This window comes from Mauremys reevesii, linkage group 1 (assembly GCF_016161935.1).
Source record: "Mauremys reevesii isolate NIE-2019 linkage group 1, ASM1616193v1, whole genome shotgun sequence".
Classification (NCBI taxonomy): Eukaryota; Metazoa; Chordata; order Testudines; family Geoemydidae; genus Mauremys; species Mauremys reevesii.
This window is the reverse complement of record NC_052623.1, coordinates 1,762,569-1,833,943: the sequence shown is the minus strand read 5'-3', so window position 1 is coordinate 1,833,943 and position 71,375 is coordinate 1,762,569. Positions and strand designations below refer to the sequence as shown.

The following is a 71,375-nucleotide window of genomic DNA, read 5'->3' as shown; positions in this document are numbered from 1 at the left end:
CTCACCAGCACAGGTGACCACACAGCGCTCATCAGCACAGGTAACAATGCAGTCTCCTGAGACTCAAAAAAGAGCTCCAGCATGGACCGCACGGGAGGTACTGGATCTGATCGCTGTATGGGGAGAGGATTCCGTGCTAGCAGAACTCCATTCCAAAAGACAAAATGAAAAAATATTTGAAAAAATTTCCAAGGCCGTGATGCAGAGAGGCCAGGGACTCAGTACAGTGCCGTGTGAAAGTTAAGGAGCTCAGACAAGTCTACCAGAAAACCAAAGAAGCAAACAGAAAGTCCGGGGCAGGGCCAAAAACATGCTGCTTCTATACTGAGCTTCATGCAATTCTAGGGGGGTCCGCCACCACTACTCCACCCCTGTCCGTGGATTCCGAGGTGGGGGTGATAATCGCAGCCATGGCTGAGGATTCTGAGTACAGGGAAGATGAGGAGGAGGAAGAGGAGGACAAGCAGAGAGCACACAGCACTCCGTTCTCCCCAACAGCCAGGAGCTTTTTCTCACCCTGACGGAATTACCCTCCCAGCCCTCCCAAGCAACTATCCCACACAATGAAGCCATGGAAGGGACCTCTGGTGAGTGTACCTTTGTAAATATAAAACATGGTTTAAAAGCAAGCGTTTTTTAATGATTAATTTGCCCTGAGGACTTGGGATGCATTTGCGGCCAGTACAGTTACTGGAAAAGTCTGTTAACATGTCTGGGGATGGAGTGGAAATCCTCCAGGGACATCTCCATGAAGCTCTCCTGGAGGTACTCCAAAAGCCTTTGCAGAAGGTTTCTGGGCAGGGCAGCCTTATTCCATCCTCCATGGTAGGTCACTTGACCACGCCATGCATGTAGCAAGTAATCTGGTATCATTGCATGACAAAGCCTAGCTACATATGGTCCCAGTGTTTGCTGGCATTGAAGCAACATCCGTTCTTTATCTCGCTGTGTTATCCTCAGGAGAGTGATATCGTTCATGGTAACCTGGGTTGAAATTCCAGTATTTAATTAAGGGGACAGAGATGGCCATTCCTACTGGGCTGTTTGCCTGTTGCTTAAAAGAAATCCTTCCTTGCAGGTAGCCAAGCAGGGGGAAGGGGTGGGTGTGATTGGCGCTGAGCTTTTTTGCGTTTGGCTAGCAGGGATCTTCCCTGCTACCAGCCACGCGGTGGGGGGAGGGAAGGGGGGTGTTTAGCAGTGATCTTCCATGATACCAGCCACGCTGTGGAGGGAGGGGTAAAGCGATCATCCCAGAGAATTGGATGGGGGGTGGTTTCTGCTGCTGCATGTTAACAGGAAAGAAGCATCACTGAACGGGCTTTGCTTGGTATTTGGGAAAGGAGGGCACTGTGTATATGAAGGCTGCAGAAGCCGAAAGACAATGGCTTAGCATGGCCGCATGCAAGCTGAATTCTGCTGCCTGGACCTGCGTTTGTGAGATCTGTAACACCAGAGCCGCAGGCACTCATTATTAAGATGCAAAATGCAACCTTGTAGTGAAATCACATGTGCTATTCAAGGTGAATAGTGTTGTTCACCGTGAAAGAGTATAAGCATTGTTCTGTAAAATGTATCTTTTAAAATACTTCTCTCCCTTTTTTCCCTCCCTCATGCAGCTGCAAATTTTTCAAGCCTCCCTACTCCATCCCAAAGGCTATCTCAGATAAGGCGGCGGAAAAAAAAGACGCGAGACAAAATGTTCTCGGAAATCACGGAAGTGACCCGCAATGAAAGAGCTCATCTGAATGAGTGGAAGGACGTGGTATCAAATTACAGGAAAGATGCCAGTGAACGTGAGGACAGGAGGGACGCTCAAGATGAGAGGTGGTGGCAGGAAGATCAGAGGTGTAGGCAGGAAGATCAGCGGTGGTGGGATGCAATGCTAGGGCTGCTGCGTGATCAAACTGACATGCTCCGGCATCTGGTGGAGCTTCAGGAACGGCAGCAGGATCACAGAGTGCCGCTGCAGCCCCTGTGTAACCACCCTCAACCCTCACCATGTTCCACATCCTCCTCACCCAGATGTGTAAGAACGCGTGGGGGGAGGCTCCGTGCACCTGCCCACTCCACCCCAGTGGACAGCCCAACCAAAAGGCTGTCATTACTTTGAAATTTTTTTAGTGGCCTTTTCCTTCCCTCCTATCCTCCTCCCAAACCACACCCGGGCTACCTTGTCAGTTCTCTCCCGGTTTTTATAATGAATTAATAAAGAATACATGATTTTTAAACGATAGTGACTTTATTTCCTTAAGCAAGCTGTATTCGAAGGGGAAGGGTGGGTTGTTTACAGGGAATGAGTCAATCAAGTGGGGGTTCATCAAGGGGAAACAAACACAGAAGTCACACCGTACCCTGGCCCGTGATGAAACTGGTTTTCAAAGCTTCTCTGATGCGCACCGCTTCCTGGTGTACTCTTCTAATCGCCCTGGTGTCTGGCTGCACGTAATCAGCGGCCAGGTGATTTGCCTCAGCCTCCCACCCCGGCATAAAGGTCTCCCCCTTACTCTCACAGGGATTGTGGAGCACACAGCAAGCTGCAATAACATAGGGGACATTGGTTTGACTGAGGTCTGAGCAAGTCAGTAATGTGCGCCAGCGCGCCTTTAAACGGCCAAATGCACATTCTACCACCATTCTGCACTTGCTCAGCCTGTAGTTGAACAGCTCCTGACTACTGTCCAGGCTGCCTGTGTATGGCTTCATGAGCCAGGGCATCAAGGGGTAGATAACTACAGGCATTTCAACATCCCCAACTGTTATTTTCTGGTCTGGGAAGTAAATCCCTTGCTGCAGCCATTTAAACAGATTAGTGTTCCTGAAGACATGAGCGTCATGAACCCTTCCTGGCCATCCCACATGGATGTTGGTGAAACGTCCCTTGTGATCCACCAGTGCTTGCAGCACCATTGAAAAGTACCCCTTGCGGTTTATGTACTGGGTGCCCTGGTGCTCCGGTGCCAAGATAGGGATATGGGTTCCATCTAATGCCCCACCACAGTTAGGGAATCCCATTGCAGCAAAGCCATCCACTATGACCTGCACATTTCCCAGAGTCACTACCTTTCCTAGCAGCAGCTTAGTGATTGCTTTGGCTACTTGCATCACAGCAGCCCCCACAGTAGATTTTCCCACTCCAAATTGATTCCTGACTGACCTGTAGCTGTCTGGCGTTGCAAGCTTCCAGAGGGCTATTGCCACTCACTTCTCAACTGTGAGGGCTGCTCTCATCTTGGTATTCTGGCGCTTCAGGGCAGGGGAAAGCAAGTCACAAAGTTCCATGAAAGTCCTCTTCCGCATGCGAAAGTTTCGCAGCCGCTGGGAATCGTCCCAAACCTGCAAAACTATGCGGTCCCACCAGTCTGTGCTTGTTTCCCGGGCCCAAAATCGGTGTTCAATGGCTAGAACCTGCCCCATTACCAGCAGGATCTCCAAAGCGCAGGGGCCTGCAGTTTGAGAGAATTCTGTGTCCATGTCCTCATCACTCTCGTCGCCGCGCTGCCGTAGCCGCCGCCTCCTCGCCTGGCTTTGCAGGTCCCGGTTCAGCATTGAGTGCACGAGAATGTGCAAGGTGTTTACAACGTCCATGATTGCTGTCTTGAGCTCAGCAGGGTCCATGCTCGCAGTGCTATGGAGTTTGCATAGTTCACCCAGGAAAAAAGGCATGAAATGGTTGTCTGCTGCTTTCACAGAGGGAAGGGTGATGCTGTACCCAGAACCACCCACGACAATGCTTTTTGCCCCATCGGGCACTGGAATCTCAACCCAGAATTCCAAGGGTGGGGGAGACTGCGGGAACTATGGGATAGCTACCCACAGTGCAACGCTCCGGAAATTGACACCAGCCTTGGTACATGGACGCACACCGCTGAATTAATGTGCTTAGTGTGGCCGCGCGCACTCGACTTTAAAAAACCAGTTTCTGTAAAATCGGTATAATCCCATAGTGTAGACATACCCTGAGTTAATAACAAAGTAAGAATATACATTCAAATTTTAAAACTCACCAGTGTCCCTTAAGTGACTTGATGTAAGATGTAAGAGCTGAGTTGGTCTAATATTTATTTATTTTTCTTTCTTTTAGACAGAAATTAGATATAGTGCCCTTTTCAGCTAATTGCTAAGTTATCTGCCCAAAACCTAGAGTTTTCACATGCCTAATTAAGTAGAGACCCCCTCGAGACTGTCACTCGATGCGCTGGGGTACCACTGGTGAGAACCCTCCTGCCAGAACGGGCGCCCCTCCATTCTTGTCTTGCTGAGCCAGACACTCCAGTCAGCTTCAGCACAGACCCAGATGTTGGACCACGCCCCTCTGCAGTTCTCAGAAACTGAGATTCACTCAGCCCAGGGGCTTCTCAATTAACAGGGACTTTCCCAGTGTTCAGCTTTCTGAGAGCCTGAACCCCAAATAAATCTGTTTTACTCTGTATAAAGTTTATACAGGGTAAATTCATAAAATGTCCTCCCTCTGTATCACTGGTGGAGAGATATGCACAGCTGTTTGTCTCCCCCAGGTACCAATTACTTACTCTGGGCTTCTTAATAAACAAAAGTGATTTTATTAAGTATAAAAAGTAGGATTTAAGTGGTTTCAAGTAACAAAAGACAGAACAAAGTAAGTCACAAAGCAAAATAAAACAAAACAGGCAAGTCTAAGCCTAATACATTAAGAAACTGATTACAGGTTACATCTCACCCTCAGAGATGTTCCAATAAGCTTCTTTCTCAGACTAGTCTCCTTCCTAGAGTGGGCCCGATCCTGTCCCCTGGTACAGTCCTTGTTAGTTCCGGCAGACATCTCAGGCAGTAAGCAGGGGTTCCCTCATCACTGCCACCCCTTTGTCCTGCTCCACCCCCTTTTATAGCTGTGGCACAAGGCAGGGATCCTTTGTCTGTGCTTTACCCACACCCCTCCTGCATGGAAAAGTACAAGGTTTTAGATGGATTTCAGTGTTGGGTGACATGGTCACATGTCCCTGTGAGACCCCATTCTCCATTACCCGGTGTGATGGAGCAGGGGCTGTCTGTGTGGGGGATGGGAGAGCAGGGACGATTTTAGGTGAGATGCAGGTATTCAGACTGTAACATGAGCTAGGCCTGGGGGAGGGGAGGTGACACCTCTGGCTGGGGCTAGACAAAAGGAAAGGGTGGAGTGAAGTCAGTCTTCGGTTGGGAGCTGGGAGGGGGGTTTCCAGGGGATCCTAGGCTGGGATCCTAGCACCCTGAACCCCCCAGAAAGGCCAGGTTGAGGGGTCCTGGCTCTGAACACAAGCTGGGCTGTATCCTGTGCTCCTGTTGTTCAATAAACCTTCTGTTTTACTGGCTGGCTGAGAGTCACTGTGAGTTCAGGAAGAGGGGTGCAGGGCCGGACTCCCCCACACTCTGTGACAACTGGTGGCAGCGGTGGGATTACTGCACCCCGTGGACGGCGCTTCCTGCAGTAAGTGACTGGGGAGCAGTAAAACGAAAGGGTGATTCACCCCTGGGCAAGTGTGGCCAGAGAGCAGGACTTTGCAGTAACCGGGTCCCCCGGGGGATTACAGCGAACGATCCCAGGGGCGGAGGAGTCTGCAGCTCGACCCTGGCAAAGAGGTGGTGACCTCAAGGACTGGCACACTAGGGGTCCCCCTGGAACCCGTGGGGAGCGGCGAGCACCCCGGCCTGCGAGCGGCCAGCAGGAAGATGTATTCCCAGAAGCGCAAGTGTGAGCTGGTGGAGCTGTGCAAGCAGAGGGGGCTGCACTGTGGGAAGCTCACCAAGGCCCAGCTGATTGCCCGGCTGGAGGAGAGAGATCGCAGGAATGAACCGGTCCCTGTCTCTGAGGGAAGCAGCCGGGCAGATGCAGCACAGGCACCAGAGTCTGCCCCCGCTGGGAGTGGTCAGCCAGCCGATGAGGGCTCCCCGAGACCTCCCACCCCTAGGCGTAGGGGGAGGGGGAGGAGGAGCCCAGCTACGGAGGGCACCGTGACCCCCCCGGCCAGCCGGGAATCGTCCCGGCAACGCTCGGCCTCCGTGGAACTCAGGTGGCTGGACTTGGAGAGAGAGATCAAACTGATGGAGATGGAGGACCGGCAGAAGCAGCGTGAATTCGAGGAAAGGGAGACGCAACGCGAATACGAGGAAAGGGAGAAGGAGAAGCACCGCGAATACGAGGAGAGGGAGAAGGAGAAACAACGCAAACATGAGCTGGACCTGGCCCAGCTGAAAAGCAGGGAGGCCCCGGCTGCGGTGAGTGAGGTGGGGCCCAAGCCTACAAAGAGCTTCGATAAGAACTTCCTGGCCCGGCGTAAGGAGGGGGAGGACATAGACACCTTCCTGACGGCCTTTGAGAATGCCTGCGAGCTGCACCAGGTTGCCCCTGCAGACAGGATCCAGTGCCTCACCCCCTTACTGGACTCCACCGCCGTGGAGGTGTACAGCCGAATGAAGGGGGCGGAGGCAGGGGACTACAACCTGTTCAAAGAGGCCCTGCTCCTCGAGTTTGGGCTGACCCCGGAGATGTACCGGAAGAGGTTCCGGAGTCAACATAAGACCCGGGAGGTCACATACCTGCAACTGGTCAACCGGGCGCAGGGGTACGCCCGCAAGTGGACGGCTGGGGCCCAAACTAGAGAGGACCTGCTTGACCTATTCGTACTGGAGCACCTGTATGAGCAGTGCCCAGCTGACCTGAAGTGGTGGTTGATGGACCAGAAGCCGGAGAACCCACAGCATGCAGGCCAGCTGGCCGACCAATACATGGACAGTCGGGCAGGGGATGGCAGGGAGGAGTCTCGAGGGAACAGGCCTGCCTCAACTCAGAGAGAGAGTCACCATGGGACCTCCCAGCGGGGCCCTATGGAGAACCCCCACAAAAGGGGAAGGTCCAGCGTCAGGTCCACCCGACCCACTCGAGGGGACCCACGAGACATGGGCTGCTTCCATTGTGGCCAGCAAGGCCACATACGGGCCCAATGCCCCAAGTTCAGAGACAGACCGAGCAGACCCAACCCGCAGAGGGTTGACTGGGTAAGGACCCAATCGGAGGAGGGGCAACATGCCCAAGAGAGGGGGGCTGGCAGCGTCCCACCTGGGAAGGAGGGAAGAGGACCCCAGGCCAGTGCCTCTGGGGGGCTGGATGCTCCGGACACAAGGTTCTGCTACAGGGTGGCCACGGGGCTGCCCCTCCGGAAACAGTGCCTGGTTTCCCTGGAGGTGGATGGGAGGAAGGTCACTGGGTACTGGGACACAGGCGCAGAGGTGACGCTGGCCCGGCCCGAGGTGGTGGCCCCAAATCGGATGGTGCCTGATACCTACCTGACCCTGATGGGCGTGAGCGGGACCCCCTTCAAGGTGCCCGTGGCGAGGGTGCTCCTGAAGTGGGGGGGTCAAGGAGGGCCCCAAGGATGTAGGGGTACACCCCCATTTGCCCACAGAGGTGCTAATGGGGGGGGGATCTCGAGGCCTGGCCAGGCAATGCCCGGGGTGCCCTGGTCGTGACCCGTAGTCAGAGTCGGCACAGGGCACTGCACCCTGACAACGGGGAAAGTACTCTGCCCGAGTGCCTGGTGGGGAGGGAACGCCCAGAGACACGGCCCGGAGAGGCTGCGGCCTCAGACCCAGCCGGTGAGAGAGAGCAGATCCCCATCCCTGTCCCAGCTGCTGAGTTCCAGGCCGAGGTGCAGAAAGATCCCTCCTTGCAGAAGCCCAGGGACCGAGCTGACCTCAATGCAGCACAGACCATGAGGAGAGGTTGCAAGGAGAGGTTCCTGTGGGAGAAGGGGTTCCTGTACCGAGAATGGGCTCCCCCCGGGGAAGTGGAGTCATGGGGGATTAGGAGGCAGCTGGTGGCTCCCCAGACGTTTCGCCACAAGCTGCTGTACCTGGCCCATGACATCCCCCTCGCAGGGCACCAGGGAATCCGGCGCACCAGGCAGAGGCTGCTTCAGAACTTATACTGGCCTGGGGTCTTTACCCATGTCCGACAGTACTACCAATCCTGTGACCCCTGCCAGCGGGTGGGGAAGGCCCGGGACAAGGGGAAAGCAGCTCTGAGGCCTTTACCCATCATAGAAGAGCCTTTCCAGAAGGTGGCCATGGACATGGTGGGGCCTCTCAGCAAGGCGACCCGGTCAGGGAAAAAATACATCCTGGTGGTGGTAGATTTCGCCACTCGATACCCCGAGGCGGTGGCCTTGTCCTCTACCGAAGCAGACACCGTGGCGGATGCGCTGCTGACCATTTTCAGCCGGGTGGGGTTCCCCCAGGAAGTCTTAACGGACCAGGGGTCCAACTTCATGTCGAAGCTGCTCCAGTCCCTGTGGGAGAAATGTGGGGTCCGACCCAGCTGGGCCTCAGCATACCACCCCCAGACCAAGGGGCTGGTGGAGAGGTTCAACGGGACGCTAAAGATGATGCTAAAAACATTCATGCACCAGCACCCACAGGACTGGGACAAGTACTTACCTCACCTGCTGTTTGCATACAGGGAGGTACCCCAGGAATCTACTGGGTTCTCGCCTTTCGAACTGTTATATGGGAGGCGGGTAAGGGGGCCCCTGGACCTGCTGAGAGACGAATGGGAGGGGAAGGCTGCCCCCAATGGAGAGTTGGTGGTGGAGTATGTCCTGACCTTCCGGGAAAGACTTACCGAGCTCATGGGCCTGGCCAGGGAGAATCTGGCCCAAGCCCAGAGGAAGCAGAAGGTCTGGTACAACCGCACGGCGCGGACCCGCGCCTTCGCCACCGGGGACCAAGTGATGGTTCTCATCCCCGTGAGGAAAAACAAACTCCAGGCTGCCTGGGATGGGCCCTTCAAGGTTGTCAAGCAACTAAATGAGGTAAACTATGTGGTGGAGCTGTCGAACCGGGCGCACCACCGCCGGGTGTACCATGTGAATATGATGAAGTCATACTATGACAGGGGGAATGTGGTGTTGGCCATGTGTGGGCACTGGGAGGAGCCGGGGGATGACCCTCTAGTGGATCTATTCCCAGGGACAAAGGCTGGTTCCCCCCTGGAGGTGATTCCCCTCTCTGATCAGCTGACCCCGGCCCAGCAGGCTGAGATCAGAGGGGTACTGCTCCTATACTGACAGCTGTTTTCCAACCAGCCTGGGCGCACTAATTTGACTGTCCACCGGGTGGAGACTGGGTCACACACCCCGATACGATGCTCCCCTTTTCGGGTTACCGGGAAGACTGCCCAGGACCTGGAAAGGGAGGTCAGGGACATGCTGGCTTTAGGGGTGATCCAGCCGTCCGCCAGCCCCTGGGCCTCCCCAGTGGTGCTGGTCCCCAAGAAGGACGGGTCGATCCGGTTCTGCGTGGACTATCGAAAGCTCAATGCCATCACTGTATCTGATGCCTACCCCATGCCAAGGCCTGATGAGCTCCTAGACAAGCTGGGAGGCACTCGGTACCTCACCACCATGGATCTTACAAAGGGCTACTGGCAAGTGCCGCTGGACGCAGATGCCAGGCTGAAATCGGCCTTCATCACCCCCCTGGGGCTCTACAAGTTTCTGACCCTGCCCTTCGGCCTCAAGGGAGCGCCGGCCACCTTCCAGCGCCTGGTGGATCAGCTACTGAGGGGGATGGAGAGTTTTGCTGTGGCGTATATTGATGACATCTGCGTCTTCAGCCAAACCTGGGAGGACCACGTGTTCCAGGTTAGACAAGTGCTGGACCGACTCCGGGAGGCGGGGTTAACCGTAAAGGCTGAGAAGTGCAAGGTGGGGATGGCTGAGGTATCTTACCTGGGCCATCGGGTGGGGAGCGGCTGCCTAAAGCCGGAACCGGCCGAGGTGGAGGTGATCAGAGACTGGCCCGCTCCCCAGACTAAAAAGCAGGTCCAGGCCTTTATTGGGATGGCGGGGTACTATCGGAGGTTCGTGCCCCACTTTAGTGCCATAGCCGCCCCCATCACTGAGCTGTGCAAGAAGGGGAAGCCAGACAAGGTAGTCTGGACCGAGCAGTGCCAGCAGTCTCTCCAGGCGCTAAAGGAGGCTCTGCTCAAAGGCCCAGTTCTGGCAAACCCAAACTTTGACAAGCCCTTTATGGTGTTTACCGACGCCTCAGACACGGGCCTGGGGGCGGTGTTGATGAAGGAGGATGAAAAGGGGGAGAGACACCCCATCGTGTACCTGAGCAAGAAGTTGCTACCCCGGGAGCAGAACTACGCGGCCATCGAGAAGGAATGCCTCGCCATGGTGTGAGCCCTTAAGAAACTGGAGCCATATCTCTTTGGGCGCCACTTCACCGTGTACACCGACCACTCTCCCCTGACCTGGCTGCACCAGATGAAAGGAGCCAACGCCAAGCTCCTGAGATGGAGCCTGCTTCTGCAGGACTATGACATGGACGTGGTCCACGTGAAGGGAAGTGCCAACCTGATAGCGGACGTGCTGTCCCGGAGAGGGGGCCCCGAACTTCCCCAGGTCACTGGGCAGTGACCCCGCTCAGTTCAGTCTCGGAGGGGGGAGAGGTGTGAGTTCAGGAAGGGGTGCAGGGCCGGACTCCCCCACACTCCGTGACACCCACAGACTGGCCAACAGGTACACAGGAAGGCTTACAGGTAAACGAGCCATTTACAACTCGTTGTTTCTGAAGCAGCCTCAATGGTCTCCACTTGATCTGACTACATTAGTTGTACAAGTTTATACCTTATATTTCTAACTTCAGATATAAGAATGATACCTGCATATGAATAAGAAAATCAAATTCAGCACATTATCACTTTTCCAATGATATGGTACAAGAGACCTTTTACATAAAGCACATTCCAGCCATGTCATTTTCAGATTCATCAGCCTATTTTCATAGAGCATATGAATTGCAACGTCACAGTAAAGAACTATAATTTTTAAATATAGACAGATAATGAGAGCAGCCCATTCCTCTCGGACTCAGCACAGAGCCCAAAAGTTCTCATCTCCCTTTGGGATGGTCCCATAATTGCTGTTTACTCCTAAAGCTGGATAAATAGCACAGAAGTGCAGACATGGAACAAGAGACATTAGCTAGAGTGTCTCTGGTCTCCAGCCTGTTTACATCCAGATGCTGTTTCTCCCCTTGAGGCTGAGCAAACCCCACTGGGATTGCACAGAGCTGTATTATAAATGGTGCACACCTCTGTGTTGGCTCTCAGCGTCAGATGCTGCTGCAGATGCTGGGGTGAGAGAGGTGTGGGACACGGCTACCTGAGGGGGATTCCCAGGGAAGACGCTTCCATCTCAGGATTCACAGGTACCGTCTCTTGCTGCAGAGCTCACCTGCTCGACAAACCAGTGCAACACGGGCGTGATGGAATCGAGAGTGAGACTGTGCTCTTCTGCGCAGCCATTGCATTTTCTTTTATCAGTGTTATCTGTTCAGACTTTCAGTGCAACTGAATGTTCCCTTGTTCGTGAGTGGTGAGTGTTAGAGGGCTTATTCCTTCACCCTCCCACTTCCCTGGTCCTTCTCGCATGAACAGAGAGCAACAATATCCGAAGTCTGAAGGTGCAAACAATTCGATGTTTATTGGGGTGAACTTCCAGCAAGCATGATTCCAGTTTCCTTCCTCAGTGTCCCCTTCCCAGCTCGGACACCACAGTGTCCCTGTCCCCAGTCCCTGTTTCCATTCCCCCCCCGCCCATTACTTCCTGACTGACTGCAGACTATATAGTAAAACTTCAGTTCTGCTTAGCTAGACCCTAACCAACCATTTTACTGACATTTAACCAACCAATCCTAACATATTGTAACATGGTTATTTAACCAATCATATCCCACCACCTTAATTGGTTTATACCCAGCAAAATTAATTATACTGCAGACAGAAACAATCACAGAACCAGAGACCATGTAAATAAACAGTAGCAAAGTGGGAACTCTAATGCCAAAACAATATAGAAGTGAGGATTTCACAACTACATCTGTACAGACATAAGGGTTCCCCAGATGTGTCTATTGATAAGTTCTTACCAGATAGAAAACTATCAGACTAAATTTCCTTTTACATCTTCTAGGCTCTTCCCTTTCCCTGGAGGTGATAGAGCGGATCACCTTCCTAACAGCCCCAGATTGCCTTACTAGTCTGGGATGTGAGGATGTGACTGGTCGCTTCCCAGCTTATGGCTGCCTCTGCTACTTGGCCAAAGGCCTTAGCCTAAGAGCAGGGCGTCAGACTGTCACAGGGAGAGAGGCCCTTACACAGATTCTTTCTTTTATACCTCTATAACTAGCTAAGTGATAAACATACATCTAAATTCTTAAAGTGCAGACCTTTACAGGCAGGCCTGAATATCTATATCCTATCAGTGAGACAGAGTAAATATAATGCTTGATCTAGTTTCTTTATCAATAGATTTGTACGGTTCGTGGTCAGAAGGCACCGGTAGATCATCCTGTATTACCTCCTGTATAATACAGGGTGTTACATTTCACCCAGTTTCCCCTGTATTGAGGCCAAAGACTTGTGTTTGACAAAGACTGGTCTACAGTACGATTTCACGTGATAGAATCACAGAGCCACAGGGTGACAAGGGACCGCAAGGGTCAGCTAGTCTAACCCCCTGCCAAGATGCAGGATTTCTTGTCTCTAAACCATCCAGGACAGTGAGAATCCAACCTTCTTTGGAAAACTTCTAGTGAAGGAGCTTCCACGTCTGTTCCATTGTCCTCCTGGTCTTACAGTTAGGAAGTTTTTCCTAGTATCAGAGGGGTAGCTGTGTTAGTCGGGATCTGTAAAAGCAGCAAAGAGTCCTGTGGCACCTTATAGACTAACAAACATATTGGAGCATGAGCTTTCGTGGGTGAATACACACATGCATCCGACGAAGTGGGTATTCACCCATGAAAGTTCATGCTCCAATACGTCTGTTAGTCTATAAGGTGCCACAGGACTCTTTCAAGTTTTTCCTGAGATTTCATCTAAATCTGCTCTGCTGTAGTTTGAACCCACTGAGTCCTGTCCTGCCTCTGTGGCAAGAGAGAAAAACTTTTCTCCATATTTTTTATGGCACCCTTTCAAATTTCAGAAGACCTCTGTCATGTCCCCCCTCAAGCTCCTCTTTTCCCAACTAAACATACCCAGTTCCCTCAGCCTTAGCTTGTATGGCTGCATTCCATCCCCTTTGATCATCTTTGTCTCTCGCCTTTGGATCCTTTCCAGTTTCTCTAGATCCTTCCTATACATTGGTGACCAAAACTGGACACAATACTCCAGCTGAAGCCTAATGAGCGCTGACTAGAGGAATATTATCATCACCGATGACTTGCATGCTATTAATGCAACCTAAAAGTGGTTTTGTTTGTTTGTTTGTTTGTTTTTGCAATAGCAAATAAATCCACTCCTCTGAGACATGCAGCTATATCAGCCTAACCCTGGTGTAGACTCCACCATGAGGTCAACCTAGTTACCGCCTCTCAGGGAGGTGGATTACCTACGCTGACGGAAAAGTAGTGTCTTCACTGAAGTGCTATTGCAGCGCCGCTGTAGCATGTTAAGTGTAGACAAACCCTCAAGCAGATATTCCAGAAAAACATCCAGTCTGGGTCTGCAGATATAGGGACTTGGAGAATCCACCACTTCCCTTCACAGTTTCTCCCAATGGTTAATCATCCTCAGTGCTAAACATTTGGCCCTTAATTCCAACTGAAATGTCTCTCTCTTGGGCTTAGCTCTGCCTTTCTCCACTATATTGCAGAACACATTATTACCCATGGTTTTCTCCCCATGAAATTCTCCATTTCATCGTCCTCTTGATATGATAAATAGATGAAGCTCTTTAAGTCTCTCACTGGCCGGCATTTTCTGCAGCCTCCAAGCCTTTTTGTGCCTCTTCTGCACGTTCTCCAAATTTTCAAATTTTGAAATGTGGAACCCGGAACTGGATTCAGTCGGTTTCACCAATGCCGTATGCAGAGGTAAAATCCTTCCCGTGCTCCAATTCACCACTATAATGAGTTGGTATCCACAGTGACCCCTAAATCCTTTTCAGGGTTCCTTATCTCCATAATACAGTGATTGAGTCTGTGGGTCATTCTTCCGTTCCCTGTTCCGAGATGATAACATTTGTGTCTGCCCTGGCTGCCTCTGCCAATTTTGGATCCTCTGTTATTTTATCTGCAGTGATTTTCTATTTGCTTCCAGATCCAGATCACTGATGAAAATATTGAATAGCATCGGGCCTAGAACAGATCCCTGCAGAACCCCACTAGAAACACCTCCATTCCCTGCAATGCCCCGTTGACAACTGCTTCCTGAGATCTGTCAGTTAGCCAGTTTTTAGTCTATTTTACATCTGCTCCACTGATATTGGATAGTATTTTTATCTGAATGTTTTCCCCGACTACATCAAATGCCTCAGAGACATCGAAGTCTATTGTACATGTGCAGTCCCCTTGGTCAACCAAATGTGTACAGTCATTAAACGATGAAAACTTATTTGGCAAGACCTGTTTCCATGAACACTGTTGGTGACTCGCATTAATTATATTCTTAGACTTTTTGTTAACTAATCCCATGCCAGATTTTCCATTTTTTTCTAATCTTGTCAAATCCTTTTTTAAAAAAACTTTCCCTTTAATTTTTAATAGTTGATGTTTCTGGTGTTTGTAACTCTCAGGTTCTACTGTAGATGCTGCTTAACATCCTCCTTGACTGCTAATGGACTAGAAAGTATTCCATCACTTCATCTGATATGAGTTCTCCACTGTCTGAATGTGCAATTGTGGATTGTTAGCTATATATAAACTCTTCTTAAAGAAGTCCGAATTTTCCTTCCCGTTTTTCTGAATATTTTTTCCTCCCAATCAGTTTTGTGGATCATTTCTAATCTTTGAGGAATTAGCCCTTTTGAAGCACTAAATGTCCATAGATATTACTGGTTGGGAACTGTTCTCTGTTTCCCCATTAGAATGTAATCAGTTCCATTCTGTTATTTTTTTCTCTTCTATCATATGCCCCCTTCTTTGCAGCTTCTCTAAACTAAACAGTCCCAGATTTTTCAGTCTGTCGGCATATGGCAGCCTCCCCCTTTCTCACAGCCTGTCTGAGAAATCTACGTTCCATCTACCATATCCTTTATAGAGACTGGGTGATCAAAAGTGAGTGCGTTTCCAGAGCAGGTTGTTCTCCACCCCATTCCTTAGGCATCTGAACATTTTCTTTGTTATGACCACTACTGTGAATTAGCAGGTGCGTCCATAGAACAGCTGTCGATGACTCCCAGGTCTTGTCCGTCAGGTGGTTCTACTTGGAATGTTTCCCCTTGATACATGGATTGGCAAAGATTTTTTATTTATTTATTTATTTATTTACTATTTCAGATTTTGAGCAAACTGGGTGCCTGGGGAATAGCATGGACTTTCTAGCCTGGCTTTCATTGCATTAAGGAACAATGAGGGATAACCAGTAACCACACATGGGTTTCCTACTGGTACCTATTAAGGTTTCCCAGACCACGTCATGTAGAAATTATTGATTCATGGAGGACCAACAAGTATGGTATTGGCATTAGTAGGATCAGTTGTTCATAATTCATTTATCTGAAAAATGAAAATGTGGGTGAAGAGCAACCAGTCTTCTTCACCCATGAGAAAAGTATCCAGTAGTGCATGTAGTGGCTCATATTAACATTGTCTCTCCATCCAGGCTTTTCTACTGCAACCATCACCCGGGGCTCAGGAAACAACTCAGAGTTGAACAACTTCTCCCCTACTCCATGTCAGATTCCAACAAAACTGACTTCACCAACCCCTCCACCTTCATCCTGCTGGGAATACCTGGCCTCGAAGCAGCCCATATCTGGATCTCCATTCCATTCTGCGCCATGTACGCCATAGCCCTCTTTGGGAACTTCATCATCCTGTTCATCGTGAAAACGGAACCAAGCCTCCATGGGCCCATGTACTATTTCCTCTGCATGCTGTCCCTCACCGACCTGGTGCTGTCCACGTCCACCGTGCCCAAAATGCTGAGTAACTTCTGGTTCAATTCCAGGGAGATCGATTTCAGTGCCTGCCTCACCCAGATGTACTTCATTCACTCCTTCTTCGTGATGGAGTCTGGGATCTTCGTGGCCATGGCTTTTGATCGCTACGTGGCCATCTGCCACCCGCTGAGATATTCCACCATCCTGACAAACCCCCTGGTGGCCAATATTGGCCTGGCCGTGGTGCTGCGTGGCATCATGGTCGTATTGCCCTATCCCTTCCTGGTGAGGCAATCGCCATATTGCAGAACCAACATCATCCCCCACTCGTACTGCGAGTACATAGCCGTGGTGAAGCTGGCCTGTGGCGACACCCGTGTCAGTAGTTACTATGGTCTCTTTGTGGTACTCTGTGTGAGGGGTCTGGATATGATTTTTATCTCTGTGTCCTATACCCAGATCCTCAGGGCCATCTTCAGCCTCCCCACAAAGGACGCCCGGCTCAAGTCTTTGGGGACGTGCAGCTCCCACCTTTGTGCCATCTTAAGCTTTTACATCCCAGCTCTCTTCTCCTCACTCACACACCGGTTTGGCCACAATGTGCCCCTGCATTTCCACGTTCTCATTGCCAATGTGTACCTCCTGGTGCCCCCCATGCTGAACCCCATCATCTATGGGGTGAGGACCAAACAGATCCGGGACAGGCTGCTCTGGCTCTTTACTCATAAAGGGATGTAAAGTTTTTTTCCTGGTGCTCTGGCTCTCAGACCGAGCTCTGTGCAGATCTGGCTGGTGACATGGTGCTGGGCCCCCTTCCCTGAATTCCTGACCGGGCAGCCAGAGAGACATTAGACCAGAGGTGGGCAAACTTTTTGCCCCAACGGCCACATCGTACTTGCAAAACTATATGGAGGGCCGCATAGGGAAAGCTGTGCCTCCCCAAATAGCCTGGCTCCTGCCCCCTATCCACCCCCTCCCACTTCGTACCCGCTGACTGCCCCCCTCAGAACCCTCCACCCATCCACCCCCCCGCTTCTTGTTCCCTGACCCCACCCCCTATCCAACCCCCCTGCTCTCTGTCTGCTGACGTCCCTGACCCCTAGTCACACCCCACCCCATGACTGGCCCCCTTAGACTCCCATGCCTATCCAACACCCCTGTTCCCTGTCCTCTGACCACCACCACCCAAAACAATTGATGTCCCACTTTATCCGGGTAACAAATGAGGTGGATAATGCTAAACAAACAATTGTCCAGTTATTATATGGGGAAGGCCAAGAAGTAGATTCTCCCTGTGAGGAAATTGGATTGAAGGGGTGGATGATTATCCAAGGAATTTCAGCCAGGAGTGTTTTCTCACTCTGACTACATTAGTCGTGCAAGTTTAGACCTTATATTTCTAACTTCAGATATAAGAATGATACCTGCATACGAATAGGAAAATCAAATTCAGCACATTATAACTTTTCCAACAATATGGTACAAGAGACCTTTTGCATCAAGCACATTCCAGCCATCTCATTTTCAGATTCGTAAGCCTATTTTGATAAAGCATATGAATTGCAACGTCACAGTAATGAACTATAATTTTTAAATATACACAAATACACAGAGCAGCCAATTCCTCTCGGACTCAGCACAGAGCCCAAGAGTTCTAATCTCCCGTTGGGAAGGTCCCATAATTGCTGTTTACCCCTAAAGCTGGATAAATAACACAGAAGTGCAGACATGGAACAAGAGACATTACCTAGAGTGTCTCCAGTCTCCAGCCTGTTTGCATCCAGATGCTGTTTCTCCCCTAGAGGCTGAGTGAACCCCACTGGGATTGCACAGAGCTGTATTATAATGGTGCACATCCCAGTATCGGCTCTCAGCGAGATGCTGGGGTGAGAGAGGTGTGGGACACGGCTACCTGAGGGGGATTCCCAGGGAAGACGGTTCCATCTCAGGATTCACAGGTACCATCTCTTGCTGCAAAGCTCACCTGCTCGACAAACCAGTGCAACACGGGCGTGATGGAATCGAGAGTGAGACTGTGCTCCTTTCTGCTTTGCGCAGCCATTGCATTTTCTTTTATCAGTGTGATCTGTTCAGACTTTCAGTGCAACTGAATGTTCCCTTGTTCGTGAGTGGTGAGTGTTAGGGGGCTTATTCCTTCACCCTCCCACTTCCCTGGTCCTTCTCCCATGAACAGAGAGCAACAATATCCGAAGTCCGAAGGTGCAAACAATTCAATGTTTATTGGGGTGAACTTCCAGCAAGCATGATTCCAGTTTCCTTCCTCAGTGTCCCCTTCCCACCTCGGACATCACAGAGCCTTGCCTGTGTCCCTGTCCCAGTCCCTGTTTCCATTCCCCCCCCCATTACTTCCTGACTGACTGCAGACTATATAGTAAAACTTCAGTTCTGCTTAGCTAGACCCTAACCAACCATTTTACTGACATTTAACCAACCAATCCTAATATATTGTAACATGGTTATTTAACCAATCATATCCCACCACCTTAATTGGTTTACACCCAGCAAAATTAATTATACAGCAGACAGAAACAATCACAGAACCAGTGACCATGTAAATAAACAGTAGCAAAGTGGGAACTCTAATGCCAAAACAATATAGAAGTGAGGATTTCACAACTACATCTGTACAGACATAAGGGTTTCCCAGCTCTGTCTATTGATAAGTTCTTACCAGATAGAAAACTATCAGACTAAATTTCCTTTTACATCTTCTTGGCTCTTCCCTTTCCCTGGAGGTGATAGAGCGGATCACCTTCCTAACAGCCCCAGATTGCCTTACTAGTCTGGGATGTGAGGATGTGACTGGTCGCTTCCCAGCTTATGGCTGCCTCTGCTACTTGGCCAAAGGCCTTAGCCTAAGAGCAGGGTGTCAGACTGTCACAGGGAGAGAGGCCCTTACACAGATTCTTTCTTTTATACCTTAAAGTGCAGACCTTTACAGGCAGGCCTGAATATCTATATCCTAACAGTGAGACAGAGTAAATATAATGCTTGATCTAGTTTCTTTATCGATAGATTTGTACGGTTCATGGTCAGAAGGCACCGGTAGATCATCCTGTATTACCTCCTGTATAATACAGGGTGTTACATTTCACCCAGTTTCCCCTGTATTGAGGCCAAAGACTTGTGTTTGACAAAGACTGGTCTACAGTACGATTTCACGTGATAGAATCACAGAGCCACAGGGTGACAAGGGACCGCAAAGATCAGCTAGTCTAACCCCCTGCCAAGATGCAGGATTTCTTGTCTCTAAACCATCCAGCACAGATGAGTATCCAACCTTCTTTGGAAAACTTCTAGCGAAAAAGCTTCCATTGTCCTCCTGGTCTTACAGTTAGGAAGTTTATCCTGAGATTTCATCTACATCTGCTCTGTTGTAGTTTGAACCCATTGACTCTTGTCCTGCCTCTGTGGCAAGAGAGAAAAACTTTTCTCCATCTCTTTTATGGCAGCCTTTCAAATTTCAGAAGACCTCTGTCATGTCCCCCCTAAATCTCGTCTTTTCCAAACTAAACATACCCAGTTCCCTCAGCCTTAGCTTGTATGGCTGCATTCCATCCCCTTTGATCATCTTTGTCTCTCGCCTATGGATCCTTTCCAGTTTCTCTAGATCCTTCCTATACATTGTTGACCAAAACTGGACACAATACTCCAGCTGAAGCCTAACGAGCGCTGACTAGAGGAATATTATCACCACCGATGACTTGCATGCTATTAATGCAACCTAAAAGTGGGTTTTGTTTGTTTGTTTGTTTTTGCAATAGCAAATAAATCCGCTCCCCTGAGACATGTAGCTATATCAGCCTAACCCTGGTGTAGACCCCACCATGAGGTCAACCTGGTTACCCCCTCTCTGGGAGGTGGATTACCTTCACTTACGGGTAAGTAGTGTCTTCGCTGAAGAGCTACGGCAGTGCCGCTGTAGCATTTTAAGTGTAGACAAGCCCTCAAGCAGATCTTCCAGAAAAACATCCAGTCTGGATCTGCGGACATGGGGAGTTGAAGAATCCACCACTTCCCTTCGTAGTTTTTCCCAATGGTTAATCATCCTCAGTGCTAAACATTTAGCCCTTATTTCCAGCTGAAATTTCTGTTTCTTGGGCTTAGCTCTGCCTTTCTCCGCTATATTCCAGAGCCCATTATTACCCATGGTTTTCTCCCCATGAAATTCTCCATTTGATCGTCCTTTTCATACGATAAATAGATGAAGCTGTTTACGTCTCTCACTGGCCGGCATTTTCTGCAGCCTCCAATCCTTTTTGTGTCTCTTCTGCACGTTCTCCAAATTTTCAAATTTTGAAATGTGGATCCCGGAACTGGATGCAGTCGGTTTATAGACTCATAGACTCACAGACTTTAAGGTCAGAAGGGACCATTATGATCATCTAGTCTGACCTCCTGCACAATGCAGGCCATACAATCTCACCCATCCAATTCTATAACAAACCTCTTACCTATCTCTGAGTTATTGAAGTCCTCAAATTGTGGTTTGAAGACCTCAAGCTGCAGAGAATCCTCCAGCAAGTGACCCGTGCCCCATGCTGCAGAGGGAGGTGAAAAATCTCCAGGGCCTCTGCCAATTTGCCCTGGAGGAAAATTCCTTCCCGACCCCAAACATGGTGATCAGTGAAACCCTGAGCATGTGGGCAAGACTCAAAGAATTCTCAGTTGTAACTCAGATCTCACCCCATCTAACATCCCATCACAGACCACTGGGCATACTTACCTGCTGATAATTTGGCAATTGATCTTTGATTAATTGCCAAAATTAGGCTATCCCATCATACCATCCCCTCCATAAACTTATCAAGCTTAGTCTTAAAGACAGATATGTCTTTTGCCCACACTACTCCCCTTGGAAGGCTGTTCCAGAACTTCATTCCTCTAATGCTTAGAAACCTTTGTCTAATTTCAAGTCTAACCTTCCTAGTGTCCAGTTTATATCCATTTGTTCTTGTGTCCACACTGGTACTAAGCTTAAATAATTCCTCTCCCTGCCTGATATTTATCCCTGTGATATATTTATGAAGAGCAATCATATCCCCCCTCAGCCTTCTTTTGGTTAGGCTACACAAGCCAAGCTCATTGAGTCTCCTTTCATAAGACAGGTTTTCCATTCCTCGGATCATCCTAGTAGCCCGTCTCTGAACCTGTTCCAGTTTGAATTCAATGCCATATGCAGAGGTAAAATCCTTCCCCTGCTCCAACTCACCACTACGATGAGTTGGTTTTCACAGTGACCCCTAAATCCTTTTCAGGGTCCCTCAACTCCATAATACAGTGATTGAGTCTGTGGGTCGTTTTTGCATTCCCTGTTCCGAGATGATAACATTTGTGTCTGCCCTGGCTACCTCATGTAACTACTCTGCCAATTTTGGGTCCTCTGCTATTTTATCTGCAGTGATTTTCTATTTGCTTCCAGATCCAGATCACTGATGAAAATATTGAATAGCATCGGGCCTAGAACAGATCCCTGCAGAACCCCACTAGAAACACCTCCATTCCCTGCAATGCCCCATTGACAACTGCTTCCTGAGATCTGTCAGTTAGCCAGTTTTTAGTCTATTTTACGTGTGCTCTACTGATATTGGATAGTGTTTTTATCTGAATGTTTTCCCCGACTACATCAAATGCCTCAGAAACATCGAAGTCTACTGTACATGTGCAGTCCCTTTGGTCAACCAAACGTGTACAGTCATTAAACGATGAAAACTTATTTGGCAAGACCTGTTTCCATGAACACTGTTGGTGACTCACATTAATTATATTCTTAGACTTTTTGTTAACTAATCCCATGCCAGATTTTCCATTTTTTCCTAATCTTGTCAAATCCTTTTTTTAAAAAACTTTCCCTTTAATTTTTAATAGTTGATGTTTCTGGTGTTTGTAACTCTCAGGTTCTACTGTAGATGCTGCTTAACAACTTCCCTGACTGCTAATGGACTAGAAAGTATTCCATCACCTCATCTGATATGAGTTCTCCACTTTCTGAATGTGCAATTGTGGCTTGTTAGCTATCTATACACTCTTCTTAAAGAACTCCGAATTTTCCTTCCCGTTTTTCTGAATATTTTTTTCCTCCCAATCAGTTACTGGATCATTTGTCATCTTTGAGAAATTAGCCCTTTTGAAGCACTAAATGTCCATAGATATTACTGGGTGGGAACTGTTCTCTGTTTGTCCATTGGAATGTAATCAGTTCCATTCTGTTATTTTGTTCTCCTCTATCATATGCCCCCTTCTTTGCAGCTTCTCTAAACTAAACAGTCCCAGACTTTTCAGTCTGTCGGCATATGGCAGCCTCCCCCATTCTCACAGCCTGTCTGAGAAATCTGATATGATAGAGAATCTCCAGGTTATAGTCAGGAGCAGAGGACGGAAGAGGATAATTTAAGGGCCGGATCAGATGATAAACAGTCACATAAAAAAGAATCTGGCACATCAGAAAAGGGCAGACAAATAAACAGGGACAAGTTTTTAAAGTGCTTGTACACAAATGCTAGAAGTCTAAATAATAAGATGGGTGAACTAGAGTGCCTTGTGATAAAGGAGGATATTGATATAATAGGCATCACAGAAACTTGGTGGACTGAGAGCAATCAATGGGACACAATCATTTTGGGGTACAAAATATATCAGAAGGACAGAACAGGCCGTGCAGGCGGGGGAGAGGCACTATATGTGAAAGAAAATGTAAATTCAAATGAAGTAAAAATCTTAAGCAAATCCACATGTTCCATAGAATCTCTATGGATAGAAATTTCATGCTCTAATAAAAATATAACATTAGGGATCTATTATCGACCACTTGACCAGGACAGTAATAGTGATGATGAAATGCTAAGGGAAATTAGAGAAGCTATCAAAATTAAGAACCCAATAATAGTCGGGGATTTCAATTATCCCCATATTGACTGGGAACATTTCACTTCAGGACGAAATGCAGAGATAAAATTTCTCAATACTGTAAATGACTGCTTCATGGAGCAGCTGGTACAGGAACCCACAAGGGGAGAGGCAACTCTAGATGTAATCCTGAGTGGAGCGCAGGAGCTGGTCCAAGAGGTAACTATAGCAGGACCGCTTGGAAATAGTGACCATAATACAATAACATTCAACATCCCTGTGGTGGGAAGAACACCTCAACAGCCCAACGCTGTGGCATTTAATTTCAAAAGGGGGAACTATACAAAAATGAGGGGGTTAGTTAAACAAAAGTTAAAAGGTACAGTGACTAAAGTGAAATCCCTGCAAGCTGCGTGGGCCTTTTTTAAAGACACCATAATAGAGGCCCAACTTCAATGTATACCCCAAATTCAGAAACACAGTAAAAGAACTAAAAAAGAGCCACCATGGCTTAACAGCCATGTAAAAGAAGCAGTGAGAGATAAAAAGACTTCCTTTAAAAAGTGGAGGTCAAATCCTAGTGAGGCAAATAGAAAGGAGCACAAACACTACCAACTTAAGTGCAAGAGTGTAATAAGAAAAGCCAAAGAAGAGATGGAAGAACGGCTAGCCAAAAACTCCAAAGGTAATAACAAAATGTTTTTTAAGTACATCAGAAGCAGGAAGTCTGCTAAACAACCAGTGGGGCCCCTTGACGATCGAAATAAAAAAGGAGCACTTAAAGTTGATAAAGTCATTGCAGAGAAACTAAATGGATTCTTTGCTTCAGTCTTCATGGCTGAGTATGCTAGAGAGATTCCCAAACCTGAGCTGGCTTTTGTAGGTTACAAATCTGAGGAACTGTCACAGATTGAAGTGTCACTAGAGGAGGTTTTGGGATTAATTGGTAAACTCAACATAAACAAGTCACCGGGACCCGATGGCATTCACCCAAGAGTTCTGAAAGAACTCAAATGTGAAGTTGCAGAACTATTAACTAAGGTTTAGAACCTGTCCTTTAAATCGGCTTCGGTACCCAATGACTGGAAGTTAGCTAATGTAACGCCAATATTTAAAAAGGGCTCTAGAGGTGATCCCGGCAATTACAGACCGGTAAGTCTAACATCGGTACCGGGCAAATTAGTTAAACTATACTAAAGAATAAAATTGTCAGACATATAGAAAAACATAAACTGTTGAGCAATAGTCAACATGGTTTCTGTAAAGGGAAATCATGTCTTACTAATCTATTAGAGTTCTTTGAAGGGGTCAACAAACATGTGGACAAGGGGGATCCAGTGGACATAGTGTACTTAGATTTCCAGAAAGCCTTTGACAAGGTCCCTCACCAAAGGCTGTTACGTAAATTAAGCTGTCATGGGATAAAAGGGAAGGTCCTTTCATGGATTGAGAACTGGTTAAAGGACAGGGAACAAAAGGTAAATTCTCAGAATGGAGAGGGGTAACAAGTGGTGTTCACCAAGGGTCAGTCCTAGGACCAATCCTATTCAATTTATTCATAAATGATCTGGAGAAAGGGGTAAACAATGAGGTGGCAAAGTTTGCAGATGATACTAAACTGCTCAAAATAGTTAAGACCAAAGCAGATTGTGAAGAACTTCAAAAAGATCTCACAAAACCAACTATACATACAATATGATGGGAGCTAATTTAGCTACAATGAGTCAGGAAAAAGATCTTGGAGTCATTGTGGATAGTTCTCTGAAGATGTCCACGCAGTGTGCAGAGGCGGTCAAAAAAGCAAACAGGATGTTAGGTATCATTAAAAAGGGGATAGAGAATAAGACTGAGAATATATTATTGCCCTTATATAAATCCATGGTACACCCACATCTCCAATACTGTGTGCAGATGTGGTCTCCTCACCTCAAAAAAGATATTCTAGCACTAGAAAAGGTTCAGAAAAGAGCAACTAAAATGATTAGGGGTTTGGAGAGGGTCCCATAAGAGGAAAGATTAAAGAGGCTAGGACTCTTCAGCTTGGAAAAGAGAAGACTAAGGGAGGATATGATAGAGGTATATAAAATCGTGAGTGTTGTTGAGAAAGTGGATAAGGAAAAGTTATTTACTTATTCCCATAATAGAAGAACTAGGGGTCACCAAATGAAATTAATAGGCAGCAGGTTTAAAACAAATAAAAGGAAGTTCTTCATCACGCAGCGCACAGTCAACTTGTGGAACTCCTTACCTGAGGAGGTTGTGACGGCTAGGACTATAACAATGTTTAAAAGGGGACTGGATAAATTCATGGTGGCTAAGTCCATAAATGGCTATTAGCCAGGATGGGTAAGAATGGTGTCCCTAGCCTCTGTTCATCAGAGGATGGAGATGGATGGCAGGAGAGAGATCACTTGATCATTGCCTGTTAGGTTCACTCCCTCTGGGGCACCTGGCATTGGCCACTGTCAGTAGACAGATACTGGGCTAGATGGACCTTTGGTCTGACCCGGTATGGCCGTTCTTATGTTCTTATGTTCCCTGGTCCTTCTCGCATGAACAGAGAGCAACAATACCCGAAGTCCGAAGGTGCAAACAATTTGATGTTCATTGGGGTGAACTTCCAGCAAGCATGATTCCAGTTTCCTTCCTCAGCGTCCCCTTCCCAGCTCGGACATCACAGAGCCTTGCCTGTGTCCCTGTTCCCTTTCCCTGTTCCCATTTCCCCTCTTAGCAAACCATGATTCCAATTCCCATACCCCCCTTACTTCCTGACTGACTGCAGACTATATAGTAAAAATTGAGTTCTGCTTAGCTAGACCTTAACCAACCATTTTACTGAAATTTAACTAACCAATCCTAACATATTGTAATATGATTATCTAACCAATTATATCCCACCATCTTAATTGGTTTACAGCCAACAAAATTAATTATACATCAGACACAAACAATCACAGAACCAGACAGAGACCTTGCAAATAAACAGTAGAAAAGTGGGAACTCTAATGCCAAAACAATACAGAAGTGAGGATTTCACAACTACATCTATACAGACATAAGGGTTTCTCAGCTGTGTCTATTGATAAGTGAGTTCTTACCAGACAGAAAATATCAAACTAAATTTCCTTTTACATAACATAATAAGAACATAAGAACAGTTCTTTACTTTCTTTACTGTGGAATTGTGGCTTGTTAGCTATGTAATAAGGTCTTCTTAAAGAACTCCCAATTTTCATTCCCATTTTTCTGAATATGTTTTTTCCTCCCAATCAGTTTTCTGGATAATTTGTCATCTTTCAGGAATTAGCCCTTTTGAAGCACTAACTGTCCATAGATATTACTGGCTGGGAACTGTTCTCTGTTTGTCCATTGGAATGTGATCAGTTCCATTCTGTTATTTTGTTCTCCTCTATCATATGCCCCCTTCTTTGTGGCTTCTCTAAATTAAACAGTCCCAGACTTTTCAGTCCATCGGCATATGGCAGCCTCCCCCTTTCTCACAGCCTGTTTTAGAAATCTACGTTCCATCTGCTGTATCCTTTATAGAGACTGGGTGATCAAAAGTGAGTGCGTTTCCAGAGCATGTTGTTCTCCACCCCATTCCTTAGGCATCTGAACATTTTCTGTTTTGGCCGTTACTGTGAATGAGCAGGTGTGTCCATGGAACAGCTATTGATGACTCCCAGGTCTGTTCCTGCAGCTGGTTCTATTTGGAATGTTTCCTCTTGGTACATGGATTGGCAATGCTTTTTTTCCTACAGTTTCAGATGTTGGGCCACCGGGTGCCTGGGGAATAGCATGGACTTTCATTGCATTAAGGAACAATGAGAGATAACCAGTAACCACACTTGGGTTTCCTACTGGTGCCTATTAAGGTTTCCCAGACCATGACATGTAGAAATTATTCATGCGAGGAGGACCAACAAATATGGTATTGGCATTAGTAGGGACAGTTGTTCATAATTCATTTATCTGAAAATGAAAATGTGGGTGAAAAGCAACCAATCTGCTTCACCCATGAGAAAAGTATCCACTAGTGCATGTAGTGGTTCATATTAATATTGTCTCTCCATCCAGGCTTTTCTACTGCAGCCATCACGCTGGGCTCTGGGAACACCTCAGAGTTGAACAACTCCCCTACTCCATGTCAGATTCCAACAAAACCGACTTCACCAACCCCTCCACCTTCATCCTGCTGGGCATTCCTGGCCTGGAAACATCCCATGTCTGGATCTCCATCCCCTTCTGTACGATGTACACCATAGCTGTCTTGGGGAACTTCATTATCCTGTTTATCGTGAAGATGGAACCAAGCCTTCATGAGCCCATGTACTATTTCCTCTGCATGCTGGCCATCACCGACCTGGTCCTGTCCACGTCCACCGTGCCCAAAATGCTGAGTAACTTCTGGTTCAATTCCAGGGAGATCGATTTCAGTGCCTGCCTCACCCAGATGTACTTCATTCACTGCTTCTTCGTGATGGAGTCTGGGATCTTCGTGGCCATGGCTTTTGATCGCTATGTGGCCATCTGCGATCCCCTGAGATATTCCACCACCCTGACATATGCCGTGGTGGCCAAGATTGGCCAGGCCGTGGTGCTGCGTGGCATCATGGTCGTATTGCCCTATCCCTTCTTGGTTAGGCAACGGCCATATTGCAGCACCAACATCATCCCCCACTCATACTGCGAGTACATAGCCGTGGTGAAGCTGGCCTGTGGCGACATCAGCGTCAGTAGTTACTACGGCCTCTTTGTGGTACTCTGTGTGAGGGGTCTGGATATGATTTTTATTTCTGTGTCCTATATCCAGATCCTCAGGACCATCTTCAGCCTCCCCACAAAGGACGCCCGGCTCAAGACTTTGGGGACCTGCAGCTCCCACCTCTGTGCCATCTTAAGCTTTTACATTCCAGCTCTCTTCTCCTCACTCACACACCGGTATGGCCACAATGTGCCCCTGCATTTCCACGTTCTCATTGCTAACGTGTACCTTCTGGTGCCCCCCATGCTAAACCCCATCATCTACGGGGTGAGGACCAAACAGATCCGGGACAGGCTGCTCCGGCTCTTCACTCATAAAGGGATGTAAAGTTTAGTTCTGGTGCTCTGGCTCTCAGACCGAGCTCCGTGCAGAGCTGGCTGGTGACATGGTGCTGGGCCCCCTTGCTGAATCACTGACCGGGCAGCCAGAGAGACATTAGACCAGAGGTGGGCAAACTTTTTGGCCCAAGGGCCACATCGGAATTGCAAAACTGTATGGAGGGCTGGGTAAGGAAGGCTGTGCCTCCCCAAACAGCCTGGCCTCCTGCGCACTATCTGCCCCCTCCCACTTCCTACCCACTGACTGCCCTCCTCAGAACCCTCCATCCATTCACACACACCCCCGCTCCTTGTCCCCTGGCCACTCCGTCCCATGACCGCCTGCCCCTAACCCCCTCCCTGGGACCCCATTCCCTATCCAACCCCCTCTGCTCCCTGTCCGCTGACTTCCCTGACCCTATCCACACCCCGCCCCCTGACTGGACCTCCGGGACTCCCATGCCTATCCAACCCCCCGTTCCCTGTCCCGGGCCACCACCACCCAGAACCTCTGCCCCATCCAACCGCCCCCTGCTCCCTGTCCCCTGACTACCCCCTGGGACCCTCTGCCCCATATCTAACCCCCCGCTCCCCGCCCCTTTACCATGCCACTCAGAGCAGCAGGACTGGCAGCCGCGCCGCCCAGCTGGAGTAAGCCGTGCTGCCACACAGCGGCATGGCTGCGGGGGAGGTGGAACAGCAGGGGAGGGGCCGGGCAGGACGAGCCTCCCCAGCTGGGAGCTATGGGGCCGGGCAGGATGGTCCCATGGGCCGGATGTGGCCCACGGGCCGTAGTTTGCCCACCTCTGCATTAGACCCTTTCCTGACCTTACTGTGCTGTGTCAGGGCGACAAACTTGGGAATCGGTCAGTGTAGTACTCAATGGTTTGCCACCCTTCTAGTTACTGATAACTGGACCTCTGTGCACATAAGAACATAATAATGCCATACTGGACCGGACCAAGGATCCATCTAGCCCAGTGTCCTGTCTGCCAACAGTGGCTAGTGCCAAGTGCCCCAGAGGGTATGAACAGAACAGGGAATCATCAAGTGATCCATTCCCTGTCACCCATTTCCAGTTGCTGGCAAACAAACACCATCCCTTCCCATCTTGGCCATTGATGGACCTTCACAACATCCTCTGGTAAGGAGTTCCACAGGCTGGCTGTGTGTTGTGTGAAGAAATACTTCCTTTTGTTTGTTTTAAACTGTTGCCTATTAACTTCATTTGGTAACCCCCAGTTCTTGTGTTATGAGAAGGAGTAAATGCCACTTCCTTATTTACTTTCTCCACACCAGTCATGATTTTATAGACCTCTGTCATATCCCCCCGTAGTCGTCTCTTTTCCAAGCTGAAAAGTCCCAGGCTTATTAATCTCTCCTCACATGGAAGCCATTCCATACCCTTAATCATTTTTGTTGCCATTGTTTTAACCTTTTCCAATTCCAATATATCTTTTTTGGGATGGGGCGACCACATCTCCATGCAGTATTCAAGACGTGGGCGTCCCATGGATTTATACAGAGGCAATACGATATTTTCTGTCTGATTATCTATCCCTTTCCTAGTGAGTCCCAACATTCTGTTCAGTTTTTTGACACCGCTGCACACTGAGTGGATGTTTTCAGAGAACTAGCCACCATGACCACCAGGTCCCTGCCCCTTACCCTGCTTCTCTCCCCAAGGCCACGACCCTGGTACACATCTTCCCTCAAGGCCACAGCCAGTTCTGCACCTATTCCCCCGAGGCACAGCCCCTGCTCCACCTCTTGCCTCTGTGCCCCACCCTCCTCTCCGCCTCTTGCCCCAAGTCCCAGCCACTGCTGCTCGCTCTTTTTCCCCCTCCCCGTCACTCACTGGATCACCTCCTGGGAATCAAGCTGCTCCGGGGACCTGGATGATTGAAACAGCTTTAACTGGTTAGCATGGTAGATTTTATCTTCAGTACACTTGCCTCCTGTTACTATAGTCTTGTACTCTGCTGAGCTGAGTTTATCGATGATTCGGAAAGGTCCGATCCACCGATTACACAGCCTGTGCTCTGGTGCTTTGTAGGATAACGTCACTGAGGCATTACAATCCCTAGAATTGGGAAGGATCCCCAATCTAATCAAAGAGGAGCAATTATTAAATTGGTATTGCCCTAAATGTTTTGAAAGGCCTGAATGGGAGAGATCTACATGTGTGAATGCATGTCCACAAGTATCCATTGGAATGATGAGACACACGGGGTCTGTGATACCACATCCCAATCGAGACAATTGTTTATCTTCTTAAAATTGTGTGGTAGCACGATCCTGGTATTCACGGTCTCTGTACCCGTGTTTGACTCAGACAAGGATTTGTATAAGAGGTTGGCTGCAGTACAGTCCATAGGTCACCTCGAAGGTGGCATCTACAAGGTACGTGTCAATGTGCCTCCCTTGGTAGTCATGGAAAGTTCTTCAGGTGGCCTGTTGCTCTAAAAAAGGGCTCAGTATATCTGCAGATGTAATGTCTTTGAGGCAAATACTAGCTTGTGTGGCCTTCAGGGACAGTTCCAGAATCAATCATCGTTAGAGTGTATGGTCCAACTAACCAGATGGAAGGCTCCTACGGAGAGGGTGACCTATGCTGGAAATGGCCAATTTTGCATAGTAACCAACCAGGAAAGTTTCCTATATGGTTCCTTATAGTGTCAGGTCCAAACGTCTGTTTTACTCCTAAGAAGTTTAACTCAATGGGAAATCAAGTGATTTCCCCTATTCCTGCCTTTGAAAACACAACTATTGTTCCATCTGATCCCTCCTATCAGGATCTGACTATCCCATCTACTCCAGACTTTTGGGTACGTATCCCCCTCTGGGATTACACGTAAAACAATTCGTGTCCCACCTTATCCCGATAACAAATGAGGTGACTAAGGCTAAACAAGCAATTGTCCAGTTATTATATGGGGAAGGCCAAGAAGTAGATTCTCCCTGTGAGGAAACTGGATTGACAGGATGGATGATTATCCAAGGAATTGCAGCCAGGAGTGTTTTCATCACTTTAGGATGTATGCAGTGTAAAATCAATAAGTTACAAACACCTCCGATACAACCAACTAATTATGCCTCTACAATGCCCATGCTGGAGATAGATCAAGAAACCTGAACTACCTGTCCCTTGGCCCATGTGATGGGGTTCTTTAGTAATCACCCCATCGAAGGGGGGATTTGTAGCCCTGTGGCAGGGCAGGGGTGAACCCCTTCAAGGCCCTGCTAGCCTGCTGGCTGAGCCCTGCTCCCTGGGCAGGAAGCCAGGTGTAGAGGCACGGGCACTCAGCAGGGGGTCTGGCTGCAAGCCCTAACGAGGGCTAGCTCAGAGCAATAAGCTGAGCCAAGTAGAGACAGCTGGGCTGAGGACTGAGAGGGCTATACAAGCCCTGGGCAAACCTCGGTGAGGAGGTTAGCCTGGGAGGAGACAGGAGGGCTACATCTCTGTCTTCTTACCCACTGGAGGGACCCTCAAGGGCAGAAGAGCTGGGGAAGGGTCTGAGGGGTGATTGCTGTTGGGGGAATGGGGACTGCACAAAAGCACTGTAAATAAAGGCATGAAGGCGAAACAGCTAAAGGCTTTGGGACTCTTTATTCAACCAGCCCAAACACAGGGCGCCGGCATAAGAGGCTGGAAACCTGCACGGACCCTGTGACAAGCCCATAGGTTTGGAGCTGGCTCCAAGAGGTAACTATAGCAGGACCGCTTGGAAATAGTGACCGTAATATAATAACATTTAACATCCCTGTGGTGGGAAGAACATCTCAACAGCCCAACACTGTGGCATTTAACTTCCAGAGGGGGACCTATGTAAAAATGAGGGGGTTAGTTAAACAAAAGTTAAAAGGAACAGTGACTAAAGTGAAATCCCTGCAAGCTGCATTGGGCCCTTTTTAAAGACACCATAATAGAGGCCCAACTTCAACGTATACCCCAAATTAAGAAACACAGTAAAAGAACTAAAAAAGAGCCACCGTGGCTTAACAACCATGTAAAAGAAGCAGTGAGAGATAAAAAGACTTCCTTTAAAAAGTGGAAGTCAAATCCCAGTGAGGCAAATAGAAAGGAGCACAAACACTGCCAATTTAAGTGTACGAGTGTAATAAGAAAAGCCAAAGAGGAGTTTGAAGAACGGCTAGCCAAAAACTCCAAAGGTAATGACAAAATGTTTTTGAAGTACATCAGAGGCAGGAAGCCTGCTAAGCAACCAGTGGGTCCCCTGGATGATCGAGATACAGAAGGAGAACTTAAAGACGATAAAATCATTGCGGAGAAACCAGTTTTAAACCGCTCTCTCTATGGGCTTGTCACAGGGTCCGTGCAGGTTTCCAGCCTCTTGTGCCGGCGCTCTGTGTTTGGGCTGGTTGAATAAAGAGTCTCAAGGCCTTTAGCTGTTTCGCCTTCGTGCCTTTATTTACAGTGCTTTTGTGCAGTCTCCATTCCTCCAACAGCAATCACCCCTCAGACCCTTCCCTGGGTCTTCTGCCCTTTGTAGTTAAATTAATGTTTTTTTATTCTACCTGGAGCAGTGTGCTTGGTTGAAGTGTGTCAGAGACTCCCCTTGGGATAACAAGCCTGGCACATATCAATTTCTTTGTTCAGTTGATGAACTCATATAAGCTTGCAGCATCCAGTGGGCATAACTGGACACTGCAAGACGGAGGTTCCTAGGGTTGTGTCTGAGACCAGAGGTACTGGCTAGTGTCATTCGGCTGCACAATCCAAGGAGTGTATTACATGGCAGAGGCTGTGCGGGAACAGCCCAGGAGTGGGGGTTCTCACAGCAGGGTAAGCCTGACTCCCAGAGTCGAGGATTGGGGTGACCTAGCAAATCACCGGTCCGGATAACACCAGGGGAATGTCACAGTGGCGCAGAGAGCAGGGTGTATGCACAGCTTGTTACTTCAAGTGAAGTTCACACTTTAAGCACTGATATTTGTGATTTTATGTGAGTTTTAAGTGCCGTGGCAGCTCAGGAGGAGGCCACCGTTTTGTTATTTTCTGTTTGTTTATTTCGAGTGAGGGAACTAAGCAAAGAAAGCAGAAAAATGACTCCCAATGTGGCAGCTACAAAACTGGAGCTGGCCAGATTGGAAGTGGCAGAGAAGGAAAAGGTCTGAGAGTTTCAAACATGACAAGCAGAAATGAGGCTCAAAGCAGCAGCTCCGGCCAGGGAAACTATGGAGGCAGAGGCAGAGGCAGCCAGGGAGGAGGCTGCACACTTCAACCTTGTGTTGAAGTTAGCATGTGAGCAATGGCTGCTCTCCCTGTAAAGAACTGAGTCATGCATGGACATGTGACTTGCTCATGTGACCCCAAACTCCATCTTGCCGCTGTGATGAGGGGTGTGGTTAGAGCTGAGGGGTGAGGTTACAGCAGTGTGAGCGCAGGGGTGTGGTATATAAAATCATGAGTGGTGTGGAAAAAGTGAATAAGGAAAATTTTTTTACTTGTTCCCATAATACAAGAAATAGGGGCCACCAAAGGAATTTAATAGGCAGCAGGTTTAAATCAAATAAGAGGAAGTTCTTCTTCACACAATGCACAGTCAACTTGTGGAACTCCTTACCTGAGGAGGTTGTGACGGCTAGGACTATAACAATGTTTAAAAGGGGACTGGATAAATTCATGGTGGCTAAGTCCATAAATGGCTATTAGCCAGTATGGGTAAGAATGGTGTCCCTAGCCTCTGTTCGTCAGAGGATGGAGATGGATGGCAGGAGAGAGATCACTTGGTCATTGCCTGTTAGGTTCACTCCCTCTGGGGCACCTGGCATTGGCCACTGTTGGTAGACAGGATACTGGGCTGCATGGACCTTTGGTCTGACCCAGTACAGCAGTTCTCATGTTCTTATGTTATGAGCCTGAGGGGCGGGGTTAGCGCTGAGGGGCGGGATTAGAGCATGTGAGTGTGGGGGCGGGGTTACAGCTGAGGGACGGAGTTAGAGCTCAGGGGCGGAGTTATAGCTGAGGGGCGGGGTTAGAGCACTGTGAGTGTGGGGGCGGAGTTGTAGCTGAGGGGCGGGGTTAGAGCTGTGTGAGTGTGGGGGCGGGGTTACAGCTGAGGGGCGGGGTTAGGGCAGTGTGAGTGTGGGGGCGGGGTTAGAGCTGAGGGGCGGGGTTAGAGCAGTGTGAGTGAGGGGCGGGGTTAGAGCTGAGGGGCGGGGTGCTGGGGCTGACCACACGTCACCTTGGCCTGTTGTCACAGAATGGTTCGGGGGGAGCTGGCAGTGAACTGGCTTTGACTGGCCAGGCTGGCTTGCAGCCACTCGACTGGATAAAGAAGTAAAGAGAGAAGTGAGGCCTGAGAGTGTAAGTGTGTGACTGGAAAGCCGGAGTGTTTCCTGCCAGAGTCTGCTTTTGGATGTATGCGCCCCCTTAGAAAGAGATGATGAAAAAAACTGCCCTGAGAATTGCTTTAGACGAACAGTCTCACCTGTGGACCTTGGCCTAGTGGGTGCCCAGGAACTCCCCATGCTGGAGCAGCGCCTGCTACGAGCCCTTGAGGACAAGGCAGGAGGGTCCGGGACTGTCCGTAGCAGAAGGGGCACAAGCATTGATTCTTGCTTGCTGGAAAGCACGTATTTAGTGAAGGCTGGGAAGCTTATTGTACTTCGGCAATAAAACCGGTTATACTTATACACCTGGTATGGCTTCATTGAGTGTATCCGAGCCCTCCGTTTGGCCTGACACCTGGCACAGTCGGCAGGATACATTCGATGATAGCCCGGGAGGTGTAGCCACATGTGGGGTAAGTGAGGATGTGGGGCTGTGGCCACCGACAAGATACCCGGCTGGAGCAGAACCTCCTGCTGGGCACCGGTGGCCAAATTGTTATTCCGGTTGGTTCCCCCGGTTGGATGGGACAGGGACGAAATTCCCCTCACCCCGGCCAAATTGGCCGAGCAGATGGAGAAGGCAAGAGTTGTATGGGCATAATACACTTTATAAGGATTGGGGGTGGGGATGGTTGTTTCTGACGGTGGTGGAAAAGCTGGCGGCAGATACTGAGCAGCTAGAGAAGACTGTAAGAGTCCTGGTGGGAGATAAGAGGCTCTCCTGGATAAGAATAATATACTAACTGAGGGTTTGGAAGCAGCTCAGCAGAGGGCCCGCAAGCAGCAGAAGATGGTGTAGAGCTGAAGAATGAAATTGTTTCTTTTCTTTCATTACTATTATTAAGAAGACTCCATATAGTAACTCAAACTCCATTTTGAAATGCTCACTCCATTTTGCAAAACCCTGCTGTCACCTTATCGGTTTAGTTCAGATGTGTGACTGAGGTATGGATGGATAATGGACTCAACCTCCAGCCCCAGCCTGTCCTGATAAAGTGCAACCACTAATGGCTGAAGATGCAGACAACAGCCCAAACAAAGTGAGAAGAGTCCACCCCAAAAGAAAAGATCAAAGATACAATTGAAGCAAGATCAAAGTCAGGTCCCAGGCTGAAAGTCACGTCTGCAATTGACGGGTGATCAATCACACAGTACCCAGAGACAGCCTGACACAGCAAGACCTATAGACTCTTGATACAAACTAAAGCCTACAAAAAGGATGGGTGAGATGGAAGACTTTGGGTAACGTTCTGCTGCCAACATGGAAGGGCATCGGTGCGTGCCCGACAGAGACCCAGCCTTTCCTCGTGCCCGGCTTTCCTGGCCAGTTAGCCGCCATGAGCTACGGACCCAAGCTGGGAAATCAAGCCACGGACTCAAGCTACGTTCAGGACTGGTAACTATCCAGCAGCCGCAGAACATTTGATGTGTGTGTGTATATAGGTATTAGCTATTAGTTATTGGTCATAAATCAAATTGTGTTATCATACTAAACGTGGCATCTTACCCTGTCCACTGAAACGATCCCATGTAGTTTTGTCTGCATAACAATAGCGGAGACTATGGTGATCCGCTGTGCCCAGGATCGCCATTGTCGCCTCCCGCAGATCCTCCGCCCCACCGTGTCCCAGTCCAAGGTTAGGGCCCTTATCTCATGGCCCTTATCTGAGGCAGTGCACCTGTCCCCAGGGGAGATCTTGAAGTTAGGGGCCCTTTCCAAGGATATTTCGATCAATCAGCTCCTGAGGGGTGCTCAGGGAATGGAGGGAGTAGGACGTTGCTGGAGTGGATTTTTGCCACTGTAGAGCACTGCTGGCCGGATTGGGATGATGTGGGTAAACCCTGGAGTACAATTCCCGAGGCTGCCATTCGCCTTCGGGAACTGGGAATACAGGTAGGGCTCTATGCGAATAACTTCCAGGGTCCCGACCGGGAGACCTTCCCAGCCTTTTGGCTGTTCTGAGTCCCGCACAGGGCTGCCCGGTGGGTGAGATCGCCTTGTTGCTGGGGCAGTTGGGGGACATTGAGGACACCAAAGCGAAGGTCCGGGCGAGTCAGGCCAACCGAAGGGGGGCACTAAGAAGGAGCCCACAAGCCTTTTGAGGAGGGATTTGCTTGTAGCCCTGCAGAAGGAAGGAACCCCAGAGGACAAGATTGCTGGGCTCCCCACCAAAGAACTAGTTGCCCTACAAGATTTAGGATGGATTTCAGTGTCAGGTGACATGGTCACATGTCCTGTGAGACTCCATTCTCCATTACCCACAGACCGGCCCACAGGTACACAGGAAGGCTTACAGGTAAACGAGCCATTTACAACTCGTTGTTTCTGAAGCAGCCTCAATGGTCTCCACTTGATCTGACTACATTAGTTGTACAAGTTTATACCTTATATTTCTAACTTCAGGTATAAGAATGATACCTGCCTACAAATACGAAAAAGAAATTCAGCACTTTATAACTTTTCCAATTATATGGTACAAGAGACCTTTCGCATAAAGCACATTCCAGCCATGTCATTTTCAGATTCATAAGCCTATTTTCATAGAGCATATGGATTGCAACGTCACAGTAATGAACTATAATTTTTAAATATAGACAGATAAAGAGAGCAGCCAATTCCTCTCGGACTCAGCACAGAGCCCAAGAGTTCTCATCTCCCTTTGGGAAGGGCCCATAATTGCTGCTTACTCCTAAAGCTGGATAAATAGCACAGAAGTGCAGACATGGAACAAGAGACATTACCTAGAGTGTCTCCGGTCTCCAGCCTGTTAACATCCAGATGCTGTTTCTCCCCTTGAGGCTGAGCAAACCCCATGGGGATTGCACAGAGCTATATTATAAATGGAGCACACCTCTGTGTCGGCTCTCAGTGTCGGATGCTGCTGCAGATGCTGGAGTGAGAGAGGCATGGGACACGGCTACCTGAGGGAGATTCGAAGGGAAGACACTTTGATCTCAGGATTCACAGGTACCATCTCTCACTGCAGAGCTCACCTGCTCGACAAACCCAGTGCAACATGGGCGTGATGGGACAGCGAGTAAGACTGTGCTCCTTTCCGCTCTGCGCACCCATTGCATTTTCTTTTATCAGTGTTATCTGTTCAGACTTTCAATGTGACTGAATGTTCCCTTGTTCGTGTGTTGTGAGACTGAGTAAATATAAATTCTTGATCTAGTTTCTTTATCGATAGATTCGTAGGGTTCATGGTCAGAAGGCACCAGTAGATCATCCTGTATTACCTCCTGTATAATACAGGGTGTTAAATTTCACCCAGTGTCCTCTGTATTGAGGCCAAAGTCTCGTGTTTGATGAAGACCTGGTCTACGGTACGATTTCATGTCATAGAATCACAGAGCCACAGAGTGAGAAGGGACCGAAAGGAACATCTAGGCTAACCCCCTGCCAGTCCCAACGATTAATCACCCTCAGTGATAAACCTTTGGTCCTTATTGCCAACTGAAATTTCTCTCTCATGGGCTTAGCTCTGCCTTTCTCTGCTATATTGCAGAGCCCATTATTACCCATGGTTTTCTCCCCATGAAATTCTCCATTTGATCGTACTTTTGATATGATAAATAGATGAAGCTCTTTAAGTCTCTCACTGGCCGGCATTTTCTGCAGCCTCCAATCCTTTTTGTGGCTCTTTTCTGCACATTCTCCAAATTTTCAAATTTTGAAATGTGGACCCTGGAACTGGATGCATTTCATTTCCCCAATGCCATATGCAGAGCTAAAATCCTTCCCCTGCTCCAACTCACCACTATGATGAGTTTGTTTCCACGGTGACCCATAAATCCTTTTCAGTGACACTCAGTTCCATAATACAGTGATCGAGTCTGTGGGTCGTTCCTGCGTTCCCTGTTCCGAGATGATAACTCTGCATTTGACTGTATTAAAACATTTGCGTCTGCCCTGGCTGCCTCATTGTAACCACTCTGCCAAGTCTGGGTCCTCCACTATTTTATCTGCAGTGATTTTATATTTGCTTCCAGATCACTGATGAAAATATTGAATAGCATCGGTCCTAGAACTGATCGCTGCAGAACCCAACTAGAAACACCCCCATTCCCTGCAATGCCCCATTGACAATTGCTTCCTGAGATTGGTCAGTTAGCCAGTTCTTAGTCTAATTTACATCTGCTCTACTGATATTGAATGGTGTTATTATTTTAATGTTTTCCCCGACTACATCAAATGCCTCAGAGACATCGAAGTCTATTGTACATAGACTCATAGACTCATAGACTTTAAGGTCAGAAGGGACCATTATGATCATCTAGTCTGACCTCATGCACAATGCAGGCCACAGAATCTCACCCATCCACTTCAATAACAAACCTCTAACCTATGTCTGAGTTACTGAAGTCCTCGAATTGTGGTTTGAAGACCTCAAGCTGCAGAGAATCCTCCAGCAAGTGACCCGTGCCCCATGCTGCAGAGGAAGGCAAAGAACCTCCAGGGCCTCTGCCAATCTGCCCTGGAGGAAAATTCCTTCCCGAACCCAAATATGGCGATCAGCTAAACCCTGAGCATGTGGGCAAGACTCACCAGCCAGCACCCAGGAAAGAATTCTCTGTAGTAACTCAGATCCCACCCCATCTAACATCCCATCGCAGACCACTGGGCATACTTACCTGCTGATAATCAAAGATCAATTGCCAAAATTAATTGCCAAAATTAGGCTATCCCATCATACCATCCCCTCCAGAAACTTATCAAGCTTAGTCTTAAAGCCAGTTATGTCTTTTGCTCCCACTACTCCCCTTGGAAGGCTGTTCCAGAACTTCACTCCTCTAATGCTTAGAAACCTTCGTCTAATTTCAAGTCTAAACTTCCTAGTGTCCAGTTTATATCCATTTGTTCTTGTGTCCATACTGGTACTAAGCTTAAATAATTCCTCTCCCTCCCTAATATTTATCCCTCTGATATATTTATAAAGAGCAATAATATCTCCCCTCAGCCTTCTTTTGGTTAGGCTAAACAAGCCAAGCTCTTTGAGTCTCCTTTCATAAGACAGGTTTTCCATTCCTCGGATCATCCTAGTAGCCCGTCTCTGAACCTGTTCCAGTTTGAATTCATCCTTCTTAAACATGGGAGACCAGAACTGCACACAATATTCCAGATGAGGTCTTACCAGTGCCTTGTATAACGGTACTAACACCTCCTTATCTTTGCTGGAAATACCTCGCCCGATGCATCCTAAAACCGCATTCGCTTTTTTAATGGCCATATCACATTGGCAGCTCATAGTCATCCTGTGATCAACCAATACTCCGAGGTCCTTCTCCTCCTCCGTTACTTCCAGCTGATGTGTCCCCAATTTATATCTAAAATTCTTGTTATTAATCCCTAAATGCATGACCTTGCACTTTTCACTATTCAATTTCATCCTATTACTATTACTCCAGTTTACAAGGTCATCCAGATCTTCCTGTAGGATATCCCAGTCCTTCTCTGTGTTAGCAATACCTCCCAGCCTTGTGTCATCCACAAACTTTATTAGCACATTCCCACTTTTTGTGCCAAGGTCAGTAATAAAAAGATTAAATAAGATTGGTCCCAAAACCGATCCCTGAGGAACTCCACTAGTAACCTCCCTCCAGCCTGACAGTCCACCTTTCAGTATGACCCATTGTAGTCTCTCTTTTAACCAGTTCCTTATCCACCTTTCAATTTTCATATTGATCCCCATCTTTTCCAATTTAACTAATAATTCCCCATGTGGAACCGTATCAAATGCCTTACTGAAATCGAGGTAAATTAGATCCACTGCGCAGGGCCGGCTCTAGGTTTTTTGCTGCCCCAAGCAAAAATAATTTTGGTTGCCCCCTGTCCCAGCCCTGCCCCCCCTCCGCACCCCCCTGCTGTCCCAGCCCTGGGCTCTTCCCCCCGCATCCATATTTCTTGCCGCCCCAACGCTGGGCTTCCCCTTTTCCCCCCCACCAGTGCCCCACACACACACCTCCTGCTGCCCCAGCCCTGGGCTCTCCCCCCACCCCCCCTGCACCCTCCTTCCGCCGCAGCCCTGGGTCACTGGTAACTCGCTCCCAGGGTGGGTCATTCAGCAGGAATTTTGGATGTGCACAGAACACTGACAGGATTGGTTCCCATATGGTTACAGAGCTGCAGTAAAGTGGAACAATTTTCAGCTTGTGTGATTGGAGGATATCTGGATGCATATTATAAGACTGTCCTCCATAAATGAGGAAAAGTTGAGGTGCCTTTATTACTTTTTTGTTCCACTCTTTCTTTCTATGGGGAATTTGCCAATGCAATATCACTGTCTTCCTTTCAAACAAACAAACAAACAAACAAAAGGCAATGGCTGTTGAAAACAGCAATTCCAGTCCTAATAACCACTGGGAAGCATTTCTTGCTCAATTTCATCCTACTTTTTCTACAGCAAGTTACAGTGGATCAGTATATTTGATTTGGGAGAAATGAAGTAACAGCTGCCCAAACTGAGCTTGAGCACTCCTGAATTTTGAGGTGTTCAAATCTGGAAGGCAGGTGCTGGGTGTGGGTGGGGGGGGCAGGGGCGGCTCCAGGCCCCAGCACTCCAAGCGCGTGCTTGGGGCGGCATGCCGCGGGGGGCACTCTCCCGGTTGCCGGGAGGGCAGCAGGCGGCTCCGGTGGACCTCCCGCAGGCGTGCCTGTGGAGGGTCCGTTGGTGCCGCGGCTTCGGTGGAACATCCGCAGGCATGCCTGCGGGAGGTCCACCGGAGCTGCAGGACCAGCAGACCCTCCACAGAGCGCCCCCCCGCGGCATGCCACCATGCTTGGGGCGGCGAAATGGCTAGAGCCACCCTTGATGGGGGGGGTCTGTGGGCTCCGTGGGGGAGCACGGCAGCATGTATGCAGCAGCGTGTCTGGAGCTGCGCGGAGCCAGACACCTGGAGCTGCGCGGAGCCAGACACGCTGGTCTGAGTGGCACGGTAAGGGGGCTGGGGGTTGGAGAAGGGTAGGGGGTGCCGGGGGGGGCAGTCAAGGGACAGGGAGCAGGGGGTTGGATGGGGTGGAGGTTCAGGGGCAGTCGGGGCAGGGAGAAGGGGGTTAGATGGGTCAAGGGTTCGGGGAGGCAGTCAGGGGACAGGCAGCAATTGGATAGGCATGGGTGTCCCAGGGGTTTGTCAGGAACAGGGGTGGGGTCCTACGGGGAAGTTTGGGGGTCTCAGGAGGGGCAGTTGGGGACAAGGAGAAGGGAAGCATAGATAGGGGGTGGGGTCCCAAGAGGCAGGTAGGGGCAGGGTCCTGGGAGGGGGCAATCAGGGTTCAAAGACCAGCGGCGCTTAGATGGGGGGTGTCTTGGGGGGCAGTTGGGGGCAGAAGTCCCGGGAGGGGGCGATCGGGGGACAGGGAGCAGGGGAGGGGGATGGGTTGGGGTTTCTGTGGGGGGCAGTTGGAGGGAGTGGATGGTGGCAGGGTGGGGCTACCCTCCCTCCCCCTGGAGTTTCCTGTTTTTTGAATGTTTAAATATGGTCCCTCCCATCCACAGTGCAGCTCTCCACTCACAGCACATGCTGCCGCATGAGGTCCCCCTCCTTCCTTTCCAGCTGGTAGTGGCCAAGGGAATGCTGGGAAATGTAGTTCTTTCCCTGCTCCAGGGCAGGCTTTATAGCCAGGGAGCTAACCAAGGAACTACAGCTCCCAGAGCCCCCTGATGGTTCTCAACTGTCAGGCTGGATCCCTGCCGCCCCAGCAAATGGGCTGCCCCAAGCAGCTGCTTGCTTTGCTGGTGACTAGAGCCGCCCCTGCCATGGCATTTCCTTTGTCTAAAAAATCTATTACCTTCTCAAAGAAGGAGATCAGGTTGGTTTGGCACAATCTACTTTTTGTAAAACCATTGACCTCAGTGTGCTTAACTACTTTCCCTTGGTCAACCAAACGTGTACAGCCATCAAAGGATGAAAACTTATTTGGCAAGACCTATTCCCATAAACCCTGTTGGTGACTCGCATTAATTATATTATTAGACTTTTTGTTAACTAATCCCAGGCCAGATTTTCCATTTTTTCCCAAACTTGTCAAAATTTTTTTTAAACTTTCCCTTTAATTTTTAAAAGTTGATGTTTCTGGTGTTTATAACTCTCAGGTTCTACTGTAGATGCTGCTTAACATCCTCCTTGACTGCTAATGGACTAGAAAGTATTCCACCACCTCATCTGATATGAGTTCTCTACTTTCTTTACTGTAGAATTGTGGTTTGTTAGCTAGCTAATAAGCTCTTCTTAAAGAACTCCCAAGTTTTCTTCCCATTTTTCTTAATAATTTTTTCCTCTCAATCAGTTTTCTGGATCATTTGTCATCTTTGAGGAATTAGCCCTTTTGAAGCACTAAATGTCCATAGATATTACTGGCTGGGAACGGTTCTCTGTTTGTCCATTGGAATGTAATCAGTTCCATTCTGTTATTTTGTTCTCCTCTATCATATGCCCCCTTCTTTGTGGCTTCTCTAAACTAAACAGTCCCAGACTTTTCACTCTGTCGGCATATGGCAGCCTCCCCCTTTCTTAGTGCCTGTCTCAGAAATCTCCTTTCCATCTGCTATATCCTTTATAGAGACTGGGTGATCAAAAGTGAGCTCGTTTCCGGAGCACATTGTTCTCCACCCCATTCCTTAGGCATCTGAACATTTTCTTTGTTTTGGCCACTACTGTGAATGAGCAGGTGTTTCCGTGGAACAGCTGTCGATGACTGCCGGGTCTTTTCCCTCAGGTGGTTCTACTTGGAATGTTTCCCCCAGCACATGGATTGACAAAGCTCTTTTTTTTTTAACACTTACAGATTTTGGGCCACCGGGTGCCTCAGGAATAGCATGGACTTTCTAGCCTGGCTTTCATTGCATTAAGAAATAATGAGGGATAACCATTAACCACACATGGGTTTCCTGCTGGTACATATTAAGGTTTCTTAGACCACAACATATAGAAATTATTCATGCGAGGAGGACCATCAAATATGGTATTGGCATTAGTAGGGTCAGTTGTTCATAATTCATTTATCTGAAAATGAAAATGTGGGTGAAGAGCAACCAGTCTTCTTCACCCATGAGAAAAGTATCCAGTAGTGCATGTAGTGGCTCATATTAACATTGTCTCTCCATCCAGGCTTTTCTACTGCAACCATCACCCTGGGCCCTGGGAACGCCTCGGAGTTGAACACCTTCTCTCCTACACCATGTCAGATTCCAACAAAACCGACTTCACAAACCCCACCACCTTCATCCTGCTGGGCATTCCTGGCCTGGAACCAGTCCATGTCTTGATCTCCATCCCCTTCTGCACCATGTACACCATAGCCATCTTGGGGAACTTCACCATCCTGTTCATTGTGAAGAGGGAGCCGAGCCTCCATAGGCCCATGTACTACTTCCTCTCCATGCTGGCCATCACCGACCTGCTCCTGTCCACATCCACCCTACCCAAAACACTGAGCATCTTCTGGTTCAATTCCAGGGAGATCGATTTCAGTGCCTGCCTCACCCAGATGTTCTTCATTCACTCCTTCTTTGTGATGGAGTCTGGGATACTCGTGGCCATGGCTTTGGATCGCTACGTGGCCATCTGCCATCCCTTGAGATATTCCACCATCCTGACAAACACCCTGGTGGCCAAGATTGGCCTGGCTGTGGTGCTGCGTGGCATCATGGTCATACTGCCCTATCCCTTCCTGGCGAGGCGGTGGTCATATTGTAGAACCAACATCATCCCCCACACGTACTGTGAGCACATGGCTGTGGTGAAGCTGGCCTGCACCTACACCCACGTCAGTACTTACTACGGCCTCTTTGTGCTATTCTGTGGGGGGGGTCTGGATGTGATTTTTATCACTGTGTCCTATACCCAGATCCTCAGGGCCATCTTCATCCTCCCCACAAAGGACGCCCGGCTCAAGGCTTTGGGGACCTGCAGCTCCCACTTCTGTGCCATCTTAGCCTTTCACATCCCAGTTCTCTTCTCCTCCCTCACATATCAGTTTGGCCACAATGTGCCCCTACATTTCCATGTTCTCATTGCCAATGTGTACCTCCGTGTGCCCCCCATGCTGCACCCCATTATCTATGGGGTGAGGACCAAACAGATCCGGGACAGGCTGCTCCGGCTATTTACTCAGAAAGGGACTTAAAGTTTTTTCCTGGTGCTCTGGCTCTCAGACCGAGCTCCGTGCAGAGCTGGCTGGTGACATGGTGCTGGGCCTCCTTCCTGAATCACTCACTGGGCAGCCAGAGAGCCATTAGACCCTTTCCTGACCTTACTGTGCTGTGTCAATGTGAGAAACTGGGAAATCGGTCAGTGTAGAACTCAATGGTTTGCCACCCTTCTAGTTACTGATACCTCTGAGAATATAAGAACATAAGAACGGCCATTCTGGGCCGGACCAACGATCCTTTTAGCCCAGTGTCCTGTCTGCCAACAGTGGCCAGTACCAAGTGCCCCAGAGGGAATGAACAGAACAGGGAATCAAGTGATCCATCCCCTGGCACCCATTTCCAGCTGCTGGCAAACACACACCATCCCTTCCCATCTTGGCCATTGATGGACCTTCACAACATCCTCAGGTAAGGAGTTCCACAGGCTGGCTGTGTGTTGTGCGAAGAAATACTTCCTTTTGTTTGTTTTAAACTGTTGCCTATTAATGTCATTTGGTGACCCCTAGTTCTTGTGTTATGAGAAGGAGTAAATGCCACTTCCTTATTTACTTTCTCCACACCAGCCATGATTTTATAGACCTCTGTCATATCCTCTCTTAGTCGTTTCCTTTCCAAGCTGAAAAATACCAGTCTTATTAATCTGTCCTCATACTGAAGCCTTTCCATACCCCTAATCATTTTTATTGTCCTTTTTTCAACCTTTTCTAATTGAAATACACCTCTACCTTGACATAACGCTGTCCCCAGGAGCCAAAAAATCTTACCGCGTTATAGGTGAAACCACGTTATATCAAACATGCTTTGATCCACCGGAGTGCGCAGCCCCGCCGCCGCGGAGCACTGCTTTACCATGTTATATCTGAATTTGTGTTATATTGGGTCATGTTATATCGGAGTAGAGGTGTATATGTTTTTTGTGATGGGGCAACCACATCTGCACACAGTATTCAAGATGTGGGCATGCCATGAATTAATGATCTGGAGGATGGCAGGGACTGCACCTTCAGCAAGTTTGCAGATGACACTAAACTGGGAGGAGTGGTAGATACGCTGGAGGGTAGGGACAGGATAGAGAGGGACCTTGACAAATTAGAGGATTGGGCCAAAAGAAACCTGATGAGGTTCAACAAGGACAAATGCAGAGTCCTGCACTTAGGACAGAAGAATCCCATTCACTCTTACAGACTAGGGCTCGAATGGCTGGGCAGCAGTTCTGCAGAAAAGGATCTAGGGGTTACAGTGGATGAGAAGCTGGATATGAGTCGACAGTGTGCCCTTGTTGCCAAGAAGGCTAATGGCATTTTAGGCTATATAAGTAGGAGCATTGCCAGCAGATTGAGGGACGTGATCATTCCCCTCTATTCAACATTGGTGAGGCCTCATCTGGAGTACTGTGTCCAGTTTTGGGCCCCACACTACAAGAAGGATGTGGAGAAATTGGAAAAAGTCCAGCGGAGGGCAACGAAAATGATTAGGGGGCTGGAGCACATGATTTATGAGGAGAGGCTGAGAGAAGTGGGATTGTCTAGTCTGCAGAAGAGAAGAATGAGGGGGGATTTGATAGCTGCTTTCAACTACTTGAAAGGGGGTTCCAAAGAGAATGGATCTAGACTGTTCTCAGTGGTACCAGATAACACAACAAGGAGCAATGGTCTCGAGTTGCAGTGGGGGAGGTTTAGGCTGGATATTAGGAAACACTATTTCACTAGGAGGGTGGTGAAGCACTGGAATGGGTTCCCTAGGGAGGTAGTGGAATCTCCTTCCTTAGAGGTTTTTAAGGTCCGGCTTGACAAAGCCCTGGCTGGGATGATTTAGTTGGGTTTGGTCCTGCTTTGAGCAGGGGGTTGAACTAGGTACCTCCTGAGGTCCCTTCCAACCCTGAGATTCTATGATTCTATATAGAGGCAATGTGATATTTTCTGTCTTATCATCTATCCCTTTCCTAGTGAGTCCCAACATTCTGTTCAGTTTTTTGACGCCGCTGCACACTGAGTGGATGTTTTCAGAGAACTAGCCACCGTGACCACCAGGTCCCTGCCCCTTACCCTGCTTCTCTCCCCAAGGCCACGACCCTGGTACACATCTTCCCTCAAGGCCACAGCCAGTTCTGCACCTATTCCCCCGAGGCACAGCCCCTGCTCCAGCTCTTGCCTCTGTGCCCCACTCCCCTCTCCGCCTCTTGCCCCAAGTCCCAGCCACTGCTGCTCCCTCTTTTTCCCCCTCCCCGTCACTCACTGGATCACCTCCCCCTCCATCTGCTCCGGGGCTGTGACGGGAGCTGCTGCAGCCTGACAAGGAGCCTGCAGTGAGGGCAGCGAGGATGCAGCGCTGGGGCTGACAGGCCAGTCGGGATCGGAGAGGGAAGCCGGGAAGTCGTATAAAAGCAGCTGAGATTTAGGAGCAGGGTTGTGCTGCAGGCGGGTGAGATTGTGCCTCATACAGCTTGTGGGCCCTGGAGCTCAGCTACAGAGTCCTGAGGGCAGAGACCCTTGTGTGGTTTATTTCTTTAGCTTTCAGCTCCGCTTTGTTCCTCCTGGCGGGAGGCCTGTAGCTGGCAGAGCTCTGCAGTGGGGATGGGATGGGAGCCCTTTGCCGAGTCAGGCCTTGGGGCAGGGCAAGGGATCAGCTTTGGCGCTAGGAGGACAACAGCTGAGAGGGGTGGAAGGATCAGCCCCAGTGTTAGCTGGGAAGGCAGGATGCTGGGCAGAGGCCGGGGTCGCTGTGGTAGCTGATAGGGAGGGAGATCAGTGGCATAGCTACCATTAGCCGGCTATTTCCACATGTACACGGCACCTTATCTGGAACTACAGGGCCCCCATTGCCCAGGGGCTGAAGCTGAACAGTGAAGCTGAGTCTGATGTACGCTCTGCGTGACACTTTTGATCACTAGATATAGAAGCTCTGTAGTTAGGCTGCTAGGCAGCGTTATCCCCATGTCATGGGGATGGACTGAGTCATGCAGAGGTAAAGTGATTTCCCCAAGGCCACACAAATCATTGGAAGGTCCTTGCTCCCTTGGTTAGATGCTCCCATTAGTATAAGTCCAGAGTCCAGAGGTTTGAGCAGGAAAGAGGCAAAATGGAGGAGTTTCCAGGGCCTTTCATATCTTCTGCCAGGTGGAGGGAATCCCATTGTTCGTCCTGTGGAAAAGTACAGTAACAAGATGTACTTGGTTGGAGTCACATGGACAAGTCACATGTCCATGCATTTCACCGAGTCATTGCAGGAAATCATGATCTACACCCCAGACAGCACTTCTATTGTCATTTAAATGTTTCTCGATGAGCCGCTTAATTTGAATTGTCCGTTCAAGATGTGCTGGCAAACTACCTTGTGGGTGTTACCCCAGGAGCAAACATTTAAAATACAGGTATAGAGCCAGTACTTATAGCCTCAAATACAAAAACGATACATGCAGCTAGCCTAACTATATTATCTATGCGGTCATCATCGGCTGCCCCTGCAGTGTCAAAGCAACATCCCAGGAAGCTCCTCAGGAAGGTGGGAGATTAGAATTGTCAGTTTTATTGTCCTTCTGAAATGGCTCATTCAGGCTGATTGCTTAATCATGTTTAGTAAATCGTAACCTTTCCAACGATACCTCACATGACCCAGGTTCCCTGCAATATATCTTAGTTATCCCATATCTGTATCATCACAATATTTCTATGAAGAATATGGGGTGTAGTGTCACACTGGGTGCTCGTTCATGGGAAGTGTGGCACTCGAAAGGCACTGGATAGACACCTCACCCGCAATGCAGAGGGGGAGGAGACCCCCGACAAGATAATGAGGGGAGCCGTGGCTGCTGAGACTTCCACCACACCCCAATAGCGTCCAGCAGCTGGCGCTGGTGGTGGACGCCATGGTAGCAGAGGGGAGTGGTATCACCCCCCTCTCAGAGTCCCTCAAACCCCCTTGTCACATTTCAACTCCATCTTCAAGGAGATCGAGGCCCTGGGTCTGACCCGATCACCCAGGGGGAGAACGACCCCTTGCCCGAGGGCCTCGATCTGGGCTGCAGTTTGGAACGCCTCCCCCTCCTCCTCTCTCCCCCTCACCTCTGCTCACTGCCTGCTGGCTGTCGGGGCCTGTCATGGACTGTTTCGAGGCCGTCAGGGGCTCTCCAGCACTGCTGCTGACGAGGATCCTCCCCAGACCTCACTATGACACGGACCATGTTTCCCATCTTGAACACCCGGGACTTTAGGGTGGGTCTCCACAGGTGCCAGGTGCTCCCCCTCCCTCGGGAGGGAGGATACTCTGTGATTTTCCTGCAGGAGACCTACATGGATCCAGCCACTGAGGCTAGTTGGTGGCTAGAGTGGGGGGATGGGGTGTACTTTAGACACCTCAGTGCTCATTCAGCTGGGGGAGCCACCCTGTTCTCCCCCAACCTATGGCCTGAGGTGCTGGGAGTCGCTGAGGTTATGCCAGGTCGCCTGTTGCTCCTCCGGGACTGTGTGGTGGGGCTGACATCTACACCCCCACTCAGGCCCGCAGTGGGTGCATTTCTATCAGCAAGCGTCTGCCTTCCTCAGCATCTTGGATCCTCGTGAGTGCCAGGTCCTGGGCAGGACTTTCAATACCACCCTTGAGGCCCGGAATTGCTCGGGACTCGAGAGCAGCGAGACTACATCCTCAGGGAGATCATCAACCACCATTCCCTGCTGGACGTCTGGCACAATCACCACCCGGATGATGATTGCACATTCAGGTACGTCCGGGTGGAGGTCAATCAGTAGAGCCACTCGCGGTTGGACTATATTCATCTATCATGCTTCCATCTGGCATGGACCCACTTCTCCAGCATCTGTCTGACCCTGTTCTCAGACCACCATTTGGTGGCCGTGATGGCCTCTCTCACTTCTCAGAGGCTGGGGCCTGGCTATTTGGCACTTCAATAATAGCTCACTGGCAGACGTGGGCTTCATGGGAGATGTGGTGGTAGAGCGGTTGGAGTGGGAGGTTGTGGAGCTGGAGAGGCGTGTGGCCATCAGCCCCAGGGATCCACCCCTCTGTGAAGCATGCCAGGAGAAGCAAGGGGAGGGCCCGGGGCACATTTGTCTGATCCCTCTTCCGTCTCTTTCAGGAGACGGATCGTGGCTCTCTGGAGAAAAAGAGGGGCTAAGAAGCTCACAGAAGCTCACAGAAGCCTTCCATCTCAGGCCCCTAATAAATCTCCAGGCATGGACGGGCTGACCGTGGAGTTCTACTGCATTTTCTTGGACGTCCTCGGCCCAGACCTTGTCACCGTCTGGGCTCAGTCCTTTGGGAGTAGGTTCATTCCTCTATTATGCAGGCTTGCTACCGAAGAAGGGCGGACCTCTGTCACCTTCAGAACTGGTGTCCTGTCTCGCTCTTCAGCACGGACTACAAAATAATACCGAAGGCCATCTCGCTGCGGCTGGGGTCCGTGCTGCAGACCTGGTCCATCCCGACCCAGCTTACACTGTTCCAGGCTGCACCATCTTTGATCACTTGTATTTGGTCCGGGACCTCCTGGAGCTTGGGTGTGGGGATGTTCGAACGTTTGCCCTCCTGTCCCTGGACCAGGAGAAGACGTTTGACAGGATGGACTGCAGGTATCTCCTGTGCACTCTGTGGGAGTTAGTCTTCGGGACCCAGGTTGTGGGTTTTCTCCAGGTGCTGTACGCCTCTGTGGAGTGTTTGGTCAGGCTAAATTGGACAGTAACCAAACCGGTTGGCTTCGGGTACAGGGTGCATCAGGGGTGTCTCTTTCTTGAGTGGTAACGTCTAATTTGGACCCCATGATTTCACATGTATAGTTGGGATTGCTTTCCAATGTGCATTAATTTATCTTCACCATCCTGGAGCATACTTTGGGAAGTGGTCAGAGCCCTCCAGGGTGTCTAGGGACCATCTCCTGCAATTCATGGCTTCTCCTCCAGCTTGAGTCTGTCTCTCTGCTGCAGCCACAGCCCTGCAACCAAAAAGCCCCCTCTGCCGCCCTTGTGCCTCTCTCCTGCCCCAGCTTCTTCTGGTTAGATGTGTTTAAACATAGACTAGATGGGTTTTTAAAGGGCTGGACCAACACTTTCTCTCTTTCTTCCCTCTTCTGGGAGGTTCCATTCCTGTCATGCCCACCAGTCCACAGAGAAGCTGGAGGAGCGCCACGAGAAAACTTTACGTCCCTTTATGAGTAAAGAGCCGGAGCAGCCTGTCCTGGATCTGTTTGGTCCTCACCTCGTAGATGATGGGGTTTAGCACAGGGGGCACAAGCAGGTACTTGTTGGCCATGAGAACGTGGAAATACAGGAGCACATTGTGGCCAAACCAGTGTGTGAGGAAGGAGAAAAGAGATGGGACATAAGAGGCTAAAATGGCACAGAGGTGGGAGCTGCAGGTCCCAAAAGTCTTGAGCCGGGCGTCCTTTGTGGGAAAGCTGAAGATGACCCTGAGGATCTGCATATAGGACACGGCGATAAAAAACACATCCAAAGCAATCACCAAGAATGTCACAAAGAGGCCGTAGTAACTACTGATGTGGATGTCGGCACAGGCCAGCTTCACCACTGCTATATGCTCACAGTACTTGTCACTGCCTCGCCAGGATGGGATAGGGCAGTATGAGCATGATGCCACGCAGCACCACGGCCAGGCCAATCTTGGCCACCAGGGAGCTTGTCAGGAAAATCGAATGCCTCAGGGGATCACAGATGGCCACATAGCGATCCAAAGTCATGGCCACAAAGATCCCAGACTCTATCACTGAGAAGCTGAGAATAAAGTACATCTGGGTGAGGCAGGCACTGAAATCGATCTCCCTGGAATTGAACCAGAAGATGCTCAGCATTTTGGGCAGGATGGACGTAGACAGGACCATGTCGGTGACGGCCAGCATGCAGAGGAAAGAGTATATGGGCCCATGGAGGCTCGGCTCCCTCTCCACAATGAACAGGATGGTGAAGTTCCCCAAGTTGGCTATGATGTACATGGCGCAGAAGGGGATGGAGATCCAGACAGGGGCCGCATCCAGGCCAGGAAGGCCCAGCAGGATGAAGGTGGAGGGGTTGGTGAAGTCGTTTGTGTTGGAATCTGAAATGTAATATGGGAGATGGTAAGAACATAAGAACATAAGAACATAAGAAAGGCCGTACCGGGTCAGACCAAAGGTCCATCTAGCCCAGTATCTGTCTACCGACAGTGGCCAATGCCAGGTGCTCTAGAGGGAGTGAACCTAACAGGCAATGATCAAGTGATCTCTCTCCTGCCATCCATCTCCATCCTCTGACGAACAGAGGCTAGGGACACCATTCTTACCCATCCTGGCTAATAGCCATTTATGGACTTAGCCACCATGAATTTATCCAGTCCCCTTTTAAACGTTGTTATAGTCCTAGCCTTCACAACCTCCTCAGGTAAGGAGTTCCACAAGTTGACTGTGCGCTGCATGAAGAAGAACTTCCTTTTATTTGTTTTAAACCTGCTGCCTATTAATTTCATTTGGTGACCCCTAGTTCTTGTATTATGGGAATAAGTAAATAACTTTTCCTTAGCCACATTCTCAACATCACTCATGATTTTCTATACCTCTATACTATCCCCCCTTAGTCTCCTCTTTTCCAAGCTGAAGAGTCCTAGCCTCTTTAATCTTTCCTCCTATGGGACCCTCTCCAAACCCCTAATCATTTTAGTTGCCCTTTTCTGAACCTTTTCTAGTGCTAGAATATCTATTTGAGGTGAGGAGACCACATCGGTACACATATTCGAGATGTGGGCGTACCATGGATTTATATAAGGGCAATAATATATTCTCAGTCTTATTCTCTATCCCCTTTTTAATGATTCCTAACATCCTGTTTGCTTTCCTGACTGCCTCTGCACACTGCATGGACATCTTCAGAGAACTATCCACGATGACACCAAGATCTTTTTCCTGACTCGTTGTAGCTAAATTAGCCCCCATCATATTGTATGTATAGTTGGGGTTATTTTTGCCAATGTGCATTACTTTACATTTATCCACATTAAATTTCATTTGCCATTTTGTTGCCCAATCACTTAGTTTTGTGAGATCTTTTTGAAGTTCTTCACAATCTGCTTTGGTCTTAACTATCTTGAGTAGTTTAGTATCATCTGCAAACTTTGCCACCTCACTGTTTACCCCTTTATCCAGATCATTTATGAATAAATTGAATAGGATTGGTCCGAGGACTGACCCTTGGGGAACACCACTAGTTACCCCTCTCCATTCTGAGAATTTACCATTAATTCCTACCCTTTGTTCCCTGTCTTTTAACCAGTTCTCAATCCATGAATGGACCTTCCCTTTTATCCCATGACAGCTTAATTTACGTAAGAGCCTTTGGTGCGGGACCTTGTCAAAGGCTTTCTGGAAATCTAAGTAAGATTTCCAGAAAGCCACACTATGGCTTTCTGGAAATCTTACTTAGATTTCCAGAAAGCCATCTTACTTAGATTTCCAGAAAGCCAAAGCAAAGGCTTTCTGGAAATCTAAGTAAGATTTCCAGAAAGCCACACTATGTCCACCGGATCACCCTTGTCCACATGTTTGTTGACCCCTTCAAAGAACTCTAATAGATTAGTAAGACATGATTTCCCTTTACAGAAACCATGTTGACTATTTGTTTTTCTATGTGTCTGATAATTTTATTCTTAACTATTGTTTCGACTAATTTGCCCGCTACCGACGTTAGACTTACCGGTCTGTAATTGCTGGAATCACCCCTAAAGCCCTTTTTAAATATTGGCGTTACATTAGCTAACTTTCAGTCATTGGGTACCGAAGCCGATTTAAAGGACAGGTTACAAACCTTAGTTAATAGTTCCGCAACTTCACATTTGAGTTCTTTCAGAATTCTTGGGTGAATGCCATCTGGTCCCGGTGAAGTGTTGAATTTATCAATTAATTCCAAAACCTCCTCTAGTGACACTTCAGTCTGTGACAGTTCCTCAGATTTGTAACCTACAAAAGCCAGCTCAGGTTTGGGAATCTCCCTAACATCCTCAGCCGTGAAGACTGAAGCAAAGAATCCATTTAGTTTCTCCGCAATTACTTTCTCATCTTTAAGCGCTCCTTTTGTATTTCGATCATCAAGGGGCCCCACTGGTTGTTTAGCAGGCTTCCTGCTTCTGATGTACTTCAAAAACATTTTGTTATTACCTTTGGAGTTTTTGGCTAGCCGTTCTTCAAACTCCTCTTTGGCTTTTCTTATTACACTCTTGCACTTAAGTTGGCAGTGTCTGTGCTCCTTTCTATTTGCCTCACTAGGATTTGACTTCCAGTTCTTAAAGGAAGTCTTTTTATCTCTCACTGCTTCTTTTACATGGTTGTTAAGCTCTTTTTTAGTTCTTTTACTGTGTTACTTAATTTGGGGTATACATTGAAGTTGGGCCTCTATTATGGTTTCTTTAAAAAGGGCCCATGCAGCTTGCAGGGATTTCACATTAGTCACTGTACCTTTGAACTTTTGTTTAACTAACCCCCTCATTTTTGTATAGTTCCCCCTTTTGAAATAAAATGCCACAGTGTTGGGCTGTTGAGGTGTTCTTCCCACCACAGGGATGTTGAATGCTATTGTATTATGGTCACTATTTCCAAGCGGTCCTGCTATAGTTACCTCTTGGACCAGCTCCTGCGCGCCACTCAGGATTAAATCTAGAGTTGCCTCTCCCCTTGTGTGTTCCCGTACCAGCTGCTCCATGAAGCAGTCATTTAAAGGATTGAGAAATTTTATCTCTGCATTTCGTCCTGAAGTGAAATGTTCCCAGTCAATATGGGGATAATTGAAATCCCCCACTATTAATGGATTCTTAATTTTGATAGCCTCTCTAATTTCCCTTAGCATTTCATCATCACTATTACTGTCCTGGTCAGGTGGTCGATAATAGATCCCTAATGTTATATTTTTATTAGAGCTTGACATTTCTATCCATAGAGATTCTATGGAACATGTGGATTCACTTCAGATTTTTACTTCATTTGAATCTACATTTTCTTTCACATATAGTGCCACCCCTCCCCCTGCCCAACCTGTTCTGTCCTTCCGATATATTTTGTACCCCAGAATGATTGTGTCCCATTGATTGCTCTCAGTCCACCAGGTTTCTGTGATGCCTATTATATCAATATCCTCCTTTATCACAAGGCACTCTAGTTCACCCATCTTATTATTTAGACTTCTAGCATTTGTGTACAAGCACTTTAAAAACTTGTCCGTTTATTTGTCCGCCCTTTTCTGATGTGCCAGATTCTTTTTTATGTGACTGTTTATCATCTGATCCGGCCCTTACATTATCCTCTTCCGTCCTCTGCTCCTGACTATAACCTGGAGATTCTCTATCATCAGACTCTCCCCTAAGAGAAGTCTGTGTCCGATCCACACGCTTCTCTGCATCAGTTGGCTTTCCCCCATCTCCTAGTTTAAAAACTGCTCTACAACCTTTTTAATGTTTAGTGCCAGCAGTCTGGTTCCACTTCGGTTTAGTCTCCTGTATAGGCTCCCCCCATCCCAGAAGTTTCCCCAGTTCCTAATGAATGTGAACCCCTCCTCTCTACACCATCGTCTCATCCACGCATTGAGACTCTGAAGCTTCGCCTGCCTACCTGGCCCTGCGCGTGGAACTGGGAGCATTTCTGAAAATGCCACCATAGAGGTCCTGGATTTCAGTCTCTTCCCTAGCAGCCTAAATTTGGCTTCCAGGACATCTCTCCTACCCTCCCCTATGTCAATGGTACCTACATGTACCATGACCACCGGCTCCTCCCCAGCACTACACATAAGTCTGTGTAGATGTCTCGAGAGATCCGCAACCTTCGCACCAGGCAGGCAAGTCACCATGCGGTTCTCCCGGTCATCACAAACCCAGCTATCTACATTTCTAACTCTGAGGCAGAACGGTGTCTCCAGTATGTATCATACGTTCTCCTGACTCCCGGTATGTGCCCAGGGTCTAGGGGTGATGGTCACAGTACAAATGCCTGGATGGACAGAAAATGTTAATATGAGACACTGTGTGCACTGCTGGAGGCTGTTCTGATGGGTGAAGCAGATTGGTCACTCTTAACACACTGTAAAATGACATTTGCATTATTCAGATAAATGAATTATGAACAACTGGCCCTACTAATGCCAATTCCATATTTGATGGTGCTTCATGAGTCAGTAATTCCTACATATCATGGTGTAGGAAACCTTAATAAGGTGGATAGAAAGTTGGTTAGTTTGTCAGGCTCAACGGGCAGTGAGCAATGGCTCAATGTTCAGTTGGCAGCGGTACCAAGCGGAGTGCCCCAGAGGTCAGTCCTAGGACCGGTTTTGTTCAACATCTTTATTAATGATCTGGATGATGGCATGAATTGCACCCTCAGCAAGTCTGCAGATGACACTAAACTGGGAGGAGTGGTAGATACGCTGGAGGTTGGGGATAGGATACTGAGGGACCTAAACAAATTAGAGGATTGGGCCAAAAGAAATATGATGAGGTTCAACAAGGACAAGTGCCCTTAGGAAGGAAGAATCCCAGGCACTGCTACAGACTAGGGATTGAATGGCTAGGCAGCAGTTCTGCAGAAAAGGACCTAGGGATTACAGTGGATGAGAAGCTGGATATGTGTCAGCAGTGTGCCTTTGTTGCCAAGAAGGCCACCGGCATATTGGGTTGTATTAGAAGGAGCATTGCCAGCAGATCGAGGGAAGTGATTCCCCTCTATTCGGCACTGAAGAGTGAAAGGGGATTTGATAGCAGCCTTCAACTACCTGAAGGGGGGTTCCAAAGAGGATAGATCTAGGCTGTTCCGAGTGCTGGCAGATGACAGAACAAGGAGTAATGGTCTCAGGTTGCAGTGGGGGAGGTCTAGGTTGGATATTAGGAAACACTATTTCACTAGGAGGGTGGTGAAGCACTGGAATGGGTTCCCTAGGGTGGTGGTGGAATCTCCATCCTTAGAGGTTTTTAAGGCCCAGCTTGACAAAGCCCTGGCTGGGATGATTTAGTTGGGGCTGGTCCTGCTTTGAGCAGAGGGTTGGTCTAGATGACGTCCTGAGGTTTCTTCCAACCCTGATATTCTATGATTCTATGAATGGGGAGGCTGCCATATGTGGACAGACCGAAAAATCTGGGACTGTTTAGTTCAGAGAAGAGGCATGAAAGGGGGCATATGATAGAGGAGAGCAAAATAAAAGAATGCAACTGATTACATTCAATTGGACAAACAAAGAACAGATCCCAACCAGCTTCAAAATGGGTAATTCCCCAAAGCTGGAAAAAATTATCAAGAGAACTGATTAGGAGGAAAAAATCTAGACAGAAAAATTGGAAAGAAGAGTTTATTGGATAGCTAAAAAGTTCTGATTCCACAGTCATGCCAGTTCATTCGCAAAGTGAAGTCAGCAATTATGTGAGGAAAAGCAATATATACAAATGGGGATAAAGGGAAAAGAGATAGCAAGCAATACAAATGGGAAGTTATGAACATTGATAAGGGACATAAAAGATGTCAGGGAACTATCCATGCTTGGCAGGGCTAAGGATCACAAAAAGAAAGTTATTAAGTATATTAAGAACAAAAGAAATCCTAGAAAAGGTTTAGGCCAATTCCTAGAGGGAGCAAGGAAACTTCTTAATGATGCAGAAAATGTAGATGTATTGAAGAAATAGTTTTGTTCTGCATTTGGAAAGAAGCAGTATGAGGTGCTCCTATCACATGAGGTGATGAAATATTCCCCAGTCCATTAGCTGCCAAGGAGAATGTTAAACAGCATCTACATAGAACCTTAGAGTTACGAACACGAGAGGTATGAACCGACTGATCCACCACACATCCCCTTCGGAAGTAGAAGTACACAACCTGTCAGCAGCCCGGCAAAAAAACGGGAAAATACAGGACAGCTCTGTGTTAGATATAAAGTATTTAAAAAATGAAGGGAAATTTAAAAAAAGATGTGACAAGGTTAGGAAACAATGGAGAAGCTGGTGTGGGGTTGGTTCAAAAATCTCTAGGAATATCATTAATGCCAGTCAACAACATGGTTTATGGAAAACCGGTCTTGTCAAATAAAACTGATTTCATCCTTTAATGAGAGAGAACATTTGGTTGATCAAGGGTACTGCGCAGATGCAACAAACTTCAATTTCTCTGAGACATTGGATTTAGTAGTGAAAATTTTCAGATAAAAAAAATGACCAGTCTACAATATCAGTTGAACACATTTAAAGTGTATTAAAAACTATCTAACTGACAGATCTCAGAAAGCCATTGTCAAGGGGCCAGTGTCAGGTAACGGGGATGTTTCTAGTGGGGTTCTGCAGGGATCAGCTTCAAACCCGATGCTAATCAATATTTTCATCAATGATCTGGAAGGAAATAGAAAATCACTGTAGAAAAAATGTGCAGACAACCCAAAGATTGGCAGCGTGGTCACAATGAGGAGGCCAGGGCAGGCCCACCGATTGATCTGGAGCATTTGGAGAGCTGGGCCCATACAAACACACTGTTTTAATACAGTCACATGAACCGGCAATGCAGGCTGCACCCAGAGACGAGGGCACTGTATTATGGAACGCAGGGACCCTGAGAAGGATTTAGGGGGTCACTCTGGACGCCCGACTCACTCTGAGCTCCCAGTGCCGTGCTGTGGCCAAAAGGGCTGATGTGATCTTTGGACACATAAGCAGGGTAGTGGTGAGCTGGAGCTGGGGGAGGATTTTACCTCTGCACATGAAACCAACTGCGTCCAGATCTGGGGTCCACATTTCAAAAAGGCTGTTGAGAAAAGAGCCACAAACCTGATTGGAGGCTGGAGAAAATGCCTGACAGTGAGAGACTTAAAGGGCATCAGATATTTAACTTATCAAAAAGGTGATGAAGCAGAGACTTTCATGGGGTGAAAATGATTGGTAAAGCAGAGAAAGGCAGAGCAAGACCCAATGGCTGGAAGCTGAAGCCAGACAAATGCCAGCTGGAAATAAGGCACCGAAGGTGTCATGGAGTCCCCGGGCGATGCTCTGGAACTGCTCCAAATGAAGCCAGGCAGGACTCCGGTGAAGCCTCCTCTCTCTCAGCAGACTGTCTCCAGGGCAAGAAGCTTCCACAGCTTCCACCTTCCTGGGTCTGACCTCGGAGCATTCAGCATTTCCTGCCCCACCGTGCGCTTCCCACAGCGAGTCCACCCAGGGTTTGGGTCACCAGTGTATAGGAAGGTTGTAGAGAAACTGGAAAGGATCCAGAGCTGACAGACGAAGCGGATCCAAGGGATGGAATACAAACCTGTAGCAGGGGGGACCCTGCTCCTGCTGTGAGGGGTTTAAAAGTGGCCTGGCAGGGCTTGAGAGCTGCTGCTTTAGGCTGGGCTGATTGGGGAAGTGGCTGTAGCTGGGGCCATGCCCCAAACTGAGCCAAGGGCCTTATAAGAAGGCCAGGGAAGCTAGAGGCACAGGCAGTCTCTCTGCTTTCAGAGAGGGAGAAGGGCCTAGCTGCAGGGAGCTTGAGACTGGATACCTGAGTGCACCAGGGCTGGGGAAAGGCTGAGGAGCTGGGGAGCTCCAGCCTAGAAAGCCCCAGGCTGCGGCCTAGCAGAAGGCCAACAGGTACTGGGGGTTGCAGAGGGCAGCCCAGGGGTAGGCCAAGGCAGCAGGTCCAAACCCCTTTGCCTGTGATGAGTAGGCTGATACTGCAGTCTGCCCCAGAGTGTGGGGCTAGACAATGACTGGCAGTAGCCACTACTGAGGCAAGGTGGGGATAGAGAGTGGGAGTTCCCCAAGGAGGGGAGACCCAGAGAGAAAGGGGCTACTGCCAGGGGCAGCACCCCATGTAAGAGGGCACCGGGTCCAGGGAGGGACACGGGGGGGCCTGAAGACAGGCGGATCACCGGCCTGCAGAGGGCGCTCCAGCGCTGCAGAGAACTAATTCCCGGAGTCACCAGCAGGAGGTGCCGCAGGGGTGAGTCCGACCGGTCTACAAAACCATACGAGCAAAAGCTCAAGGAACTGGATATGTGTAATTTGGAAAAGAGGAGATTGAACAGGGACATGAGACTGGTCTTCAGCTACTTGAAAGGCTGCCATTAAAAAAGATGGAGAAAAAATGTTCTCTCTCACCACAGCAGGTGGGACAGGAGTCAATGGGTTCAAACTACAGCAGAGCAGATTTAGACGAAATTTCAGGAAAAACTTCCTAACTGTAACAACAGCAGGACAGTGAAACAGATGCCTTGGATGGTTGTGGAAGCTCCTTCGCTGGAGGTTTTCCAAAGGAGGCTGGATCCTCATCTGTCTGGGATGGTTTTGATGCAACAAATCCTGCATTGAGGCAGGGAAAGACTAGATGACCCTTGCGGTCCCTTCTCACCCTGTGGCTCTATGATTCTACAATGTAAAATCCTAGTGTGGACCAGGCCTTAGTCACACACAAGTTACTGAGCTCAATCTAGGGGTAATTGGGTAAAATTTCATGGCCTGTGTTATTCAGGAGTTCAGACAGGATGACCTAATGGTGCCTTCTGACGTCGAACCCTACGAATTCATTCATAAAGAAAAGATAAAGATCAGACATTTATATTTACTGTGTCTTACAACAGATGAACAAGGGAACATTCAATTACATTGAAAATCTGAACATATAACACTGAGAAAAGAAAATTGTTTACATATTCCATATTTGGCCTGTGGAAGTCCCTGACACCAACATTATTGGAGAAGAGTTTAGCTGAATGGGATTCACCAATGGATTGGCCATTGTAGGTGGTGCTGGTGGCTCCACGGTTAGTTAAGTCTGTCTGACACTTCCATTAGAAGACCTGATTTTCAGTTGCTTATAACTTGGCCAAATTATAACCGTTCAGACTGAAATTTCTCACACTGGGTGTCTGCTTCTGGCTGAGTTGTTTTTTTGAAAGTTTCAGATGTAACAGTTCAGCCAACTTCTCAAATGAAGATGCGAGAGAAGATGTCTTGTAAATGTTGAAAACTTCTTAGAATTGTACAAGCGAGGAGCCCTAGCACCTCCATGCTTTCCAGCAGAGAAAAGTCAGGAAACAGCAGCCCCCCCCCCTTGAACAATCAGAGCCATGAAATGCAGGAGCAGGAGGTGACGGTGTCTGTGTGTTAACACACAGCTGGGTCCTGAGCTCTTTCATCAGTTTTTATTCCACGGGGAGTTTTGTCTCTGTGGGGTCTGAGCAAACTATGGGCCATGGCCTCAGAATTTGGCCTTGTATTGTACATTTACTGACACCTTCCATCCTGAAGGATCCCCTGTGCTGCTGAAATGCAGCCACCTCAGGGCTCGAGGCCACCAGCAAAGAGTGGCATTTTGGCCAGTGATACTGGAGCAAATTCATCACTTGTGGCAAAGGCCCTGGGATGTTTAACGGCTCCACAGAATGGAAAGGACCCCAGACCTATTCTCTGTCCCTTCACACTCAGAGTGCCCTGGGTTTGTCGAGCAGTGGAGCTCCTAAGCAAGAGACGGTACCTGTGAATCCTTAGTCGGAAATGTCTTCCCTGGGAATCCCCCTCAGGTAGCCGTGTCCCACACCTCTCTCAGCCCAACGTCTGCAGCAGCATCCCACACCGAGAGCCGACACAGGGGTGTGCATTGTTTATAATATAGCTCCGTGCAATCCCAAGGGGGTTCGCTCAGCCTCTAGGGGAGAAGTTGCATCTGGATGTAAACAGGACGGAGCCGAGCCTGTCTGCATTTCTGTGCTATTTATCCACATTTATGAGTAAATAGCAATTAAGGGACCTTCCCAAAGGGAGGTGAGAACTCTTGGGTGCTCCCCTGAGGCAGAGAGGAATTGGCTGCTCTATGCATTTGTGTATATTTAAAAATTATAGTTGAATAGGAAGAAAACTAGGGATAGTGCTTAGGTCTCCACAGGGTGTGATACCTGTAAATGCCCAGGATGGATGGGTAGATAGACAGATCTGGAGATAGGGGAGATACAAACACTTTCTTCAACCATACTGGACTGTTGCTAAGGAATCAGAGATCAATAATTCTCATCAGTAACAATCATCAAATTGTGCAGCACCTTTCACTGAAGGATCTTCAACACACCTAGCAAAGGAAAGTCACTATGAACAAATCCCCATTATACAGATAGGAAAGTGAGACACAGGGAGAGGTGACTTGGCCAAGGTCTCACAGAGATTGAGTGGCAGGATGACAGACAGAACCCAGGAGTCCTGACTTCCCTGCCGTAACCACAGTCTCTCCATCACACCAAGAGGGAATGGACTCCTGCTCTGGCAGGGCCTGTTTGTTGGGTGGGATGCAGAGGAAAGGCTGGAAGAGGGAGTGTAGACGAGTGGACTCACCCCCGCAGCACCTCCTGCTGGTGACTCCTGGGAATTAGCTCAATTCAGCTCTGGAGCGCCCTCTGCAGGCCAGTGATCTGCCTGTCCTCTGCCCCTGTGTCCCTCCCTGGACCCAGTGCCCCTTTATCTGGGGCACTGCCCCTGGCAGTAACCCCTCAGTCTTAGGGTCTCCCCTCCCTGGGGAACCCCCAACCCACTATCCCCACCTCACCTCAGTATAAGGCAACTGCCAGTCACTGTCTAGCCCCGCACCCTGGGGCAGGCTGCAGGATCAGCCACTCACCACTGGCAAGGAGGGTTTGGACCTGCTGCCTTGGCCTACCCCTGGGCTGCCCTCTGCAACTCCCAGTACCTGTTGGCCTTGTGCTAGGCCCCAGCCTGGGGCTTTCCAGGCTGGAGCTCCCCAGCTCCTCTGCCTTTCCCCAGCCCTGCTTCACTCAGGTACCCTGTGTCCAGCTCTCTGCAGCCAGGCCCATCTCACTCTACAGACAGAGAGAGACTCCTGAGCTCCTGGCTCCCAGCCTCTTTATCCAGGCCAGCTGTGGCCAGATTGGGGTGTGGCCCAGCTGCAGCCACTTCCCAATCAGCCCAGCTTAGGAGCTCCCAGCCACAACCTTCCCCCAGGGCTGTTTTAAGCCCTTCAGGGCAGTAGCAGGGGACCACCCTGCTACAGGGAGCCTGAGCCTTCACCATCCTCTGAAAGTGAAGTTGAGATTTTCAGAACTAGCTGGAGATTGTGAGCTCCCCACTGTCCTGGGATAGAGGCCTCACCCCACCTCCCCCTGAAAGCTGCATTGGAAGAAGGGGGGCCCTATAGGCAAGGTAGAGGCTTTGTCTACACTGGCACTTTTGTCAGTAAAAGTTTTGTCGGCCAGGGGTGTGAAAAAACACCCTGCTGACCGACAAGAGCAGCGGTGTGGACAGCGCTATGTCAGCGGGAGGCACTTGTTGGGGGTAGTTTAATTCTGCCAGCAGGAGAGCATGTCCCATCGGCACAGAGCGACTACACGGGAGACCTAAGAGTGGTGCAGCTGCAGCGTACATCGCAAACAGCCCAGGCCCTGGCTGTGCTGCAGGTCGGACACTCGCTGTGGCGGTGGCCACATGCCCACAAACTATAGGTGGAAGCCCCCCCCCCATATCCCCTCATCAGGGTTACGATCCCCCTCTGTCATAAACAGAGAGTTAAGGGTTAATGCCTCTTTTACCTGTAAAGGGTTAAGAAGTTCACCTAGCCTAGCTGACACCTGACCAGAAGAACCAATGGGGGAACAAGATGTTTCAAAAGGAAGGAGGGAAGTTTCCTTTGTTTAGAGTCAGTTTCAGTTTCAGCCGGAGTGAAAAAGATCAAGGAACCAGCCTCTTATCAGAGTAGTAAGTTTTAGAAAGGGATAAATAGGTTTATGTTTATTTTCTTTGTAACTTGTCTTTGTGCAACTAGGGGAATAATCAAATTTGGGTATTCTTGTGTGTACTAAGGTTTTTGCCCAGGGGAACATCCTGTGTTTTAAATCTGTTGTCTGAAATCAGCTTGTATGCTGTCTCCCAGATGTTTTTTTTCTTTTACCTTTCTTTTCTTTAATTAAAAGCCTTCTTTTTAAGAACCTGATTGATTTTTTCCCTGTTTTTGAGATCCAAGGGAATTGGATCTGGACTCACCAGGGAATTGGTGGAGGAGTCTCTCAAGGCTACCCAGGGAGGGGAAGGTTTTTTGGGGGGAAGACAGTGTTTTCCAGATGACTCAGACATCTGGATGGTGGCAGCAAAACCAGATCTAAGCTGGTAATTAAGCTTAGAAGTGTTCATGCAGGTCCCCACATCTGTAGCCTAAAGTTCAGAGTGGGGGTGAAACCTATGAAGATTCCATCACCTCCCCAGATAACCTATTCCAGTGCTTCACCACCCTCCTACTGAAAAAGGTTTTCCTAATTGTGACACAGTCTATATGATTTTATGAAAATATGCTAATGAGTGGGAATATAAATATGCTTCATGCAAAATGTCTCTTGTAAGGTATCATTACAAAGCTTATAATCTACTGAGTGTGATCATCCTATTTGTATAAATGTACCACTCTTGTATATAAAGCTAGAAATATGAACTATAACTCTGAGGGCTTATTGTAATTATGCAAAGTATGGGCCATTAATGGTGGTTTGGAATCTTGATGACTCCCATGAACCAGGACAATTGTCTGCAGATGACTCTGTTTTACCTGTAAGTTTAGACCTCATCATTTTATATGTAGAGTTGTGATTATGCTGTATTAGGCTCAGACTTGCATGTTTTATTTTATTTTGCTTGGTAATTGACTTTGTTCTGTCTGTCACTACCTGGAACCACTTAAATCCTACTTTCAGTATTTAATAAAATCACTTTTTACTTATTAATTAACCCGGAGTCTGTATTAATACCTGGGGGGGGGGCAAACAGCTGTGCATATCTCTCTATCAGTGTTATAGAGGGTGAACAATTTATGAGTTTACCCTGTATAAGCTCCCATTGGCAGTGGGGCATCTGAGTGTTAAAGACAGGAACACCTCATGAAGTTGCTTTCAGTTAAGCCTACAGCTGTTAGGGGACGTGGTTCAGACCCTGGGTCTGTGTTGGAGCAGACGGGCATTTCTGGCTCAGCAAGACAGGGTGCTGGGGTCCTGAGCTGACAGGGCAGAGAAGACAGGGGCAGAAGTAGTCTTGGCACATCACTTGGCAGCTCCCAAGGGGGGCTCTGTGATTGAACCCGTCACAGTGGTGTAGTCGAGCAGGGTCTGGGCACAGCTGGTGGCTTTGAGATACTGGTAATGATTTTAAGTGTGGTGGCTGGAGAACAGACAAGCTATGTGCTGAAGGAAAGGCATGCCGCTGCCCCTGCCAGGCCAGCCAGAGCTCCCAGGATTTTATAACTGGAGCTATACCAATCTCCTAGAACTGGAAGGGACCTTGAAAGGTCATCAAGTCCAGCCCCCTGCCTTCACTAGCAGGACCAATTTTTGCCCCAGATCCCTAAGTGGCCTCCTCAAGGGTTGAACTCACAACCCTGGGTTTAACAGGCCAATGCTCAAACCACTGAGCTATCCCTCCCCCTCCATGTCCTCCAGTGAGCTATTATTGAAGTGCCAAATAGGCAGGCGCCAGCCCCCCAGAGGTGAGAGAGGCCATCATGGCCAGGAAATGGTGGTCCGAGAACGGGGCTGCTCAGATGCTGGAGGAGTGGACCCCTGCGAGATGGAAGTGAGATAGATAAATGCAGTCCAACCGGGAGTGGCGCTACCAATCAAAATCCACCCGGTCATACGTGAAGGTGGAGTAACCATCCGGGTGGTGATCGCGCCAGACGTTCAGCAGGGAATGATCGTCAATGATCTCCCTAAGGATGCCTCTGAGTTATCCCAGTCCTCAATGGGGAGTATTAAAATCCCTGCCCAGAACCAGGCACTCGCGAAGATCCAAGGTGCTGAGGAAGGCGGACGCCTGCTCACAAAAACACACCCGCTCCGGGCCTGAGTTTGGGGTGTACACATTGACTAAATTCAACCTCAGCCCCTCCACACAGGCCCGAAGGTGCAGCAGGTGACCTGGCATGACCTTGGCGACCCCCAGCTCCTCGGGCCATAGGTCAGGGGAGAACAGGGTGGTCACCTGTGACGTTAATGACTAACCTGTGACCGTATAAATCATTGTTGCAACCACTGTTTGTATATTTGCAGGAAGTATTGTACAAAGGTTGTCATGTGAGGTGTCTGAAAGGTTATGATTTGTTAATTATGATTATGATATCTCTGTGCGTATAATTTTTGTAGTTGAAGTTATGAATATTGTCTTTGTACTTGTATATCGGTGTGTTTTGATTCTGAAGGAGCCTTGGTAAAGCATTTGGTCAGCTTCTTGAGAAATGAATTTGCCAATTAAGTGCCCAATAAAGAAATACTTAACGGCAATGGATCTTCGAAGACTCCAATCCACATAAGAAGTCTACCTGGGGATGCTCAAGATGACACCTGAGCAATGGCTGCCGCCTGTAAAGAACTAAGTCATGCATGGACATGGGGCTTGTCCATGTAACTCCAAACTCCGTTTTTGCTGTAGTTTTCCACCGTAAGAACAAAGAGGTCCTTACACCTGGAAGAGGCTACAAAAGGCAGCTGCCTCATCTCCATCTTGTTTTCAATCCTGCTTCTTACCTCTGGAGGGACTTTGCTACAACCTGAAGCTCTGAACAAAGGACTGAATGACCCATCCCAGCGGGGGATGTTCCAGAGACTTGATTTGAACCTGCAGCTTATTCCGTCCCGGCTACAAACCTGAACCAAGAACTTGACCATCACTGTATGTAACTGATTCCATTTAACCAATTCTAGCTCTCATGTATATTTCTTTCTTTTTATGAATAAACCTTTAGATTTTAGATTCTAGAGGATTGGCAACAGCGTGATTAGTGGGTAAGATCTGACTTGTATATTGACCTGGGTCTGAGGCTTGTCCTTTGGGATCGGGAGAACCTTTCTTTTTTACTGGGTCATTGTTTTTCATAACTATTTGTCCCCATAACAAGTGGCACTGATGGTGATACTGGGAAACTGGAGTGTCTGAGGGAATTGCTTGTGTGACTTGTGGTTAGCCAGTGGGGTGAGACCGAAGTCCTCTCTGTCTGGCTGGTTTGGTTTGCCTTGGTGTGCATTGGCACTCTAACCTGGGGCTGTGACTGCCCTGCTTTAAGCAATTTGTCCTGAATTTGCCCTTTCAGTTGTGTTCCATGAGGGCAGCATTGTTACACTACCCCAGCCTAATGAGCACTGAGGTGGCTAAAGTACACCCCGCCCTACACTTGAGAGGCCAACTAGCCTTGGTGGCTGGATCTATGTAGATCTCCTGCAGGAAAATCAGAGTATCCTGCCTCCTGAAGGAAGGAGAGCATCTGGCACCTGTGGAGATCCACCTGCGGCCCTTGGTGGGTAAGGTGGCAAAGATGGTCAGTGTTGTAGTGAGATCTGGGGAAGATCCCCCACTGGCAGCAGTGCTGGAGACCCCCAGCGGGCCTCACAACAATCCATGACTGACCCCGAAAGCCAGCAGGCAGTCATGGAAGTTGCAGGCCTGCTGGTAGGCCACAACATCCTGCCTCCCTTCTCCCTTCTCCCTTCCCTCCTCCAAATGGCCGTCACAGCCAGGAGGATGAGGTGAAAGTCCTCCCAGTGCTGGAGAGAGCGCTGATCTTACCCTTCAAACCACAGGTGTCCACAGGAAGCGATGTAGCTCGTCCCACAGCACAGAGTGGGATGGGGTCACAGACCTGCGATTGTTCTCCGGCTGGGCCTCTGTGATGACTCCGTGGCCCACAGAGACGGGCAAACAGGGGGAAGATCCCTGGCATGGCACCTGCCTCAGTGATGCAGAGCAACCCATCCCTATCCCCGTCAAGGGAGGGGGCAGCGGAGGGAAGAGAGCAGCCCCTAAAGGGTCAGGGAAGAGAGACAAGAAAACTCCCCCTGAGGGTTGTCCAAGCAGAAAGGGAAGGAGACAAGCCCAGGGTCAGCAACTGTGTGGAAGGTTGAGGGGAAAGGGGCGGGCAATGTGACAGGGGCTGGAACGGGGTTGGAGTGAGCAGTGGGATCAGGAGTGGGGCAGGGGCGAAAGTGAGATCAGGATCCCGGCAGCTGAGCTACCAGGGGGCAGCACCTCGCGACTGGGTTCAGGAGCCGAGGGGACGGGGATGGGAGGGAGACCTCCATGACGATTAGCCAGAGGAGCAGGCAGCGAGTTCAGCTGTGGGAATCCAAGCGCCCTCCAGCCGCCCAGTGATGGAAAGTCTGACTCAGCCTGGAACATTCGATTTCAATTCCAGCGGAAAGACCCTGGGAGGAAATGACTGAAGAGGGAGAGAACAAACCTAAAGCAAACATTAATCCAGTCTGTGTCCTGCCTATAAGGACCCCCTTCTTCCAATGCTGCTTTGGGGGGAGGTTAGGCCTCTGTGCCCAGGACAGGCCCCTGGCTGCCCTCTGTCCACTGGAACATTCTGTTGGTGTTGGTTTTACTGCGTCTGTTCCCCCAAAGCGACCCCAGTGACTGTGATGCGTTGGCAGGTCTCTGAGGGGCAGCGGAATTGAAGTCTCGGAGTTGACCCCCACCTCACAGGGGCAGGGAGCTCACAAACCCCAGCTAGTTCTGAAAGCCTCAGATTTGCTAAGTGTGTTGAAGATCCTTCAGTGAAAGGTCCTGCACAGTTTGATGATCGTTACCGATGAGAATTACAGATTTCTGATCCCTTAGCAACAGGCCAATACGGCTGCAGAAAGTGTTCGTATCTCCCTAAGTCATCTATCCCCAGATCTGTCTGTCTACTACCTACCCATCCCTCCTGGGCATTTATAGGGTATCTGGCCCTATGGAGACCCAGACACTCTCCCTAACGACACTTTCTTCCTAATTGACTAGAATTTTTAAATATACACAAATACACAGAGCAGCCAATTCCTCTCTGACTCAGCACAGATCCCAAGAGTTCTCATCTCCCTTTGGGAAGGTCCCTTAATTACTGTTTACTCCTAAAGCTGGATAAATAGCACAGAAGTGCAGACAGGCTTGTCTCCAGCCTGTTTACATCCAGATGCAGCTTCTCCACTAGAGGCTGAGTGATCCACACTGGGATTGCACAGAGCTATATTATAAATTGTGCACACACCTGTTTCGCTCTCAGCGTGGGATGTTGCTGCAGATGCTGCAGTGAGAGAGGTGTGGGACACGGCTACCTGAGGAGGATTCCCAGGGAAGATGCTTCCATCTCAGGATTCACAGGTACCCATCTCTTGCTCAAGAGCTCACCTGCTTAACAATCCCAGTGCAACATGGGCGTGATGGGATAGTTAGTCTGGGGTCCTTTCTCTTCTGCACAGTCATTAAACATCCCAGGGCCCTTAGCACAGGTGATGAATTTGCTCCAGTATTACTGGACAAAATGTCTTAGGAACATAGGAATGGCCCTACTGGGTCAGACCAAGGGTCCATCTATCCCAGTATCCTGTCTTGCGACCGAGGCCAGTGCCAGGTGCCCCAGAGGGAATGAACAGAACAGGGAATCATCAAGTCATCCATCCCCTGTTGCTCATTCTCAGCTTCTGGCAAACAGAGGTTAGGGATACCATTCCTGCCCATCCTAGCTAATAGCCATTGATGGACCTGTCCTCCATGAATTTATCTAGTTCTTCTTTTAACCCTGTTATGGTCTTGGCCTTCAGAACATCCTGTGTCAAAGAGGTCCACCGGTTGACTCTGTTGTGTAAAGAAATACTTCCTTTTCTTTGTTTTAAACCTGCTGCCTATTAATTTCATTTGGTGATCCCTAGTTCTTATGTTATGAGTAGTAAACAACACTTCCTTATCTACTTTCTCTACACCAGTCATGATTTTATAGACCTCAATCATATTTCCCCTTAGCCGTCTCTTTTCCAAATTGAAAAGTCCCAGTCTTATTAATCTCTCCTCATATGGAAGCCGTCCATACATAAGAATGGCCGTACCAGGTCAGACCAAAGGTCCATCTAGCCCAGTATTTGTCCACCGACAGTGGCCAATGCCAGGTGCCCCAGAGGGAGGGAACCTAACAGGCAAAGCTCAAGTGATCTCTCTCCTGCCATCCATTTGACGAACAGAGGCTAGGGACACCATTCCTTACCCATCCTGGCTAATAGCCATTTATGGACTTAGCCACCATGAATTTATCCAGTTCCCTTTTAAACGTTGTTATAGTCCTAGCCTTCACAACCTCCTCAGGTAAGGAGTTCCACAAGTTGACTGTGTGCTGCGTGAAGAAGAACTTCCTTTTATTTGTTTTAAACCTGCTGCCTATTAATTTCATTTGGTGACCCCTAGTTCTTGTATTATGGGAATAAGTACTTAACTTTTCCTTATCCACTTTCTCAACATCACTCATGATTTTATATACCTCTATCATATCCCCCCTTAGTCTCCTCTTTTCCAAGCTGAAGAGTCCTAGCCTCTTTAATCTTTCCTCCTATGGGACCCTCTCCAAACCCCTAATCATTTTAGTTGCCCTTCTCTGAACCTTTTCTAGTGCCAGTATATCTTTTTTGAGGTGAGGAGACCACATCTGTACACAGTATTCGAGATGTGGGTGTACCATGGATTTATTATTCTCTATCCCCTTTTTAATGATGCCTAACATCCTGTTTGCTTTTTTGACCGCCTCTGCACACTGCATGGACGTCTTCAAAGAACTATGCACGATGACTCCAAGATCTTTTTCCTGACTCGTTGTAGCTAAATTGGCCCCCATCATACTGTATGTGTAGTTGGGGTTATTTTTTCCAATGTGCATTACTTTACATTTATCCACATTAAATTTCATTTGCCATTTTGTTGCCCAATCACGTAGTTTTGTGAGATCTTTTTGAAGTTCTTCACAATCTGCTTTGGTCTTAACTATCTTGAGCAGATTAGTATACCCCTTGTAATAGGTTTCACCCCCACGCTGAACTTTAGGGTAAATATGTGGGGACCTGCATGAGAACCTCTCAGCTGAATTACCACCTTAGATCTGGTTTTGCTGCCAGCACCCAAATATTTGAGTCATTTGGGAAACTCTGTCTCCTCCACCCAAAATCTTTCCCTCCCAATTATTATAACCCTTCCCTGGGTAGCCTTGAGAGACTCCTCCACCAATTCCCTGGTGAACACCGATCCAAACCCTTGGTTCTTAAAACAACGAGGAATTAGTCATCCCCCCCTCCTTTTCCTTTCCCCCACCAGTTCCTGGTGAGTCCAGATCCAACCCCCTTGGATCTTAGCTAAGGAAAATATCAATCAGGTTCTTAAAAATAAGACTTTTAATTAAAGAAAGAAAGGTGAAAGAAAAACCTCTGAGAGATTAGCATACAAGCTACTCTCACAGACAACAGATTTAAAACAAAGAGGATGTTCCCCTGAGCAAAACCTTAGATACACAAAAGAAATCCCAATTTGATGATTCCTCTAATTGCACAAGACAAGTTACACAAGAAAATAAACATAAACCTATTTATTCTTTTTCTAGTACTCACTACTCTGATAAGAGGCTGATTCCTTGATCTTTTCCACTCCGGCCAAAACTGAAACTGACTCTAAACAAAGGAAACTTACCTCCATTCTCTTGAAACATCATGTTCCCCCATTGGTTCCTCTGGTCTGGTGTCAGCTAGGCTAGGTGAACTTCTTAACCCTTTACAGATAAAAAAAGGCGTTAACCCTTAACTATCTGTTTATGACACCCCTAATCGCTTTTGTTGCCCTTTTTTGAACCTTTTCCAATTCCAAGATATCTTTTATGAGATGGGGCGACCACATCTGTACGCAGGCAGTATTCAAGATGTGGGTGTACCATGGATTTATATAGAGGCACCATGATATTTTCTGTCCTGTTAGGTATCTCTTTCTTAATTATTCCCAGCATTCTGTTCGCTTTTTTGACTGCCGCTGCACATTGAGTGGATGTCTTCAGAGAACTATCCACAACGACTCCAAATCTCTTGAGTGGCAACAGCTAATTTAGACCTCATCATTTTATATGTAGAGTTGTGATTATGCTTTCCAATGTGCATTACTTTGCATTTATCAAAATTAAACTTTAACTGCCATTTTTTTTGCCCAGTCACCCAGTTTTGTGAGATCCTTTTGTAGCTCTTGGCAGTCTGCTTGAAACTCAACTATCTTTAGTAAT

General features: G+C 48.4%; 4 protein-coding genes across 4 annotated transcripts; 3 read left to right on the top strand and 1 right to left on the bottom strand.

Moving 5' to 3' along the window:
* The first annotated feature begins 15,689 nt into the window (after nucleotides 1–15,689).
* LOC120372493 (putative olfactory receptor 52P1) lies at nucleotides 15,690–16,637 on the top strand. Its single transcript, XM_039489665.1, has one exon. The coding sequence runs from the start codon at nucleotides 15,690–15,692 to the stop codon at nucleotides 16,635–16,637; it is 948 nt and encodes a 315-aa protein (XP_039345599.1).
* A 10,273-nt stretch (nucleotides 16,638–26,910) lies between these two features.
* On the top strand, nucleotides 26,911–27,858 carry LOC120381428 (olfactory receptor 52M1-like). The gene has a single exon (XM_039499622.1). It carries the CDS (start codon nucleotides 26,911–26,913, stop codon nucleotides 27,856–27,858), a length of 948 nt encoding a protein of 315 aa, XP_039355556.1.
* A 15,525-nt stretch (nucleotides 27,859–43,383) lies between these two features.
* LOC120372615 (olfactory receptor 52N1-like) lies at nucleotides 43,384–44,331 on the top strand. Its single transcript, XM_039489869.1, has one exon. It carries the CDS (start codon nucleotides 43,384–43,386, stop codon nucleotides 44,329–44,331), a length of 948 nt encoding a protein of 315 aa, XP_039345803.1.
* Nucleotides 44,332–50,915: 6,584 nt separating this feature from the next.
* LOC120372513 (olfactory receptor 52K2-like) lies at nucleotides 50,916–70,820 on the bottom strand. Its single transcript, XM_039489700.1, has 2 exons — nucleotides 70,799–70,820; nucleotides 50,916–51,415 (listed from the first exon to the last, which is right to left on the bottom strand). Exons 1-2 carry the CDS (start codon nucleotides 70,818–70,820, stop codon nucleotides 50,916–50,918), a joined length of 522 nt encoding a protein of 173 aa, XP_039345634.1.
* Nucleotides 70,821–71,375: the final 555 nt, after the last annotated feature.

Coding starts and splice junctions, on each gene's coding strand:
- LOC120372493 (XM_039489665.1), top strand. CDS start 15,690: ATGTCAGATTCCAACAAAACTGACTTCACCAACCCCTCCACCTTCATC.
- LOC120381428 (XM_039499622.1), top strand. CDS start 26,911: ATGTCAGATTCCAACAAAACCGACTTCACCAACCCCTCCACCTTCATC.
- LOC120372615 (XM_039489869.1), top strand. CDS start 43,384: ATGTCAGATTCCAACAAAACCGACTTCACAAACCCCACCACCTTCATC.
- LOC120372513 (XM_039489700.1), bottom strand. CDS start 70,820: ATGATGTTTCAAGAGAATGGAG. Junction 51,416..70,798: donor GATGTTTCAAGAGAATGGAG/GTAAGTTTCCTT, acceptor ATTACATTTCAG/ATTCCAACACAAACGACTTC.